General features: G+C 34.7%; 9 protein-coding genes across 19 annotated transcripts in view; 7 read left to right on the top strand and 2 right to left on the bottom strand.

Annotated features, from left to right (window-relative positions):
* The window catches only part of LOC107270869 (adenylyl cyclase-associated protein 1), a 19,919-nt gene extending 12,811 nt beyond the window's left edge, over positions 1–7,108 (bottom strand). Inside the window, exons 1-3 of one of the 4 annotated variants that reach the window (XM_015746280.2) lie at positions 6,952–7,108; positions 5,185–5,294; positions 1–142 (exon numbers count right to left, since the gene is read on the bottom strand). The exon at positions 1–142 is cut by the window's left edge and continues 83 nt beyond it. In XM_015746280.2, the coding sequence (XP_015601766.1) occupies positions 1–142; positions 5,185–5,266 (224 nt within the window). In that variant the 5' untranslated portion in view covers positions 5,267–5,294; positions 6,952–7,108. Of the gene's footprint in view, positions 143–1,168; positions 3,396–5,184; positions 5,295–6,951 lie in introns of those variants that run through there. The other 3 variants (XM_015746281.2, XM_015746282.2, XM_015746279.2) reach the window with 3 other exon arrangements.
* On the top strand, positions 7,102–9,638 carry LOC107270870 (serine palmitoyltransferase 1). 2 transcript variants are annotated; one of them, XR_001538463.2, is made up of 3 exons: positions 7,102–8,848; positions 8,938–9,506; positions 9,557–9,638. XR_001538463.2 is itself a non-coding variant. In XM_015746284.2 (2 exons), the coding sequence occupies exons 1-2, from the start codon at positions 7,948–7,950 to the stop codon at positions 9,441–9,443; spliced, it is 1,407 nt and encodes a 468-aa protein (XP_015601770.1). In that variant the 5' UTR covers positions 7,102–7,947; the 3' UTR covers positions 9,444–9,638. The 2 variants fall into 2 exon arrangements, 1 of the variants encoding a protein (XP_015601770.1); XM_015746284.2 differs by having other exon boundaries at positions 8,938–9,638.
* Positions 9,639–10,153: 515 nt separating this feature from the next.
* LOC107270879 (60S acidic ribosomal protein P0) lies at positions 10,154–12,332 on the top strand. Its single transcript, XM_015746301.2, has 5 exons — positions 10,154–10,219; positions 10,700–10,793; positions 10,879–11,289; positions 11,379–11,723; positions 12,058–12,332. Exons 2-5 carry the CDS (start codon positions 10,740–10,742, stop codon positions 12,202–12,204), a joined length of 957 nt encoding a protein of 318 aa, XP_015601787.1. The 5' UTR covers positions 10,154–10,219; positions 10,700–10,739; the 3' UTR covers positions 12,205–12,332.
* A 6,786-nt stretch (positions 12,333–19,118) lies between these two features.
* On the top strand, positions 19,119–23,943 carry LOC107270865 (glutamate--cysteine ligase catalytic subunit). 2 transcript variants are annotated; one of them, XM_015746274.2, is made up of 9 exons: positions 19,119–19,437; positions 19,678–19,787; positions 19,855–20,040; positions 20,132–20,304; positions 20,412–20,629; positions 20,739–21,107; positions 21,198–21,548; positions 21,623–21,804; positions 22,292–23,943. In XM_015746274.2, the coding sequence occupies exons 1-9, from the start codon at positions 19,288–19,290 to the stop codon at positions 22,467–22,469; spliced, it is 1,917 nt and encodes a 638-aa protein (XP_015601760.1). In that variant the 5' UTR covers positions 19,119–19,287; the 3' UTR covers positions 22,470–23,943. The 2 variants fall into 2 exon arrangements, with proteins under 2 accessions (XP_015601760.1, XP_024943932.1); XM_025088164.1 differs by lacking the exon at positions 19,855–20,040.
* Positions 23,944–24,235: 292 nt separating this feature from the next.
* LOC107270867 (protein Mpv17) lies at positions 24,236–26,034 on the bottom strand. Of its 3 annotated transcripts, XM_025088166.1 has the most exons (5): positions 25,549–25,635; positions 25,242–25,471; positions 25,037–25,152; positions 24,721–24,942; positions 24,236–24,606 (listed from the first exon to the last, which is right to left on the bottom strand). In XM_025088166.1, the coding sequence occupies exons 2-5, from the start codon at positions 25,312–25,314 to the stop codon at positions 24,469–24,471; spliced, it is 549 nt and encodes a 182-aa protein (XP_024943934.1). In that variant the 5' UTR covers positions 25,315–25,471; positions 25,549–25,635; the 3' UTR covers positions 24,236–24,468. The 3 variants fall into 3 exon arrangements, with proteins under 3 accessions (XP_024943934.1, XP_024943935.1, XP_015601763.1); XM_025088167.1 differs by lacking the exons at positions 25,242–25,471; positions 25,549–25,635 and adding an exon at positions 26,010–26,034; XM_015746277.2 differs by having other exon boundaries at positions 25,242–25,620.
* A 527-nt stretch (positions 26,035–26,561) lies between these two features.
* On the top strand, positions 26,562–34,350 carry LOC107270855. Its single transcript, XM_025088159.1, has 9 exons — positions 26,562–26,700; positions 28,355–28,554; positions 28,727–28,870; positions 28,964–29,048; positions 31,675–31,955; positions 32,053–32,173; positions 32,878–33,074; positions 33,176–33,319; positions 34,178–34,350. Exons 1-9 carry the CDS (start codon positions 26,694–26,696, stop codon positions 34,262–34,264), a joined length of 1,266 nt encoding a protein of 421 aa, XP_024943927.1. The 5' UTR covers positions 26,562–26,693; the 3' UTR covers positions 34,265–34,350.
* A 4,177-nt stretch (positions 34,351–38,527) lies between these two features.
* LOC107270866 (tetracycline resistance protein, class H) lies at positions 38,528–52,220 on the top strand. The gene is made up of 6 exons (XM_015746275.2): positions 38,528–39,854; positions 46,315–46,416; positions 48,680–48,817; positions 48,900–48,983; positions 49,848–50,004; positions 50,499–52,220. Exons 1-6 carry the CDS (start codon positions 38,840–38,842, stop codon positions 50,689–50,691), a joined length of 1,689 nt encoding a protein of 562 aa, XP_015601761.1. The 5' UTR covers positions 38,528–38,839; the 3' UTR covers positions 50,692–52,220.
* A 2,357-nt stretch (positions 52,221–54,577) lies between these two features.
* LOC107270864 (angiotensin-converting enzyme) lies at positions 54,578–66,919 on the top strand. Of its 4 annotated transcripts, none has more exons than XM_015746273.2 (14): positions 54,578–54,737; positions 54,874–54,917; positions 61,300–61,514; positions 62,574–62,732; positions 62,821–62,902; positions 63,034–63,174; positions 63,273–63,458; positions 63,532–63,626; positions 63,828–63,979; positions 64,056–64,183; positions 64,273–64,519; positions 64,649–64,741; positions 64,831–64,938; positions 65,124–66,919. In XM_015746273.2, exons 3-14 carry the CDS (start codon positions 61,302–61,304, stop codon positions 65,749–65,751), a joined length of 2,232 nt encoding a protein of 743 aa, XP_015601759.1. In that variant the 5' UTR covers positions 54,578–54,737; positions 54,874–54,917; positions 61,300–61,301; the 3' UTR covers positions 65,752–66,919. The 4 variants fall into 4 exon arrangements, with proteins under 4 accessions (XP_015601759.1, XP_015601757.1, XP_015601758.1 ...); XM_015746271.2 differs by having other exon boundaries at positions 54,874–54,979; XM_015746272.2 differs by lacking the exon at positions 54,874–54,917 and having other exon boundaries at positions 54,579–54,737.
* Positions 66,920–68,711: 1,792 nt separating this feature from the next.
* The window catches only part of LOC107270863, a 19,839-nt gene continuing 17,532 nt past the window's right edge, over positions 68,712–71,018 (top strand). The window contains exon 1 of the mRNA XM_015746268.2: positions 68,712–68,943. Coding sequence (XP_015601754.1) covers positions 68,938–68,943 — 6 coding nt within the window. The 5' untranslated portion in view covers positions 68,712–68,937. The remainder of the gene's footprint in view (positions 68,944–71,018) is intronic.

The raw sequence follows: 71,018 nt of genomic DNA, 5'->3' as shown, positions 1-71,018 counted from the left end.
AATCGGTGCCGCCTTAAGGCGAGTTCATCGCGCGCGACTGGAGTCGCCGGTGGTTCCTGCATCCCGCCGCATCCACCCTCGTTTACGTTCTCGACGTCCTCGGGATCGTCCTCTTGCGACAGCCACCGCGGAATTGGCGCCACTGTTTGTGTTTTTATATATTACCAAATTACGTGCAAGCTTATAACGTGTGGCTGAGTTACATTTTATTTTATCTGTATCAGACATTTTTTAATCATGCTTAGTTATTGTTTGATTTTTCTTGTTTTTATCGATCGATATAATTCTCACGAGAAGAATTGCCCAGTGCTAATGATACTTAGTTATAATAATGATAAGTTTGCGTGAGGAATGAAAAATTTGCAAATGGAATTTTGCATCTCGTGAGTTTAGCAGATTTAGAATTACGTTTTACGCATGCGCGGAAATGAAACTTGCTAGACGTCCATTCATGTTTCACGTGGATTGAATTAGTTACACATTCACTCTCCGGAGTAGAGGAAGATGGCAGCACAATCGATTTAGTATACACCACCCCCGTCATTGTTCCTTGAGGAGGGTAACATCCTTGATTCGTAAATAAGGATATGAATTAGACCCTATGTAAAATATAATGGATAGGGAAGTTCAATTTGATAACGCGAATAAGGAATTGAGTCGCAATCTTGATATTAAGGCCATTTAAAAGACATACCGATAACGAAGTTTTCGTCGAGATATGTAACACAATGAAACGAATTGAAAGACGCAATCAGCGCTGTTTATTTAATTATTCCTATACAAGTTTTTTGACCTCGTCCAATCATGAACTTTCGATTAGGCTTCAACTGACATACGGTTAGTGAATGTTTAATCGGAGGAAGTAAGCCGAATTTGCCGTTTCGAATCATTAACAATGGCGGTGACACGTTAGGCATAGTAACTTCCGGTTTCGATCGCTGTGCTGAATTTTACAAATTTTAAAACGATAGAAATGTGAATTTTTTCATCGACAAGACTTTTCACGAAAAATCACACAAATCTGTGTACATCATCGATCTGCTAAACTCAAATTGAACGTCAATTTCCTCTTAAACAACAGTATCAAAATTTGAGTATATAAAAATTTCGTAAAATTCAAATTTAACTGAAACAGCCTATCCATCCATCATGAAAGCCTTTTATATACCTGGTGAATTTTTTTTGTCATTATCAATCTCGATGTACGGCGGACCAGCTTCAAAAACAGAATCATCGCCCTCCTCGTCAGGTCCGTCGTCCATCGTCCTTTCAATGTATGCGGACGCGCCATACAAAAATGATTTAGTAGGACTCGCGCGTTCAACATTAATATGCGTCAGGCCATCTTGATTCGTAAGTTTCGTGTCCGACGCGGTAGAATCAATTGTTGGTATGAAAATGCGTTCTTCGATTTTCTCATCTGCATCGACTGCCTTAGTTCCGTCATTATCGACTGACACCGATTTCTCTTCGGATTTTTGTAAATCGCCATTCAACTTTTCCGCCGCGCCATTTCCGTCAGCTCGATTTTTGCCCACATTTTCAACATTAACACTTTGTACGTCCCTCGAGTCGTCGAGCGTCGGGACGCCTTTTGTCTTTTCCTTTTTCGATTTCTTGTTACACACACAGCACTTGAACATCCTGGACGACTTGAATGTTCAGCACGTTCAACAGTCCAAATAGTATTTAAACTTGACGATTATATTCTATCGCGTTCCTATATTTTGTTTATACCAATCTGCGAGACTCGCAGAAATAATTCTCACTCCCGATAGATTCTAAAAACACAATGACAACTAGTAACAGGTAACAATAGAATATTTAGAAACAATTCCGTAATCTAAAACGTATAGCGTTTCTTTACAACAGTTTCTAACCTGTGGTTAGTTCCAACCTATATTACGAGGGAACAACGATATCTATATAATCCAAGATCATCGTATAACAATAAAAAATATCACCAATAACTGTATCTCAAACTATACAAACACTTCGTTAAAAACGCATCGTCCTTGTTGTACTGCACATCACTCGACCACTGGATCTTATCTTTTGTAATCACAAGTCAGACATTTAAATAATTAACGAATATCGCGGTCGTCCGTAAAACAAACAAAACCAAAATCCAATTTCCACTCAAAGACCCAGTTGTGACTGTCACTTTCACAATCGTCAATACCAATTTCGCGGCGAATTCACACCCATTAATGGGTCTTCCCTTTCCTCTCAATGAACTCACGCAATAACACATGCACAGCCAAGCAGCTGTAACGAAGTAAAGTAAATCAGATTGATATGGAATACAAGATAAGCGCACTTGTCGCGCGAACTGCTTTCTTCCTTTTTTTTCAATGTTATCTTCCCTATTGAATGTGCTTGGCACCAAATACGAAAGAGCCGAGCGAAGGGTCTTCCCACGAGCAAATCGAAAATCCAATTCGTTGACCGGACGTAACTGCTACGTCCGCACTAGGAGGCTCCCAGGTCGACCTGGAGGGAGGATCCTGCGTCTGCGTCTGCGTTCACTTGCCTATCCCATTCGCTTCTGATGTTGCTGATGCTGGCGCTTCTCGGGCTTCCAGAACCCAAAACTTTCTTCGGCTACGAGAGTTTATATTAGTAACGTCTTTTCCTCCCTCCGCGTAACGTTTCGTCCTTACTCGAGTACTTCCGGCATACGATGACGTCATATATATGTATAAATCGTCAATAAGATACACCTAGTGTATCATTCGTAGTACAAAGGACCCGACTCCCTTACGTTGCTGATGTTAATGATTTCCTTCCCTCGGACAAGTTCACTGTCGTCAGTCATTTTCAGTTTTAGATATACACGAGCTTGCGCTCGGTCTGTTTGAAATACAAATAAATAACATGCTGATTGATGTACATTTTTCCCACAGAATAAAAAATAGAGGATCGTGTTTTTTTTCAAGCGAGGTAAATTTATTTTTTTACACATACTTCATGTCTTGGCAAATACTCGCAAGAAAGTATTAAGTACTGAATTTTATAAACGGCGAAAAATTATTGTACCCAGACCAGGAGTATGATAGTCGATAGCAATGCATGACGCTGAGACAAGTAATTCAATCGCGTAACTTAGATACACGTATACGTAAACTATGGTAACTGATAGGAGAACATTCTAAATAGAAATGCTTCGAGCCGAATAGAAATGCTAAAAGCCCATTGTACTTGAATATCCTGCAGGTTTATTTAAGTAGGCAAAGACGAACTTCAGACCCCTCTATCGCCCACCATAAACCCCACTGTCTGCCAATAGCAATGAAGCGGCAAACTACTTCCAGGAAAGTCATTCACAACACTGGCAAAAATGTTAAATTTTAAAGAGAATCGACACAATTAAATAAATGGTAAAAGTACAGCGAACAACTGTTATTAACAGGATATATTACGTTGTAAGTATATACACGAACTATGTGCGCAATTTTTTTACACCAAAAATACTATATTCTTACTCGCGTCGTGCTTTTGACAATTATAATTTTTAACCACGCGACACGTTTACTGCGCATCGCGACTTCACAAAATATTCGAAGGTGTGATACTGTGGTTTCGACCGCCCGCCATGTGCTGCCACTACGAACAATGACGGCCAAGACCCGAAGTAGACGGCTCGCCGCCTTCCTCCTAGTCGTTTCTTCCTCGTACCACCCTCCTGCATTATTTTCCTCAGGATTTAAAAGTGCGCCGGGCCGTGTCACGTGGTTGGCCAAACCACACAACTCACGCGACAATTTTACGACTGTAGTTACGAGACAACTTATGTCTCGTTGTGTAATTGTAACACCTTGCGGCAAAAGCTTGAACTACGGAAAACGTAACCTTTTTAATTTTTTATTCTCGCTCTTTATACCTTTACGATCGTTCATTTTAATGACTCTTGACAATGATCTTGTTTTATTAAGAGATATCCAATGATATCATCTTCCCGTGTATGCAGGACGACGTGACATTTTATGGATGACGTAGATCAAGATAAATCGATATCGCGTATCATTGTTCGCGAGTTAACATAGGAAGGCGTCATTCTCGATAAAAAAATACATGAAAAAGATTTCGAATTTCAACCCCCTTTGAACAAGCCACAAGTGCATTTACAGTACAAGGAATAAACGACAAAGGTAGTTAAACAATTAAAAAAAGACAAATTTGTACAAATATTCGAAATCCACGTGAAATTGAATGATCACGTACATACGCATATAAATTGATTCCAGAGCTAATTAGATTAATAATTAATTAATGATTGTATTGTAAAATAAATTCAGACGAGACGTCGTTTAATAATTTATACGTAATTCAGGTAAGGTAAACAGAGCGTACGTAAAAATTCACATTTCCCGCGCTTAATTAAAAGAACGGTATTCGTGTTACGCAGATATTAATTACATTAACGACTTTACGATGACAAACGATAGAATCATCGATGAGTCGTCTAACATTAACTACTCGTCTAAGGTTCCATCTGGTTCCATTAAACGATACTAAAAAAAGGATAGATGCTTATTTATTAAAACTGGAAATTCTTATGAATGTTGATTTATAAATATATATTCTTCATTCTCACTATTGCGAGACGCACGTCGAAACTAATTTTCGAGATATTATACCGTAAACTGCAAAGCCAAGACAGCATAAATCAATACGGCACACATTTAACGTATATTATACCGTTACCGCAAAACTCAGCCAAGTTTTACAGTTACACGTGCTCGACAACAAAATATAGTTCTATTGCGATAAAACGAGAAGATTAAAAATATAATTCAAGCACAAAAAAATAATAGGTACTTTGAACGAAGAGAAGCTGTGACTTTTACAAAAAGTCCAGCCGCTGACATTTCCTTCAGGCTTTAAGTGTACCTTTGCGTTAATTCAATAAATCAATCGAACATTCATGACTGTATACAATTTATATTATACTTTCAGCAAATTCAATTAATTATCATGGGGTAGTACGTGGCAGTGAGTAAATAATTTTTCTTCTATATGTGAAATTAAATGGATAGCAGTCACGGTAGCGTATACCGGTGTAACCTAACCTGACCTCGAATATAATCTGAAACATAACCTCAAAAGCTCGCACAGGTATAACGAGAAATTACGTAAAACATGTTATCAGTGACACTGATGAACATAGAATTAGCAACTCACGATTTTTCCATAGTGACAGCAAGTTTTTATAAGTTTCTGGAAACTTCTGATTTTCATCCTGATTCTGATCCACGTGCGACATCTTTGAGGGAATGCAGGAATCCGTGACACTGATAAATACAAAAGCTTACGAACAATGGATAATTAATTAAATAATGTTTGTCGAATTACTTTGTTGCTAAATGGAAAAGAAGAATAAAACCGGCAAACAATCTTACAGCACGACACACCAGTAATGACTAATGTAATGATAACCGGACTGACTTCATCAGTTCTCATCATCACTTTTTACTCCTACCACCGTGTGTGGCGCAGTGCCGTATCTATTCAGATTCTTTGTATGGAATTAAAAGACTTTCATTAACAATAATTGATCAAGAGTTACCCTATCAGAATTCGAATTATGTTTGTACATACATCGACTGACTTAATTTAGTTATTTATTGTATTCCTGGATGAACGTGTATTATCAACAATATAGTGAATTTGTATTGTCATCAATTATAGATTTGCACAGTGATGAAACGCTGCACTTGATCTTGGTGGCAATAACAACGGAACAACTATTAAAGTTTTTAATAAATCAATGCGAATACAAATATAACAAGTTGGCTACTAGCTTTCTCCAATTTAGAAATGTGCGAACATTTTTAATCCCCTTAGTTAAGAATTAAAAGGAAATTGCGCGTTGATCTAGGTAGCCTCATCAACATGCTCGAATCTTAGCTAATTAAATGTAACGCTCGTGTCACAATTCACTACAAATTTTTATTAATAATTCCACATTTCACAAACATTGCTAAAAGTTATATGCAAATAAATATCAACATGACAATTACTAAAAAATGTATTATTATACAAGTCATTCGACGCTTTATATATATATAATTATAGAAATAAAAATTAACGTAGAACAATGCTTAATAGAAGTCACTAAAAAGTAAATAAAATACTGCATAGAAATAGGAAATGTTATTTAATTTTATCTCGATTTCATATCCGGCATTGCAGGCTCTGTAGTCCATTTTTACCGTTCACGTTTAAATACGAGATTAAAACTCATTCTAGATCGGTTTATGCCGGTCGTAGCTATTTACAAGCGTTAAATCGCTGCCTTTAACTATATGTAAATTCGCATAAATTGAAACGATAAAATTGGGGCTAAATTGTTTTCAGTGTATCATATTGCGAAGTATTCTCACATTTTTATTCATCTTCTCTCCTTTTTTTACTCTGTCACCTCATTTACGTTCCGTTTATGGACTTCATTGCATACACACAAGGCATGGATAAAATAAGGCCAACAAGTCATCAAGAATGGAGTAATCAGATTTTCAGAAAATCCTACTGTATATATGTACAGTCAAAGATTACAGCAATATAAAGCGAAAAGAATCCGTATACGAGAATATGACCTTGCAACAAGCAATTTGACAGTTTCTGACAGATGTCTCCATGTGTCGTATGGCAGGGATGAGTCACGGCAGCAAGACACAGTGGGGGATTTGTTTGACCAACGCGAAATAACCAAAAAATGCACATTAAGCAATTCATATTTCTGACACCGATAACAGATCAAAAGCAATGTTGTTCAATTAATCACCAATCGGAATAAATGAAATACACCTTATGACTAATACTTAAATTATTTACACATATTAACTGCGAATAGCGGGCTAATGTTTTCAGACTGCATTATACGATGGCCTAGCGGCTGTGGTGCGTGCTTTAATTTATTATTCCGCGTAAATACACAGTTTTACTTACCACGTTTGATATTGAATTGTCAGCCAGTTGAACACCGTTTGATCGGGAACGCCGGATATCACGTCAAAATCGTGGAACACTTGTAAAAGGGTTTAATCGCGAATGACATGAACCAAATTCCAGGACGATACTAGCGCACACACGATACTGGGGCGTCTGCCGGAGACCGGAAGTACTTGGCTGTCATGAAAGTCAGGGAATACACTGCACATGCGCCTGTACTTTTGATAAAGTCTTTGTTTTGTTATAAAATATTCACTTACATTTCATATTTTATTCTGAAATTATGATCATATTTTTATTGTGTCATAGATAATCATTCAAGTGATAAATAAAGCGAAATGGTATCTTTGTAGTTATGGATGCAATCTTGAAATTATAACCTACACGTTAAATCGTGCTCCCGTTATTTTTCGGTTGTCACGTCGGGTTTGTTTCTGTACTTTGAACTCATATCAATTTAACGGCAGGTTTTTTTGTGAACTTCAATGAACTGTAAGGATCGTGAAGTGCAGGCTGAATTAATCTTAGCGCCGTCTTAAATAATTCCTAATTGGCCACAAAGATTATCTGTCATTATCTTCGTGCTACCATTATGCTTTAATCGAGAAGAAGAAGATTATATATTAACTTATATAGAGTTATATAATCCGAATTATCATAATTTTCTTAATTTTCGTTCCTAATCTCTAAACGTTTCTCTGTACTCCGGGAATATAAATAATTTTATATGTTACATGGGCTAAATGAATGTTAATCAGGTTGACTTCTTACTGATTTGTGTCACGTGAAAGTGTCTTCAAGTGAAAAGGGAATTAGATGGGAATAAATGGATATTATAATTATACGTTAATAACAAAAACAAAATAAAATAATCTGTGGTTAATTATTGACTAGATATCACTAATATTTTTAAATTAAGACAAGGCAGTAATTGTTGAAAGAATTATTAACATTAAATCTAACCTAAATACATAGTGTCATTATAGAGGCAAAATGAACTCGAAATTTGCTTTTCTTGAATCAATGGACATACTAAACACAATACCTCAGTATCATACATTATTGGCAGCACTTTTGGTACTATGGTTATTGTGGTTAATTGCCAAAAGAAGATATGGTAATCACCGCACAGTACTCTCTGATGATGAAGTTCAATGTAAGCTAGCTGAATGGCAACCTGAACCCCTTGTACCAAAAACAGAGAAAAATCATCCATCGCTTACTCCAAAACATATCACTTCTCGTGTTGGCAAGAGGATAATTGTTAATGGCAAGGACTGTCTCAATTTGGGTACACATAACTATCTTGGTTTTTTGGAGAATAAAGAGATTCAAGAAAAAGCTGTTGCTACAATTAAGAAATATGGAGTTGGATCATGTGGACCTCGTGGTTTCTATGGTACTGTAGATGTTCACTTAGAGCTAGAAGAACGTCTTGCCAACTTTATGGAAATGGAAGAAGCTATTGTTTATTCTTATGGATTTAGTACAACAGCATCAGCTATCTCTGCATACTGCAAGCGAAATGATTTAGTGTTTACTGATGAAAAAGTAAACTTTGCTATCCAAAAGGGTCTTGATGCCTCAAGATCCAACATCAAATATTTCCAGCACAATGATGTCCAGGACCTGGAAAGTCTGTTAATAAAACAAGCTGAATTGGATACAAAAAATCCTAAGAAAGCTACAAGAAGAAGGCGTTTCTTGATTGTTGAAGGAATTTATACAAATACTGGCCAAATCTGTCCTCTGCCTGAACTAGTTACACTCTGTAGAAAATATAAACTGAGAATCTTTGTAGATGAGTCTATATCGTTTGGCACTCTCGGAAAATGTGGTAAAGGAGTTACTGAACATTTTGGTGTACCCAGACATGAAGTGGATATGATAATTGGTATGCGGAGGTCTCAAATAATTAATTTAATACTACTAGAATAATTTTGTCTTTATATTTTAAGTTTATATTGCTTTTAAAAATTTCAGGTTCTCTGGAAGGGACTATTGGATCAATTGGTGGTTTCTGTGTGGGTTCATCATTTGTGATTGAGCATCAGCGGCTATCAGGACTTGGTTATTGTTTCTCAGCATCATTACCTCCACTTCTGACCTCTGCAGCCATCACATCTATAGACATAATGGAGCGTGATCCACAGATTTTCATGACCCTTAAAGAAATCTGTGTAATTGCAGATCAGGGCCTTAGAGAAATAGAATATTTTGAGGTTTCAAGCTTTCCAGAATCTCCTGTCAAACACTTATATTTAAAAAATGCATTACAACCTGCTGAAGAACAAAAAGTGCTTACAAGCATATCAAACAAATGTATAGAAAACAATGTGGCAATAATTGTTCCAGCATACCTCCCAGTAGAGAGAGATTTACCACGGCCAAGTTTGAGGATCTGTGTATCTGTTCTTTTGAAAAAAACAGATATTGATTTCGCTTTAAAAACGTTGGTAACATCTACAAAAGAAGTTCTGTTTCAATAACAAATATAGCATCAAATCAATTGACAATTTAATTTAATATACATATATCAATTTTTGCTAACAGTATCAATATTTTGTACATTCTTTAAATTATCTCACTCCTTTATAATGTTGTAATATATGAATTACTATGCAAACATGTATAATAGAAAGATGAATAAAATCGTTTTCAAAATTGGTTTCCATCAGTATAAATTAGTTCTATTTATTTAATGACAATATATTACTCATCAGCCCTAATATGCATGTTTTAGATCTGCGTTTAGTATTTATACTTTTAATATGATACTAATTGTACTTTTAAAAATCCCATTAAACAGAAGAAATACGTACAGTTTCTGAACCTTTACATTCTTACATAAGGTATAATCAAAATTTCATTAGCTCAGTTTTTGACATACATAATTGTTTAATTTAGTACAAATCCTAAAAATGGGTATAATTTTTTTATTACTACGCCAATGGCTTATTTTCATTCCTACCATATTGTAAACGCTCTTTTTCGGGAGGAAATGGCTAAGAACAGCAATGTTGATAATGAGAAAACTTATATACATTGGGAATGAAATATCGCTTATTATTGAAGTATGTATGTATTCATTTATTACAGGAATTTCTCATATTATTTGAATACAATACACTGTACATTTTACAAATGAAAAGCCGGTTTTGTGAAGACAATATTGAATAGCGTAGTATTTGCGCATGCGCGAAACGCGTGCAACACTTCGGAAATATCCGCTTTCTCTTCCATTGCGCCCATTTATCTCGCCGAGGTACGATGTGTTACATTTTGTTAATTTAATTATATTTATCTAGTTATGCATTTTGTATTAAAATATTAACCCTAAGAAATGCTGAGGGGTATTTGTTATTATAGTAAAATAATATAATCCAAAATAATAATATATTTATAGAAAATTGATAAAATAGATGTGCCAGGTTAACACGCCATGTGGCGTGATCAATTCAATATTGTAGAATACTTATTTTAAACCATGAATATGAACTACATTGAAAATTATTGTTTTAACGTCAAAACATTTTGCGCAATTTTCGAATAATAGTATTCAGAATTTAGATTTTTTGTTATATACCTCGAAATTTTGCTGTGAAGAGTGTTGATATACATAAAAGAGTTTAGAATAATTCTACCAATTTGCTCTTGAGAATATGTGTTGAGTCACATTTGATTGCTTCAAACACGTAATCTTTTTCATTACAGATATTGAAATAAATATTTTGTTTTATTACAGTCCTTAAATCTCCGCAAGGTATCCCTACACACACTTCAAGATGGGTAGGGAGGACAAGGCAACATGGAAGTCAAGTTACTTCAGCAAACTGATTGTAAGTATCAATACCTAATCCAAAAAACTAGTTAAATATTTCATCTTGTATGATATCCAATATAACATAGTTAATTTTTTTATAGCAACTTTTGGATGATTATCCCAAATGCTTCATTGTGGGCGCGGACAATGTCGGCTCAAAGCAGATGCAGCAGATTCGTATGTCATTGCGTGGAAGTGCCGTAGTATTGATGGGTAAGAACACCATGATGCGTAAGGCAATTCGTGGTCACATTGAACGTAATGGAGCTTTGGAGAAGCTGTTGCCACACATTCGTGGCAATGTTGGCTTTGTCTTCACTCGTGGTGATCTGGTTGAGGTTAGAGACAAGCTCCTGGAGAACAAAGTTCGGGCACCAGCCAGAGCTGGAGCTATTGCTCCATTGAGCGTCATCATTCCGGCCCAGAACACCGCATTAGGACCCGAAAAAACTTCTTTCTTCCAGGCTCTGAGCATCCCTACCAAGATCTCGAAGGGTACTATTGAAATTGTCGTACGTATCCTACCTAAAGTTAATATTGTTATAAAAAATCAATATGAACAAATGCAACAGTGTCTATGATCTTTCAATTACTCTTCCAGAACGATGTGCACATCTTGAAGCCTGGTGACAAAGTCGGCGCTTCCGAAGCAACGCTTCTTAACATGTTGAACATCTCGCCGTTTTCGTACGGTCTGCTTGTCGAGCAAGTCTACGATTCCGGTACCATTTTCGCGCCAGAAATTCTGGATATCAAGCCTGAAGATCTTCGTGCGAAGTTCCTAGCTGGAGTTGCCAATCTCGCTTCAGTATCCCTCGCCATTGGCTACCCGACTATTGCCAGTGTTCCTCACAGCATCGCCAACGGTTTCAAGAATCTTCTTGCCATTGCTGCTACAACCGAGGTCGAATTCGCTGAGGCCACCACCATCAAGGAGTTCATCAAGGTAATATTTAAGAAACCTTCTTAACACATTGACAGCCGGCGGCGTACGAGGCCGGCGCTCAACCGCAAGACTCCGAAACCCGCGTTTTCGCGGGGCCGGCTGTCAATGTGTTAAGACTCATACAAATTTATTTAAACTTTCATAATGATGAAAACTTAACGCGTCTGAAGGATTCGATCAACGTGTCTGAGCTAGAAATAGCTGAACCCACAGTCACGTCGGTTTCGCAGTTGAAAAATTGCGTAATAACGCAGTCTGATAAACACCTATATGAATAACTACTGTATCCTCTCTTTGTGACTATTCGCTAACAAAGTTTAATTGATTTTCGCAGGATCCAAGCAAGTTCGCAGCTGCTGTCGCAGTTGCAGCCCCGGCTGCAAACGCCGCTGCTGCTCCACCGGCTGCCGAGAAGAAAGAGGAGAAGAAAGAAGAATCGGAATCCGAGGATGACGATATGGGATTCGGTCTTTTCGATTAAGATCCATATGAAATACGTATCCCAATCCTTTTTTATGGATTTTGATACACCCTAAAGATGCTCTGACTGTATAATTTCTGCTGCCTGTTTTGTACCGGCGTCCGAATAAAGTCGAGAAAAAACGAAAATCCACGAGTTACTTTTTAATGATCCAAAAACTATCTAGATAAACATTAAGTACTTTAGGATAGTTACAACGGTTGGCGAAGTCTCGTGTAATAAATTGTAGGATGAGCATTAGGACTAGGTTGGCGATATTGAACTCGTTAGGTGTTATGTTAGTTTATAAGCATAACGATTACAACAATGTATATGTAATTCCTTAACACTAGGTTTACGAACATTTCTTTTATACCTATCTCTACGAACACGCGACAATTTGACGCATGAAGGAAATCAGACATTTTCTTTAAAAAACAACTTGAAAAGCAACATAATTATATACTATTAACTTATAACTGAATCTGTGAGATATAGATTTGTATAAAATTTATAATATTCGACATTTTTTCCAATGTAAATGCGTAAGACATAAACAGTAACCGTGTCACTCACTTCAGATTAGAGATATCGGATTCGAAATATCGCTGCTGCATCGTTTGTTTACTTTTGACATTTATTTTTTTACAGAAGTAACTTTTTTGTCATTTTGCTTCCTCATAGAGGAAGCTGTTTTCATGAAAATTTTTTTTTTCGAGATTTTCATGTTAGAATACTTAATATGATCTAAAACGTCAAGAAAAGTAGTTTAGAAAAAATGTCCGTATGTATGTATGTGTGTGTGTGTGTGTGTGCAAGGGCTTCGAAAATTCAATTGCCTCTTACTCAGTAACCGTTAGAACGATCGGACTGAAATTTGGCACGCAAGTAAAGTAGATATCCCTCTTTAAATGTTACGATTTTCAATGAAATGTATGCAGCCATTTAGATTTTATGTCATTTAAAATTTTTTGAAAAAAGGGCGTGGTCGCTCTAACTTTCGTAAAGGTTCGACGATTTAGCTAAATAGTTCTTCATAACTGAAGATACGTTCAATGTTGTTTGGTATTGAATTTCGACAAGATCGCTAAAGCGTTTCAGATTTTACGTGGTTTTGAAATTTTCAAATAATTATCGTTATTGTTTTGTTTTTTTTTACCTCATTTTTAACTGTATGTATGTATATAAATAGCCAAAATAATTCAAAGAACTTCCTCATAGTGGAGGCTTTGTGAACGAAGTAAAAGAATCAAGAAGCAAAGTGTAAGATTCTACTTTGCATCATTGTGATAGAAAAAACCAAGTAAAATAATGAGGAAACAATTTGCAAGGTTCTACTTTGCAGCCTTGTTTATATTTATTACTGCAGTAATGCTTTCATAAGTGAAGCCAATTGAATAGCATTAATGCTCACTTTACGATCACGTCAAATTGACGAGTATCCGTAAAAATAGGAATACCTCAAAGAGAATTTCAAAATTAGAAAGCTTCGGAGAAAATGAATTTGGACATATATTTATCTTATTCAATGCATAAAAGTCAATCAAGTGGTAGAAGAAAAATGGTTTTTGTTATTTTTCTCATGAAATTTGAAATACGTCAAAATGACGCGCCCTATAAGCCTAGTGTTGAGGAATATCAGGGAGTCGATTGTGTAATGACCAATTTCTTCACCTTCGGATAAAATTTATCGTGCAGATAAATCCCCAGCTAATCAACCATTTTCGTGTTTTAGGAGTTTATCCGTAGGATAAGTTTTATCCGAGGGTGAACAAATTAGCGATAACTCGTGGTAAAAATGCGAAAAGTGAATAGCTGTTAGCCAATCGCGTTATAGGGTCAAAAGAAGATAAGCACAACACGTGGCTAACAGCTATTCACTTTTAGCATTTTCAGTACATTTGAGTTACACAATCGATCCCCAGGCTAATTATCCTTTGCTTCTAGCTTACTTGCGATAAAAAAAGCTCATTCATGCACAGTGTAATATACTTCTAAGCTCGAGCGGAAAGTTATCGACTGATGTAGGAGGCGTGAGGAGTAATTGTTTCGTGGGAAGGAGCGGGAGTTCGAATTCGCCTTTAGAACGGCCGAGCTTTCCCTCGCGAGTGATTAATTATTAAGTGGAGATTGGCGATAAGGGAAGGAAAAGGATTAGAAAGGAGAAAGGAAGACTTGATAAGGAAAAAGGTAGACGTGATACTTGAAAGAAAGGCGAAAACCACTGTAGGATTATTATATAAACCAACTTCCGTATATTGTTACAGGTTACGTTTTTTCTCTACAGTCGTCAGGTTCGAAGTGTTCTTACAATTTTTGTCTAAAGTTTTAATTCGCACCTAAATTTGCGCTTATTATTAGTACTACTTCGAATATCCAGGTGTTGCCAAGGTAACCTTACGTTACACAACAGTTACACCCGTTTTCTTTAACGCGGTTCAATGCATACACTCCATTTATCTTCAAAATACAAGTTTCTGATTGGCGAATAGCAGAGTTGAAGCGAGTTTATGCATTGAACCTCGTCGAAGAAAACGGTAATTAGACCTTCGCTCGGCTAGTCTGTATGGCTTACACGTTTGTTCCTTCATGTCTCGCTCAATACTCTCACTACTTTCCAATGGATCAGAGCTGTCTCCCCATCACGCATGCGCTCAGGTGCTGTTATTGTTCCCGTATCTTCGAGAACATTCTCAAGACGCGTCATTCAAATGACGTTATCTATTCGTTCCTATCAACTTATTAATTATTAATCATACACATGACCTGTTCAATAGCATGCTTGTAATAGAAATCTATTGTACTATCTTATAACAGGAAGAGATAGAACCACCTTTACAAGATATTGTAATATTATCCCGATCAGTGTAGGTTGGGGAGGGGGATCAATTCGACCCGAGCTAAAATTTCAAACGTTCCCTATTTTGAAACCAAGCAAGGGGGCGGGGTGTTTATATAATACATTAATTTGGCAAACCTTATATTTCAACATTTTATCGTAAAGTAGAAGCCTTAAGGCAGTATGGTAGAATTATGCTAGAAAGTTGACCCTACATTTTTTTAAATTCCTAATCAAAAGAGCTCAATCAGCTGCGTCTTCTGGTTCAAAACAAAACTTGTTTACCGTCAAGTTAATGAGATATAAGAAAAATCATTGCATTTAGTCACATGTCCTTAACTTCCACGAAAGTTATCAAGTTAACCTGTGCATTAGAATATATTTCTAGAAAGCTTGATATCTGAGGCGGTTACTGTAAAAAAATAAACACAACTTATCGCATACGTATTGAGAAATTACCGTTAAACTAAACACATGTGCCGACTGTCTCTCTCCTTCGCATTTTCTTCTTTCGATCCGTAAATGCTGAAAGAAAAATGACTGCAGATGTGGGTATTCGGCAACCATTATGATTCATTTATAAAAATAATTATTATTTCCTAGTATTAAATTCACATTTTCAATATATTTCTCTATTTCTTTTATGAAATTTAACAAATTATATATAGCTATTGACTTGACTTCAGCCAAACTTTACCATAGTACCTTAAGCATGACGCATGTATACCTGGCACTTGGCCCTCGATGAGAGCATCAAGCCAAAAGGATCAAGAAGAAGAAGAAGCATGACACATGAATTTCTTCACATTTTTAGGAAGACATTTTCCGGTCTTTTTAAGCATAAGATCTATTCGACCCACCATCCTCAAGCATTGCAGAAAAAAACCTACATTGGTCGGATTATTATATTATTATATTCAATGATTGAAACCGCTATAAAAAACCGGTACATACATAAATATAAATGATATTTACATGATTAATGGTTCCGAGGATCTGAGTGACTTGCCAGATTCAATGACGACTAATATAGAAAACGAGTTTGTGCCTCTCCGACTGTACATATTTTGCAGCTAGTATTTATCATACCTATTTCCAAGAATCATGACTCTAATGATTGGCCTGTGCTCGTTAACCAAGTTGCATGTTGTGACGAAAAAGATACAACCATACACAAAGATTGTACTTGAATATTATCATATCACAAATCTTTTATTACTACATTGATGGTAAAAATATTCATGAATCATTAATATACGATATATCTATAAATGAAAAAGATTAGATTACAATTAATGCTATAGTGTGTGACCCAGAATTTACAATATTTACATTAAGTCGGTTTTGAATTGAGACGCATTTTATGAACTTTATTGCGACATGGTGACATCACTGTCATTACGTCATTTCTTTTTCAATATGGAAAATAGACCCTCGTACACAGAATTTGCTCTTGTATCAAATTCAATGGACAAAATGTTCCTAACGGATAAACATCGGGTTACAAAAAGTCAGATATTTTCATCACATATATACTGTCCCTGCAGTATTTTTTTGTAACTGTAGTAATATTTCTAACAATGGACAAGTTCTTTGCACGCGCCATCTTAGCCTTTCATAGAATTGCAACACCTAGCACATTCCAAATGTTCTTATCTGTCTTGCTTCTAACTTTATTCTCGGTTGAGAAACCATAACAGGCTGGGACATACATTCACTGTATACTACGTTCATACGAAATCCTTAATTACGAATCAATATTTATTTCGTATCTCTTCCTTTTCACAACTACATTCACCGTGACTGCAGTAAAATTTAATAAAAATACATGGAGTCTTGAAAGTTCGTAATTCTTCTTTCTGCATGGTAAACAAAATTTATCGCTTAGATAAGATTACTCTAGTCCATATGAACTAACCATAGATATGATTCCGCGTATATCCTTGACACATCACAAATGTACCACAAACGTCTGTTGAACATTTATGGATCCCTATAAGAAGTACGAAGTAACAGTTACGTGGAAATAGAATAGTTACGTATATCGGGTGTCTCGTGATATTAAATCCTTGGAGTAGAAGCCGATATGTTACTTAGTACTTGCTACGATGTTTGAAATCCTATTATACATCCTATAGAGACTAATCATTTTTGCTACTTGATGCAGAGAATAATTATAACGTGTATTATCATTAAAAAGATAAACTATCAAATTTTTATAGATATTTTTTATTTTTATATATTAAGTAAACATCTGAAATGATATGGCAACAAAAACGGTTAGCAGTGTCTTGAATAAGAAACATATACCTCTGGTACAAAACTAATGCATTGTTCAAGGTAGAGCATGGTAGACAGCAGGAAGGCCATTATTCCTGACGTTTCACCTAAATTTCAATAAGATTTTCTTGTGGTCAGTTTCGAAATTGTTAGAAGTAAAGCAATAGCACATATCAATATGATGACATAACTTTGAAGTTTTTCTGTGTATTCTATCAAAGAGATAATTTAAAGTGCCTATAATTACTGGCGGCGACCTTGACAACAAAGTATATTAATTTACATACCATCTTAAACTAGACACAATCGTTTTTAATTCCATGAATTAACTTCAATTAGAAAGTTTAATGAAAATTAGACGCTCAACGAATAACTGCGGAGGTATAATTAAAAAATGTAATTTGATTCCAATGCGTGAGAATGAAGTTAAATCGGTATAAATTTGAATTCCCGCGAAATTGGCATGGGTATTGTTTAAAATAATGGATTTTATATCAATTATTTTTATATCTTCATTTGACATAATTAGTCACATATAGTACAAAGTTTCAATGAGATGTTCGCAGAATATCTATACGTCTATAGGATGTCCGAGTGACGTCATAAGGATGTTTGTGGTATGGGAGTATCCAAGAAACGTATGTATTAGATACATGACGACAATGTGAAAATTTTCTGATTCGAGGATGCCAAGATAGATAGATAACTAGCCAGCAAACGCATAGCATTCCAATATTAGCAACGTTAAAATTTTTGAATTTTGATGGACATTTGGATATTGATGTGGAACCGTTACTTTGTGTTTGCTTGGCTATAATAGAAGGTCATAAAAATTTTTTACTATATGAAAAAGTACTGCGAGTAAAAAACCAAAGCAAAGTCAATTCTAGAGTGACTGTGTAATATTTTTAATTTGATCAAACGTACGTGATAACACATTTGTTCACTTTCAGGCGTGTATCGTCCAATGTGATGATCGAGTTAGTATATTAACATTATCTTTCACATAATCAGATACAAATATTTTTTAATTCAATTCATCGATTCTATATAAGCTTTACTTATCACTATAACGATTGTACAACTTTATGAAACAGGCAAAATAAGCCGACCTTATTCTAGAGATTATAAAGTGACGGTTAAGACCATATCGGCATTGTTATAATTTGCCACTCAAGAACATGATAGTTTAAAGTTACCTGGTAACTGATAAATTGTACCACCGTTACTACTTTGCGTTCACTGGGGTAGAATTCATACAGCAAAATAGTTTTATAGGTGTTAATAAGAGGTCTGGCGGATATTATAAGTCATATAAATATCCTAGTAACGTTTGTGACATTTTTGCGTTATATATACTATCCATAGACGTATTAATCATGATTTTATAATATTAGGTAAGCCTAACATCAAACGCCAATTTTGAGAGATAGTCGTAAATCACAATTCTCCAGATTCATTCACGTATTATCAACCTGTCAAAACATAAAGCTGATCAAATTAACGGTATTGCTGACACCCTAATATAGGACTAAATCTGTTATGAAAAATATTCAATAGAAGTTAATTGCTTGTATTATTGGTAATTCCTTTATGGTTTTGAAAATGAATATTTGTGTTCTCAGCTTTGATTTGTTAAAAATTGAAATATTTATTTTCTGATAATTAAACCTTACCTTAAAATAATATATTTCATTTTAGAAGCAAATGTTCAAGAAATGAGCACGTAATTCACTCTGATCGTGTTCTGTCCTTTATAATTTACAATTGTGTGTAGGCTGTCTCTTTTATCTCATTGCGATTCATTCGTATTTAGCAGCGCGAAAGCTATTCAGTCAATAGCTCGTGAGTTGCCGTACTGGTCGGATCGTACGTATTCGACTCGACTCGACTCTAAGCTGATCGTATTGGTTTAGCTTTGCGCGAGTGAAACGTACGGGTGTCATCGAGCTTAACATTCTCAGATTTGGAAGTTCTTGAACGTGATGGGCCTGCTCTCAGAAGGCAATCCCCTCAGTTGGGAGGAAACGAAAAAATTGTCGGACCACGTGCGAAAACACGGAGTTATTCAATTTATTAACCTGTACAAAATACTTCGTGATCGACAGGGTGATGTACTTAAATGGGGGGATGAGGTATGATTTAATATGTTTTCTTTTGTTTTGTATTTTTTTGTTGTATTGAAACAGCTTTCTATTTCTAACCACTGTTCTGTGGATATATGAATTTTAAACTTGATTGTATAACTGGCTCTGTGACCATTTCGAGTAGTGTCAACTAAGAGTTACTAGATAATTTTGATTTGATGCATTTCTTTGGCTTCAAAGTTGCTGGATTTTATATTTTCGTTGAATAAGATTGTTTTTTTCTTTTAGGTGGAATATATTCTTGTCAAATTTGATGATGACAAGAAAACTGCGAAGGTCAGCTTGAGAGCAGAGGAAATTTTAGGTGTACTCAATGCAAAAGAACATGAAAATCCAACGTAAGATATTTTAATCCATATTTTACAGGTTAAGAATGTGTTGTATGAATAATCATTTACTTTAAAGTGGTGTAAAGTCACTTTGGAGACCAGAATTTGGTGCATACATGGTTGAAGGAACACCAGGAAAACCTTATGGTGGACTACTTGCTCATTTCAATGTTGTAGAAGCAAACATGAAATATAGAAGGCAAGAAGTCATAGAACTTCTTCATCCAGGAGAAGCACTTATGTCAATAACTAATTTTCCTAGGTACATTGTTGTTTTTCTGCTAAGCTTTAATATAAGTAAAATTGACATGTCGTCAATGGAAATAAATATTGTTATGAAAACAATTTTATAGATTGGGAGTTTTGGACTTTACCGATCCACCTACTAAACCAACACCAAATTCTGGTGCTACAAGAAGCTTATTTTTTCCTGACGAAGCTATTTACCAAGGACATCCACGTTTTAAATCATTGACCAGAAATATAAGACAGCGCAGAGGAGAAAAAGTAGCTGTAAACATTCCTAGTAAGTACGTGTAAAACATCACATTCTCTGCAGAATAGTATTCTAACTGAATGCATCAAAAAACAATAAATAATAAATTGTATATAATGGTGAACTTCTCATTACAGTTTACAAGGATGAAAATGTCCCACGGCCATTTAAAGAAGATTTATTTGCACTTGGTGATGATGGTTCCAGTACAAAAGCAGCAAAGGAAGATCATGTTTACATGGATGCAATGGGTTTGGGTATGGGTTGTTGCTGCTTACAAGTGACATTTCAAGCTTGTAATATACAGGAAGCAAGAACACTATATGATCAATTGGCACCTCTCTGTCCAATTATGGTAAGCCCATGACTGTCTTTCTAATAATTTTAATAAATCCTAAAACTATAAACCAGAATATCCGTTACAATATTCTTAATCCAGGATCTTTTTATTTCCTTTTCAACAGCTAGCTTTGACAGCAGCTAGTCCGTTTTTTCGTGGCTACGTGACGGATGTCGACTGTCGCTGGAACGTAATATCGGGTTTATCCGACTGTCGCACCGAAGAGGAACGTGGTTTAAAGCCGCTGAAGGAAAATAAGTTTCGAATCAATAAATCTCGATACGATTCTATTGATTCTTACCTGAGTGAACAAGGTGACAAGTACAATGATGTGCCATTGATTTATGACAAAGAGATATACAATCAATTGTTAGATAATGGAATCGACAGACTCCTCGCCCAACACGTCGCCCATTTATTCATCAGAGATTCGGTGTCTTTATTTTCTGAAAAAATTCATCAAAATGATTTGGAAGATACTGATCACTTTGAGGTGAGAAATCGCCTTGAAATTAGTATTTTGATTTCTATGAGTTTTCATAACAATTTTTCTTCACAACTTGGTGCATCCTAACTGTTTTAGAACATTCAATCAACCAATTGGCAAACAATGCGTTTCAAACCGCCACCGCCAAATTCATCGATTGGTTGGCGTGTCGAGTTCCGACCTTGTGAAGTTCAAATTACAGATTTCGAAAACGCTGCCATCGTCTGTTTTGTCGTTCTGGTCACCAGAGTCATACTCAGCTATAAATTGAATCTTCTCATACCAATCAGCAAGGTAGATGAGAACATGGCAAAAGCTCAGAAGAGAGATGCTCTAAAAGTTGAAAAATTCTGGTTTCGCAATGACATCACATCCGATGCGAAACAAGGCGATGGTGGTGAACCTGAATACACGGAATTCACTGTCAACGAGGTTATCAACGGGAAGGTACATATAGTAAAGAATACGAAAAAAGTTCTTTCCTCAAAAAGTATAAAAAATTATAATATTTGGAACTTTAGGATGGCGTATTTCCTGGCCTGATACCGCTAGTCAATTCGTACTTAGCCAGCATGGATGTTGATGCAGATACTCATTGTACTGTACAACGATATTTGAAGTTGATTCAGCGGCGAGCAGCTGGAGAATTATTAACAACTGCTGCCTGGTTGAGGAAAGAAGTGACCACTCATCCAGAATACAAGTAAGTTTTTAATTCATTGTTAAATTATGTAATCATTGCCATAGCGTTATTGTCGTCGAATTTACCTCATTTGAACCTTAGTGAAAACTGTGATTACTCTTTTAACAATATAGTCGGTTCACGAGTTCGACATGTTTTTATGACAGATCGAAAACAATAAAGTCTTTAGCAAGGTACACGTTTCACTGAATACAATATTTGTTATAAAATATGCATATAGAGAGTTTTGCATTAAATATATTTTATTTTTATAATTTAGTATATATTTACCTCATTTTGAGGAAAATCACGTGTAATTCGCTAAGAATTGCATTGCTTGCGAACTGACAAAAAAACATATTGAAACTGCGGATTAACTGTAGCTACGTCAAAGGTTGCGTTACCAAATTGTCTTTGGCACAGTGTTAGAACTTATAAAAATATTTTCAGATAATCTGAAATTTATTAAATATTTCTCATAAATTAATTTATTTCGCAAAAAATCTAGGAAGGACTCTATAATCACTGAGAGAATCAATTATGATCTCTTGAAGAAGATTCATAACATCGAAATTGGCGAACAATCCTGTCCTGATCTATTGGGACCGTGCACTACGTCCAAGACGACAGAGACGATACCAGCAGCTGTCGCCAAAGCAGAAAAATTATTAACACCTGATTGTTGATAAATGATATATCCGCCAGAGGCGCTTTAGTTCAATTGTCTATTCTTATCATTAATATGGTCATCGTTATTGATTACTCGAATTAATTTAATTATTTAACCGACTACCTTAACTACCGTATATTCTTTTTGAGTGCAAAGGTTACTTATCGTCGGGTTGCACTTATTGGTCACATCGATTATGTAGAATTTAATGTGGAGTTTAATATGTAGCATTGCGCATCGCAGGCACGTGTAAACATAAGATTTCATTACATTGCATCTAGACTCCGCCATTCTTGTATCATTACGAATATCACAATTCAATTTCCAATTTTCTAACTGATAGAGGATTAAAAAAAGAATGTGATGTAATATTTGATGCAAAAAGACAATGCTACTGTAATTTGTCTTCGTTATTCGCTTCCAATGGATATTAAATCGGAATCACTTTTTGTCATATTATTTGTTGTTTTCGTACGGGGAATATTATTTATATTATAGTATAAATTATCCTAATGTGGCAGCTGGTATTTCAAGCGAATGATGAGGTAATGGGAGACCTTCGTATTTTATTTATATTTGTTTCGCGCATCTTTTACTATATGGCATTTAAGAAATTTTCGAACAAATTTGGATATTGTGCGACGACTACAGGTTGTGGTACAACGATACATTGTACTTTTTGAGATTCTACCTAATATGATTTTGTATTGGAGTCCTAGAAGTTCAAAATAATGTGATAACGTTATATGGAACAAAACTTAAGTTTCCTTTTCATCTACTTTACGTTACGTATTCGGTAAATTTATTAGGATGCTTTAACTACAAAACTGTAAAACAATTGAATATTACTAATTTTGTTAAATTATCGTTACTTGTTAGAAAATCATCGTCATTTGCTGAAATTTTCTAACTGAGAATACACCGTGTAAATTTTATGTCAATATTGAAGATAGTATTTAGGTCATCAGAATTCTTGAATTGAATTATTTCATTATTATTTTAGTATGCAATGTTACAGATATAATGAACAAGTATTATTTCGCATATGTTAAATTGTAACGTCCGAACTGTAATTATTCCGAATGTTGTCCCTTTTATTTGATGCAACGTAACGTAAAAAGAAACCTAGTCATTCCACACGCAATTGGCAATAGATAGAAACGATTAATGTCCTTTCCCAAGAGAGGATGAGTGAGAACAGAACCATTGTGCAAACTGTGACTCCCTCGAAATTGGTTATTGTACTTTCTAGTGCCTGGTACGCACAGGGCGGTTGAAACGGATCGCGCGATAAAGGATGTATGTATATTTCCCGCAGAAGAGAACAATCTTCGACCTAATCTATCCTAAAGCGATTTAATTCTCAGATGCCTTGTCGTACTCTTTTATATACATGATTGTTATGTTTACGAATATTATTTTGTATTTAGATATAGAACACATGAGAACTTAAGAAATAATCCCAATAAACGTAAATATTTATAAACGCATTAGACGAAGTTTGTATTTTAGTGCGTTATAGTAGATAATTATTCTTATCCTCAGAAAATGATTAGAGCAAATTGAATCTGGTATGTACTGAAAAAGTGAGGTATGTGAAGAGTTTCGTGTAACTTGAGGTACTTGCATGCAGTAGTGAAATGCATAATTAATTTAGAGCAGTCAGTTTATTGAATTAATTTTTTACGGTACTCTTTTTAGTTAGTTATAATTTAAATTTACAGTTTTCTACAAATACATATATATGACTATACTGGTGCATGGCTAGGAATGTCCTTTCAATTTATACAATGATACGTAATCATTTATTATTCATCAATACACATCCATTGTAATAGTTCATATACATATTGAAGGGGGTTTCGCATTAAATTTTTTTCCAAGTTGGAAATGGCTCTGACAAATGCTTTGTATTTGTTTTTGGGAATAGTATTATACACATATTACTCTGCATGTCAAAGTAATATTTAGTTTTTGTCTCATGGTAGTATGTTTAATTTAATTAAAATAATTTTTTAATGTAGTGGTTGTGTATCTCTGTTAGTTCTGTAAGAAATATAAGTATTCCATAATACAGCAACTGATTGTACCACTAACACCTGATAGTGTAAAGGGACAAGAGCAAAATTTACTAGTTGAACCACTGGCCATAGCTGTAACAATGAAAGTTATATGGTTTAACAAACATTATACTACTAAAAATCATATTTTTTTTCTATTTACATCCTGCATTTGTAATTAGACAAAGAAGTAACATTTTTAATTACCTTATAATTATTTTTGAGTATATCAATATAATCGTTTTTCAATCTACTTTTAATATCTTCCATATTTCCTCCTTGTAAAGCACTAATGGTGCTTAATAAGATGACTATGAAACTTGGTGCAAAGAGAAGTTGATCACATGCAACTTTTTTCAAAGCCACTGTTCCACCTTTAGATCCAAAATGCCTGTCTAATATTCCATACCAGGTCCTAGTAGCAGGTCCCTAAAAAATAAAATATTTAATTTTCCATTAATAATAAGTTCCTAGTTTGATTTTAAATACAGCAAATTACTTGTTTAACGCATATGAAACTTACCCCGATGAAAAATCCAATACCAAAAAATTGAGCTGTACGGATAAAATCTAAATTTTCAAATTTTCTACGCTCAACAACATTTTGAGCAAGTTGATCTCCTAAGCCCATCAAAGTTCCTAAACACATTTTATTTTAATAAATGAATCAATTATCAATAACCAGTCAAATATGCTATGTAACGTAGCACTGTGCTTCATTTATTTACCAGCTTGAATGGCTTGCATCCCAAGTGGAAATTTCTTTAACAAATTTTGATACCCTCTGAACATGACACTCATATTTCCAAAAAATAATTAATGCAGGACCAGCGGTTAACCTCACTTATATACATGGACTTAGATAAAATGTAGGTTAGACGTTTTAGCAATATTCACATTTCATATTGATTATATGACACTAACAGTTGTTACTAATAAGACGAATAGTTTGCAAAATCTGTAATACAGATTTAGGCGTTTAGTCCAAGTTTGAAACATTTAAATATTATTCAGCTATTGGAATTATATTTGTACTTATTGAACAACCCCATTCAAACACGTTACCAACGCATCACTTTGGAAAGAATCCGGAATTGGCTATCGCCTCAAAACGTAAGTTACGTTCTGCTACTCTACCGGCTGTTAGTATAAAAAACAGATGTTTTAATGTTTCTATAAGATTGAACGTAGAACAAACTGTTCAATACTTTTAAAAAGAAATAAATAATACTAAATAGCAAATACAATTTACAAGTCAGTATAAACATAGCATTGTTAGATAATGTGAATTATATGGTATATTTTTCTAGAACGGGTGACCAAATCTCGAATGTTCTATTTATATAGATAAATGTATTTGATTATGACATACAATGACGTTAATTAAAATATTATAGGTATAACAGGATAGGTTTGATTATTCACCGTTTATTATAGTTTATATAACATGTACATGATCGGAAATATGTACTTGTTTAACTGTTATTCCTACTTACCTTCATTCTAAGAATTTCACCTATTACATAATACATAACACATGTTAAGTAATAATCATCAGTGCCAACATTTGCATAGCAAAACATCGGACAAATCCTTGTTGTAACAATGGCTAATACATGCAGATTACAGATAAAGATGTAGAGATGAGACGAAGAAAATATAATAGTTATTCTAACAATAAAATGGCCACAGACCAGATTATCTAACTCGATAGAGCTCCATCGATCATTTTGATCATGAATCTATGGTTGCGATCAATGATTTTGAAAAATCAAGCCATAAACTATGGGATAGTATTTCTAACCATATTTCTTAGCATTAATTTCCAGCGTTGACACCGTCACTCCCGATACCGTCTGCCCGTACTTTACCCATGTTAGAGTGTAAGTGTAAAAACATGTCAAATTAAAAAAATAAATAGTTAGTTAATATATTTATTTAAAAATTGTGCTACATATTAATTCTAAAAAATTTTCAAAGAATTATCATAGCTCACATCAATCGATCAACTGACGAATCGCAAAATTTTGGGAAATGGTTTCACCAATTATCAAGTCAACCATTCAAAGAAGACGTAGCTTGATAAGATAAGATAATAAAGTAGACTTTAACCAGGTAAAGATATCATACACGAATCATTTTATACTTCCCAGTTTCGTTAACCGTACACAGTCGTCATAATGCCACGTAAGTATTTCGTTAATTTTGAAATATGTTTTCAATATCTTCAACTGCCACTGTTAACTGCCAACTGTCTTTCGCTTCACCAAAGTCTGACAGTTCCTCCATATCCCGAATATTCTTGTCAGATTAGTAAGGAAAAATATAATAATTCTCGTACAAAGAAGTCTAAGTAAAATGTAATACCGAACTAATAATTCAACGCATAATGAGGTGCTGTGTTAAAAAAAGCAGTAGATGAAAATTGAAATCCTTGAGAAGTCAATCAAGCCGTATTTTAATTGCTGGCATTTAATGGGTCACGATTTTTTCCTTCTTATGCCTCAAAGTCACCTTATACAAACGTATCCCGATAAGAGACGTGTTATTGAGGTAATATGGTCTACTTCTTATTTCGTTGATTTAATTCGTATCTAAAATGAACATGTAAATGTCAGAACGAAATTAAAGAATAATTATAAGACAATTATATTATTTCAATTAAAATTCACTACCTTCGAACTAAGTATTACATATGCAAATCACGGATCTGCGAAAAAAAAGAAAGTTGTGCCAGCAAAGGCTTCTAAGAAAACCTCGAGACTTCAATTCGCACGTCAGTGTACTTGAAATAAATAGTTATTTTGTAATCCCCCGAAAGATAATAAAAAAATGGTTACATTATCTTCACTTGATCCATCCGGGATATAATAAAACAGAGTAAAAGAACTCAGGCTATTTTTTGCACTTAATGCGCAAATGGAACTTTAGTTATGAAACCTTCATATATCTATATATGGTATTACAAAAGTAGGTACCAACAGCACTTTTGAATTCTTCTACGTACTTGAATTGGAAAATACGTATCCTGTTATTTTTAATTTGTAAGGTCAAATTTTGAGGATTATGAATGATATATAACAATAAGACAATGTAAATCCACGTTTCACAAGAAATTTGCATATGTGTGGCAACAAATATTGATATTTACATATTTTTCCATCTCTTTGTCTTGCATGTACCAAATTTTTTGTAAGAACTGCAAATAATCCGATTAACAATGATGATGAGCGTAGTTCAAAACACAATTCAAAAATTGACACAAGATAAAAAATTTCTGAAAAAATTGCCCTTATTTATTTCGTAAATTCGATCCGATTGCTTTTCACTGTCTTTCTGCAATTCGATAATAAATATAGAACGGAATATTGCAAGACGATAATTTTTTATCGAAGAGATTTATATAAGTTATTAATCCTTTTATATCAAAGTATTCAACTAAGATAGTCTCGGGTAGCAAAATAATGTTTTTAGAAAGTATGAATATTCTCTGCGTATGCTCAGCATATACTATAATCTATTGGTCCAGATAGCGTATGATATTCTTAGAATATCTTAATTTCGTCCTCAAAATTCGAAATAGGTACTCAATATTATCAGTTCTAAATGAATGATTAGTACCTTCTGAGAATATCCAAATTTCATAATCATGCTGTCTGGCTAACATATAGGATCAGAGTAAAGAAATATTTTCGTAGAGGAAACAATTTTTTATGATGGAAAGGTTTCGAGAAAAAGTTGTTCATCAGTCAAAAAATTATTTTAAAAATAATTTCATGGAATACATCAACCATAACTGTTTGTTATTATCGTTAAACAATTTTTTCGTTCACCCCAACAGCTTATAGATGGGTCCAACCAAGTCCACATCGTTCATTTCCTGACATGGCTGTACGCGGTGGTCGTGACCAAGATGGCAGTCCAATATTCGTTGGCAGAGCATTTCACGAAGGGGATATGATACCTGCCAAAGTTATTCCAGATAAATGTGTCGCTTATGTCGCCTATAACGGAGAAGAGCATGCGAAAGATGATTATGAGGTAAAGTTCGAGTATTTCATGTGAAACTAGCAAAATTGCATTATACTTTTTTCATACACTTCATACGAGTAAATTATCCACACAGAATGTACGAAGACAATTAGGAATTTTTTAAGAAAGTTAATTTTTCATTTCCTATATGACAAATTCCAACAGTAAATTGATTTTACAGATTTTATGTTACGGTGATTTTGCCTGGGAATTCTCAAGTAATGGTTCAATTCCACCAGGCGCTTTGGTGGCTGGACAAACAAGTGAGGGTGAACCATTATTCGTAGGACGGGTACTTCATAATGGTTCACAGACGATTGGCAAGGTATAATATAAAGTATTATAGAACACTCAATGATATGGATTAATAGATTTGTGCATAATTTTATTTGAATTTCATACCATAATTTATTTGCAGATCCAGGCCAGTCATGGATGTCTTTATATTCCATTCGACGGCGAGGAACTCTCCTTCACAGACTACGAGGTGCTCGTCGCTCATTAAAGCCTCATTTGATAAAAATATTTGATAAACTACGGTGATCGCTCTGCTAGTTAATACTCTCTGAATGGTCTTCAGGAATTAATGGTCGTGTAAATTATAATAACCCAGATACACAAAAAAGCGTTAGTAAAGAGAGGGCAGTAAGTGTGAGATGAAATATCGATAATTTTAAACAAAAAATGTCACCGAAGATCCATTTTCATATTTAAATTTTATTTGGATATTTACTCCTTGATACATCCACACTTTTTTTCCCATACTATTTTTTTTAAAAGATTGTTTAAGTCATTCATTGTTCTTGATGATTATGCAAATGTAACAATGTATATTCACATATGTGTATTGTGTCACATAGATTTTTAACGCTGCATAAGACATAAATTAAATTACATTATGTTGCAAATGTTAAGTACTGTTAATTGTACCTACTGCTAATCACTTTTAATGATAAATAATTTTAATCAAAGTAACATTTATTATCTCAATTTATCGCTTTTACGTATACTTATATACTTACATAAATACCGAGCCGTTATTCGTCTTATTATCTGATAGAAGTTTTAATGCAAAAAGTACTAATGGCAAAGTTTGCCTAACATTGGTGCTTTTGTAATGACATAGATATGAACATAGATTTTTGGTAGACTCAGTATTTTTTTTATATTGAGTGATAATATAAAAAATGTATTAGAATTGACTGAAGCAGTATCACGGATATACCTATACATATGTATATACATTAATAAAGTATAGTTTGGGGACAGTTTGAGTAATACAGCCGCTAGTTTGAGAACAATTGTATAGTTTCGGGTCGGACCTCAAAGTTTTTTCAACATAATGTATGTTTTGAGGCCCATAAAGCGACTGCCACACCAAATTTTTTTTTTTTTAATGCTAGACATCCGGAGTTGTGATGAGCTTAGAAAGTGTTTCGTTAGGTTAGGTTAGGTTAAAATTTCAATGCTGTGGTGCGTGAGGGTATTAGCTAAAAAAAACGTTAGCTTGCTATTGTGAATGCCCCTTAATCGCCTGGGTCTTCAAACTATACTTGTTACATGATTATATATATGAGTAATGTATAAATCGTACTTCAGTGTTATTAACAAGTTCTAAAAACCAGTCGATATGTAATCGTGATTATCAAGAGATTTGTAAAGCCACATTATGAAAACACATTTACTTATTTTCTTAACGATAACTCAACTTGGTTTCGGTGAAATGATAAAATTGAAAAAGGTTCCGTTATATTAAGTTAATCGTCTTGCTATATGCTAGTGAATGCACTTGATTGATTAAACATAACAAAATAAAAACGACTTTTATCTTATAATAGCGATTAAAACCAATGAATTTAATTATCGACATATTATAAGAGTAACATAAATTGACTTTCTTAACTGCTATCGATATATTGTAATTATTTGACTCCGGTGGTAGTTACTGGGTAAAAAGATTTGGCAGCACCCTCACTTTGGCAAACCTCACCCTGCATACTTACCGTCTTCTAAGTGAACTTGGAGTTTGCACGTGAAACATTCCTAATATACAGCTCAACATGTAAAAGAAATACTTCTCTAGGGTAGGTATAAAAACCTCCTGTAAGAATCCCATAAAACGCTTAAACATGTCCAGTGGGTTTTACCCAGGACGTCCGGAGTCTCATGAACATGCGGACATTTGCACCTCCTCAGGATATCCAGAGGAAGGCCCGGGACCTTATAAGAACCTTATAAGACCTTTCTGTTAGGACGTCCTTGTGCTATCTGGGAATATTGAATTATGAAAACATTTTGCATATGCGCTTAGAAATAAAAAAATAAACAAGAAATTCTGACTCTAGAATTAAAATTTAATAGTGGGTTCGAAGCACTCGAATTAAGGTTATGATAGACGTGAATCTATATACTTATAGGCTATAAGGTTATAATCGTCTGGAATATTGTAATCGTGAAATATTCAATAAATTCAACGACTGATGATTTGCGCACAAGCGAGGTACACAATTTAGAAAGCATCCGATCTCAGCGAACACGACTTGAGCCCGCTATAGCTTGTAGCTGATACGCGGTGTTGCCGTATGTTCTCCCCGTTCATTTCAGCAAAGGCTACCTCTGTCTGTTATTTTTTTATTCTCTTTAGATCAACATTCTCTTTTTTTAACACGTTAAAATTCGCAATCGGTTTCTGCATACAAATCATATTTTTCTATCGCTGTAAAGTGGAATTTCAGGCATTGAATTGAACGACCAGCGGACTTTTATAAGGCGGATAACTACCCAAAATTTCGAGAGATAAAAAACTATGTTCCAAGTATCGATTGAAAAAAATCAAATTTTAATGTTGAAATTCATATCAACGAGACGATTACCTTAAAGAATTTGTAATCATTGTTAATTAAAAAATAACCTCATGCGATAATCACATTTTCGGAACGATGGCTCAGTTTGCGACATTCCATTTGTGCCAACGTAAAATGCTCCCATGCAATTTGTATTATGACACCGTTTAAATATGTCAACATCGATAACGATAACGAGGAAAATGATAAGCTGATATAGAGTTACGGTTAAAAGCTTATCTCATAACAGGTATAAGTTCTTGGTGTGAAACGAATTGGTTTATAGACGTTATAACTATGGCAGGTGAGTGTCGAACAATTGATTTTAATCGATACTTTAATTTTGTTTCACTAAGAATTTATACCTTATTTTTTGCATTGGGGATTCCTATAATTTCCAAAATTTATTACATCGAATTGCAATTTTACCAAAATTCCAAACAGATGATTTCTCAAATTAGTAGTTTTTTTTTTTTAAGAATCTGGATTATTGTACATTCAGGTAGTCCATTCGCAGCACCTAGTCAAATAGCAGTCCATCATCAAATCATTGAAAATAAAGATATTGTAAGATCCCAATAATTTTAACAATATAAAATATAATTTTACATGCACGATCTAATTATATTTAATTATTTACTAAATTGAAAAATATCACGACCAGCAATTTGGTTGGACTAGATTTTTTCGTTCAAGTCGCCCTTTTGACTACATACATAAGACAGAATTCAAATGCCATGGGATCCATTACTTATTTAACTTCAGATATCACAGCAAAATATTCGGTAAGCGCTTCTTTTTGAGGTATCTAAGAAATCTGGAAACTAGAGAATATTTTAGGACACTGGTTAGGTATACATCTAATCGCTAAGTTTATACATATATTATCCATTGATAGCTAGCGCTGTCATGGCGATTTTCCCATAAGAGACTACGTAATAACTCTTGACTCTTATTATAATTTATTTCTCGTAAAGTGCTGTTAACCTCACTTACATTTTCGTACATTTACCCTTATTACTGTAGTTTCAACATATATCTAATTAAGGTACCAATCTAATACCCATTCACATGAAAAGACTATCTTAAATGTTTCTATAAGGTAGTGGATCCATTGGTGGACACTATTTCAGTCGAAAAAACCCTTACAGAGAAACGATGTATGTAAGAGAGACGAAAATATGATTTCTTAAATCTAAGGTTGTTAAAAATTTAATAAAATCTGGAGCACTAATTATAAGTGATATTTTTCTTCTTCTTCTTTGCCATTGGTGGTTTTATTTTTCCGTGGAGAACCAAGTGCCAGACTGTGATGTTAAAATCCTTGTTGTTGAAAAGGCATTACGTATACTCAAGTAATAATAATTAATAAAAGCGATTAAAGTAAAATTATGATAAAAATTGTAGTGAAACATTTTTTAATTATTTGATGCAACAAAAATGTAATAATATTCAAGTATTAATTTTTTCTATTTTATTATTTACATAGAACTCAAGTGGGTACATGGAAGATCATTATACATACCGGACGGTGCAGTACGAGGTGGAACTGACATTGACGGTACTGAAATTTTTGTTGGCCGAGCAAATCATGAGGGTGAAATGATTCCAGCCAAGGTCATCCCCTCTAAGGACGTTGCATATGTCTGTTGGGGTGGCGACGAGCATGCAAAACGCGACTACGAGGTAATGCGACTGAAAGTAACAAAAAATTTTAAAAAATAAATTACATTGACTTCGTAAAGCGTCATAAAACTATTTATCTGTATAATTTTTTTGATTCTCAGATTTTATGCCAAAAAGTATTTCGTTGGATACCTTCGAACGACGGTCATATTCCTGAGAATGCAGTAAGTACTGGCTACACCCCCGATGGAGAACCCCTCTACGTAGGTCGGACGTTTCACGAAGGAAGTCTCACTGTTGGCAAGGTACTACGTAATTTTTATTTAAAAAAAATTATCATCGCGAACGGCAATTGACATCAAAATTTTTCCATTTAATCTATTTCTAAGAAACTCTGCATCGTCGATTTCAGTTTAAAAGGTGGATTATTGATGTTTGTCAGATTGTTACGTACTGATAAATGGGTTATCTTAAGATTATCTTAAAAATACACGATAGAAAAAATTATTATATTATTATCGCACAGAAAGAGAATTCCTGTAAATATGATTTATACTTCACTGTAAATTTTTTACCAAAGCAAATATTGAGAATTAGGTTATTTTTTGTGATTATAATAATTCTTACGTGTACAGATACTGATTATGCATAACCTATAACTCGCGACGTGAAACGATAGACATAACTCGTGTCGTACGTTATGTCAGTACAGAACCGAGATATCTAATAATAAGAATAATAAAACGCACAACACGAACTGAAACCTATGAAGAAATGCTGTCTTGTGAAAAATATGGCATTTTTTAACCTAATAACTTTCACATATTGTTTCCAAGTCATTGGACGTAGAGTCTCTAAGTTAATTATTTTTGAGAGACAGTGATTTCAAGTAGTGCTCAAACGTAATATATCCCGCGGTACTATTCATAAGAGAATACCATGAAACGTGACGAGTGAAGTTTGTAAAGGGAAAAGATCAGCTGATTGCGTCCTCGACCGAGACATTTTTCTATCAATCCTCTTTATCTCTGTACGCTTATAAAACATACACCACGTGCCCGTTACGTTAGCGAAGGACTACTAGAAAGTTGTTATGACTTTCTACGCAGCAAAACAAACTGACACGTATTTGTTAACGCGTGTGGTTGTCATTCTGGTTGTAGGTACAATCGAGCCACAGCTGCCTGTACATTCCATTCGATGGTAAAGAAGTGTCGTACAACGAATACGAAGTTTTGATTCTTGACTAAGAATAAAAATAACACAATTCTAAATAACAATCGTATTAATCAAATTTGTAACGAAAAATAAATAATCACTGAAATTTATATGAAAATTCATTATCCTTGTTATTGCGTTAACAAAGAACAACAGATCTATGTAAATTATGTGAATAGCCGCGATCGCAGGTTTATAAACAAGTGGGGCTTATTAATTAATACAATATTGTTCAGTAATTCCATTACGATCAATTAACTACATGTCGTATCACTCTGTTGGATCGAAATTAAAAAGCCACTTGTTACAGGCACAGAGAATGCAGAAATGTCCGTAATTATTTGTATATTTATGTAAAGGTGTACATGGCTATAGCTATTCGATGCGGTAACGCTGTATCAACGTAAATTACGGATTTAATGAGGAGTGCACAAAGAACCACTATTACGCAATCGGCTCTGTGGATAACAGCGAAAATTGTTTGTAAAGGGAAAGAATTTCGTGAAAAATCATTTCGACGTGAGAATGATACTCGTCGAAAAATATCATTGAGACATAGTGGGAATCTGCGGCTAATGACTTGAACGAATTTGTAGGTTAGGAAATTATTTAAAAAACATTGATTTGAATAGAGAATAAATTTGTACGCGAAATCTATATTCATATGCATATACTACTTATATGTACGATGTTAGCTTGTAGGGAGGAAGGTTTTTTTTTCTTTTATCTTTTTTCTTTACATAATATATTGTACGTATATATTCGACAAATTCCGACTTATACTAGGGAAATCGGATCAACTTTGCGAAAGTTTACTAAGTATTTTAATTTAAAACGGAATGAACAAAAACAAAATTAGGCAGCTGATCCCATGGTAATTTCACAGGTTAAGAAGTACTTTATTCTAATTGGACATTGTTTCCTAATCGAAGGTTATTTCTGAACCATGTCGATTGGATTCAGACTTTTTGTTGTTAAAGGAATAACAAGGAGTACCAGCATCATTGATATTATTAAATACAAAAGAAAAGAATTGTCCTACAGCTTTCCATTTTTATGACTTTATTAGACATTGATTATCTAAAACAATAGTACACACAGGTACAAGAAACAATCATTAATAATTGCAGCGTAATAGGTGCAAATTACATTGTTTTTGTAGAGCAAAAATGAATGAGCACTTTTACTTTCCCATTTTTTTTATTTCTCACCTATTCTTGTCAATAGTTAATGACCTGAACAAGTTCGATACGAATGATCATTTAGTTTATTAACAGCTGAAAAGGAAATTTAATGATAATAGTTTTTCATTCATCCTAAGGAAACAAGGTGCGTGACTCGTTCTCGTTAAAGCCGAAAATTTGTTATACGCATTCTTGCAGGATATCGTTTAAAGGTATACACGTGAAGTTCTGAAAAAAATACATTTTTTTTCACTCATTATTTACGCATCCTATTAATTAAAGATGATTATCAGAAACAGGTTTTTAATTATATTCGTACATATGACATATAACCGGATGAGATGCGCCTAGTGGTAAGATATGCCTAAAATAACCATATTCAAAAATCTATTACAATAATTGTATTATATAATCAAAGAAAAATTGTAAACAAATACATATAATCATTATATCGTGTACTGGAGAATTCGACTTATAACACAAGCTGCGTATATTTTGGGTTCAGCTTTTTTTTTCGTTTTCATCAGTGCGCAAATTCGTGAATGGATTTTTATGGTTGAACGATGATCTATACAAATGATTATTCATCTGGCAGAAAGGTTTTCATACTTTTTCGAATATTTTTTTAGTAAAAAAAAAGTCAGTCTTGCTGATATTTTTGTGGGAACCGATGAATATGCATGATCTGTTTTTAGTGTTATTCGTGGCATTGAGACGGCAGATTCTTTATCTCTTAAACGTACAGAAAGTCCGTTGATCAATTGTAACATTGACATCTATTTATAGTCGACAATTTAAGAGAGGTTGGTTGGTAATTCGTAGTTACGATTTAAAAGAGATTTTAACGATCGGCAATGAATCGCTGTTCTCAATAATCCATTCCAAGTGCAAAAACGTTAATTCATCTTATATTTCGCATAAAAATCAGATAAACAGAAAGTCATCGTAGAACACGTAATGTAATTGAGGCGAAAAATTTTGTTTAGAGTCCCTTGGGACAACAAAATGGTCGTTAATTTTTTGTTTGCAAAATTATCAAATAATCTTGTTTTCGTGCAGACAATAATGCCAACTTTACAGTCACAATGCCACCCGACGATAACTTCAGTACTACCAACCGCGTCCTGCATTATGTCGAAACCTCAAAACAACTTGACGAGTACATTGTCATACTGACGATGATTTTACAAGCATTACTCACTTAAGCGCATCATACCTTTCGAGCGGGGGCCAGTTTAAAGCAGTGATAGATAGCGAGATGGTCGGCCATTTTTATTACGTCATGAAGAACAAGGGGAAATGTATAGAAAAAATGATATTATTTTTAATGAATTTGATTCTCCCTAACCAACTGAATATACCGATGAAACGAATTGTATAACTAAATTGTATTTTTGAAATTCGGTTTTTAATCGTCTGAAATATCTTCTTTAGTCAAATTATTAATTATACAATTATTTTGTGATGCATGTAATACCCTTCCATGTGAAATAGTTTTTTCAACATATATATATATATATACCCAGGAAAATGAAAATGAATGATTAGTAGATAATTTCAACTGTATAAATCTTACATTAAAAAACTTCAAGAATTATTCAAATATTATACTAAGGATATATATAAATGTCATGGCTACCATTGCATGTCAAGTTCATCCAGTCTAGTACTTTCAAGGTTCAACTATTCCTTAATGATGATATATACATGAACATAACCTTAATCAGTTTTGTGGGTCAAGTTAGCCCATATATTTATATAGAACGAACCTAAGTTAATGCAAAAACACGTATGTAGAATTCTCTTAAATTTTGCATAGTGGATGTAGCCGTCGATGCTTAGGCGGCATGTGTAAATAAATTGAAAAACAGAAAGTTGCATTGTGAAAGTATGTGCGATGGAAGTGAAATAAAAAAGAAAATAAATAATGCAATTGATTTTAATAATCGTATAATGTGATAGTTGGTAATTGCCTGCGTCGATATCATTCGACTCTTGCTCCTCACTTACAGAATAAAAAGAAATCGAATTGCGCTGCCATTCACGACGTGGCTAAGTATCAAATATTCCCAGGCACTTTAAGCGTACCTTGACGAACGGTTTTGGATAATCGGTTGATAGCAACGACAGTGAAAAAAATAATCGTCATCAACGAGTCCTCGTTCCTCAATTCCTCTATTGTCTTCAATTTCTTTCTAATGCATGATAACGGGACTATTAGTCATAATGGGACAGTGTGCAGTTTGCTTAGAGGCCAAATGAGGTTTAAGTTCATGCATTACCTCATGAATCATTGCCCACCCATATCTTTATCTTATTATTTGTGTATAAGGATATAAGGCAACCGTAATTCCCAATAGTAAGAGTGGAATATCGGAACTGAAATTCTACGATTGAAAGAAAGTGTCGTCTATCCTCCGAAGTTATCTTTGTTTGTCCTGAATCGCTCTCAAAGACAGATTATTCTTACAATAATACTCGTTGTCGCAAATGGGTGTATCGCTAAAACAATTGCAAAGGTCATCAATCAGTACCTATCCGTAATGAGATGATATTCAACTGATTTATTGAAAAAATGTTGTTACCATATTAATATTACGCAATAGAGAATTTCATAAGTCAAAGCAATTACAGAAATATTTTAACTAGCGGTTTTGAACTTTAGAGACAATATAAAGAAAAGAAATCTAGTAATTGAACCCACCTTGAAGAAAACAGCCCCTAATGAAAAACTGAAAACTTCTAAAACTGATCATAGCAACATCAGAAATGCTGGTCGACGTAGAAAGCTCAACTGAACCCACAAGGCAATGTACATACGAATTACATAGGTCACTAACAAATGCAGGGATAGTGTCGTGACTATGGTAGAAGAAGAACGCCTGGTACATACATAGGTAGTGACCTAAGGTGGGGAGGTAGAGGTGGAATATCTAGTAGAAAGGAGTGGAGAAATAGTAGAATCTAGAGAGTGGTGGTCGTAGTAGGGATGATGTTGGTGGAAATAATGATGATAATGTTGGTAGTAATGGTGACGATGGTGGTGGTGCATAATGGTACAGTACTGGAGGGGGTGGCAGAATTCGAAGGAGCCAATGGTGGGAGGTACAGATGTACCACAAAGCATAACACGAAACTGTCGAGTTGAAGTCAGACTCTCGCGGACGAGTATATTGTGCATACCCAGGGTGCAGTTACCGGCAGTGTCAATTGGTTCATCAGATCCTTGACACGCCGAGAAAGATCTTCAGATTTTAAATAGAGTATTCGTATACAGTGAGTGTCTTGCACGTGGTACGCTGAAGACGGGGTCACCAGGTACCTGGTAGAGCAACTGCAGAGATCAACCGTATGAAATCGTACTTAGGCAGGAGTTGATCGTTGAGAATCCCTCGTGTCCAGGTAGCGTCAAGTCGAGCCGGGATGACTGACTCGATAGCGACGACACCTGGTGTCATGGAAGGAAACGAGAAAAAGAGTCCAGGTGATTGCAATCAGACGACACCTTCGACCGAGGTCGGTGACGGCGGCGACATCAGCTGGAAGTCAATGAGCGCCAGGCAGAAGTGGACCTTCCTGACTAGCAACATCACCGTGGAACCCATGGTAGCCTGTTATATAATGCCTAGCGTCCTCGCGTCCTTGGCCACCCAAAATCTGAACCTGGAGAAGGCCTGCCGCGTCAACTTGGCCTACTCCGACGAAGTATGCAGCGCTTTGACGGCGAGGAACACGACCGGTTTTGAACACGAAGAGACAGCGGTGCAGCAACTGGTAGCAGGAATGCAGACCTGGAAGACCGCGCTCCAGAGTGCCCTGCCTACGATTCTGATCCTCTTCATGGGCGCCTGGAGCGATCGCACGGGATTGAGAAAACCTTGTATGCTTCTACCCATCGTCGGCGAGTTCCTAACTAGCATAAGTCTTATAGCGTGCACCTACTGGTTCTATGAACTTCCTATGGAAGCCGCAGGCGTATCAGAAGCGCTCTGGCCTGCGCTCACTGGAGGATGGTTTACAATGTTTATGGCCATTTTCAGTTACATAGGGGATATCACTACTGTGGAATCCAGAACCCTCAGGATTGGCGCTGTTAATGTCTTCCTGTCAATTGGAGTACCAATTGGAATGGCCCTATCTGGAATTCTTTACTTGAAACTTGGCTTCTATGGGGTCTTTGCCATATCAACTGTGTGCTACGTACTCAGTTTCATTTACGGACTTGTCGTTATCAAGGAACCGCCCCGACCACCTGTGCAACAGGTTGACAAACAGGAACAAAGAAAAATGTCTCCCTGTGCTTCCGTTCTTGACTTTTTTTCACTGAGACACATCTCCGAGACTTTTCGTGTTGCGTTCAAAAAGGGTGAAAGAAATCGACAGAAGCGCGTTTTAGTGCTCATGGTCATCGTCATGGTCGTCATTGGTCCCTTGTATGGTGAGTGATTTTTATATTTATATCTTTACTATATTTAGATTACTCTAAAGATCTCTGGTGGCATAATGTTGTTTCTCGGTTACGCAATTTTATATAGGTACCAACGTTATTATTCCTACGCGAATTTTTATTTACTAAAAAATTTTCGGTTGATCCTTTATGTCATATATTTCTCCTACTGGTATGACATTCAATTATTACAAGATTTATTTAATCGAGCTTAAACAGATACACAGCCCATTCCTTAAATATTTAACAGTAGCCCAATAATACTTATCCTTGTCTATTTCAATATTAATCAATTCGTTTTTTTTTTGTATTTGCACATTAGATCGTTATCGAATAGTATTTTTGTTTTATCAAGGAACAAAATACAGACTGCAATTCAACATGCAATTCAACAAAATAAAATTTATCTTTATTTTTTTACCGAATAGTTGTACCACATTTATGAAATTCCTACACCCCTACGTCAAATAGTTTCCAAACAATTGATTCCTTGAAACGGAAAGGTTAAGAAATACCATAAAAATTAAACACGTCGATAAGGGTAAATAATAATAACAATACTGAAATCCGAGACTACAGTGTTGCGTCAATCAATAGTCAAATCAGTTTTTCAATTTTGGTCCAACTGTTTTTTTTTTGTTTGATTACATAAGACCAGTGGTACCTCGATCGTAGTAGTTACTGAACCGATTATGGCATTCTAGTATCATAATGTTCAATAGCTCGTGTTAAACATTCTGCGACTTCGTTTAAAAGTCTATTCGAATAAGCTGTTCAACATTTTTTATTGTCACGTATGACCAACGAGTGTCTGCTAGGGTTTTTAAAATCTGTTATTATCAATACAACCACAATAAGTATTGGATCTGTTGGCAGTCAATTTAGTTAATAAAAATATAAAAATATAAAATATAAAAATATAAAAATAAGTACAAACATAAAATTGAGAACACGTATAACAGTTGACGCACGTGCCTTAACGAAAGTAGGAACAATTACTGGAAAACATTTGTTTCCACATAAACTAGTTACTTGAAAATTAAAAAAAAAACACCGAATACATTTTTTAGAAATTTTGCATGTGACACCAATTTTTAAGTTTTAGCCTTGACAAAAATTGCCTGCCACTCTATTCAATACTATCACTCTCGTGCAGAATTGCAGCTCAACTGTGTTTATCACGAATTCAATCGTTTACGCATTGTTTTACGTCCAATCATGAACGTACATGCAACAATGGTAGTTTTAGATAATGCAGTATGATTTATCACTGATGTTCACATACAAAATACAAGGTCGGAATGCTGTTGGAAATACTAATTGTTTTTAAGAGTTTTTAAATAAAAAAAAAACTTGTTTAAATAAACGTTTTGTCGAAATGTTTACTCCTGATTGAGAATAGGGAGGACTAGATGACTATCAAAACAACAGCACGTGGTCACGATCTGAATCAATTTTGACAAGAGTATTGAGTATTCTGTAAATGAAAATGGAAAATGTTGGGAAATTATTTATCGTAGAGAACCTTGTATAAGCATCAAATGATAATGACGGCGAATATCGTAAAACGTAAAGATTATATTTTCATTTATAGCATTGCTTACTCGACGTTCTTTATATCGGACGGTTTACGTTGTACCGTGAGATAGGTGACATAAAGTTATGCATAATATTTTGAATTCTTAAGAAAATTCCATTCCCTTGTGCAAACCGTGATGTCATATATGACATATACATATACCTGTATGTATACAAATGAATTTACGTTCGCATGCACCGGTGCATTGTTGCACTGGTACGGTGTGGGCTTGAATTTGAGGTGGGAAAAATGAAAGAAACAAATGAACATAATTACCTTTCGTCGATAATTTTTTCATTATCACTTTCAACATTCATACATTCCAAAATGATTTTTTAATGTATTCTACTGATAGACTCGGTGTCATTTTGATAATGACACTGCTGCACCATACGCAATTACATATGCACAGGACATATTGGGGCTTATATACAGATTTATTTGCGACAAATGCACCACCTGAAGTTAGTCTGTACATTTGATTTCTATGGTAAAACCACCTTCAGGTGGTACGCTTATGGTAAATAACCGTATATATTAATTTGGCGTCGGGCTATTTTGGAGACGATTTCACTTACGTATTGGCTACTTCCAGGACACGTGGCTGTTTTGAGGACCATAAAGCGGTGTGACACGCAGCATCGCCTCAAAGTAGCCTCATACGTAAGGGAAATCGTCTCGAAGATAGTTGAACGCCGAATTTGTACACGCAGATCCATAAATTAAATAGTTCCTATTATATCTATAGGTTCAGGGGGAAAAAAAATGTTAATTAAAAGGGAAAGTATCGAGAAAAAATGAAGTAAAATAAATCAATACTGATCGGGTAAAAAAGAAATGAGAAATTTAATAGCTGGATACTGTGTACGATACATAAAGTGCTATTGTTATTATTAAATTGCAAATATCCAGTGAAAGTTCCTAGCACTGCATGTATGTCGGCAGGAAAAGTATTTATATATGACACACGTGAAAATCACAGATACACGTCGTCCGTTCAGTATGTATAATATGCAAATGTACAGTCGGCATTAGCGATTGGTTAACGTTAACGTTAATGCCGGCATTAATGTAATTTCAGATCTTTGAGCACGCATTGTAGATCACCTTTGCGTAACGTTGTTAAAGAAAGGCAAGATTTTCAATTGGCAATCGGTATAGTATTACTAGACTGGGATCATTCCAATAACCTGTAGCGCTGTAAGTAATTAATTAGGTATTATCAAAATCAGATTTGAATTTTTGTATTTCGATATTGATTGACTAAAAATTTGTCGTATTTGAATATTGGAAATAAAAAATTTGGAAATTACATATTTTCATCGAATTACCTATACGTGTATAAAATGTATACGGCTTTGTTTTCAATTACATCACGAGTAGTTGTGAAAAATGGCTAAAGCGAAGGAGAGCGCAGCTGAAATTATGTATCATTAACTTAAACGTATAATAATGATGGTATCTATAATTGGGATAGCTATTTGCAGTTTTGCGAAAACTTACGCGTTTTATGAAGGAAAATTGACGCCGTTTCGTTAGGAAGTTCTGTAAGTTTACGCACATGCACTAATCTCGGTACCAATGCCAGTACAGTTATTAGAGGAGCTCTTGTTCCTTGAAAATAATGGATATTTCGAAGATTGCGAGCATAAAAGGAAAAGACAATAGAACCGGTGATAGTTGGTAGTGGTTTAATAATAGTTGACGCAGTAGTTAACTTTATTCGCAGGCAAGGTCGAAAATGTATTATGAAGCGTCTGAAGAAGAGCTTAACGTTCTCTAAAACGTAATGCGAAACGGAAATACTTGTTAGTGGCGCCGCCAAGTGTCTTCGTGCTTCTCTGAAAAACTAATGCGTCAAGTCTTTAAGATTCACCTACGCTAGAAATTGTGACATCAGTGACTTTACGCAATATATATCCATGACTACTGAATCAAGAGCGTATACATATTACGTGGAGAAAATTAAAGTTTCAGTATCGAGCAGGAAAAGCTTGAAATCTGAGTATTGAATCCTTGAATTGTATGACAGTGTAAGGCACGTGAAGATTGGGGAAATAATTGATATATTTACGAACATTAATAGTCTTAATATTCTAATGCATGAATTAGTATATTTTTGTGTCATGTTTTGATAGGTTATGGTATTCCATGGTACATAGCGAAATTCCACCTTTCTCAGTTCATTGATTATATCGAAAGAAGGTAATAGCATTTTTTTATACCATTAAATTTTTTTCATTTTTTAATAGTTGCTCATTATAATTAGCAGTATCGTGAAAAACTTTTTAGCAAGAAAATTAACTGCAATTCTTATGCCGATTAACTGTTATAGTTTGTTCAGGTGATTATTTCGCTAAGAGTTTTCTATCTTATCTTATATATGGATTACTGCATATCACGATATAATGATAGTCACGAGTATATATTTTTAACCCGGGTGTAGGCGCATGGGGCGTCCAAAATACCCAAAGCTCTTCATATGAGAAAAAAATCGCGCGACCATTCCCGGGTTAATCAGTATACTATTTTTAGTTATACAACAACGTGTCGTATCTGCAGGGTCGTTTGCTCAGAATAAATTGAACGCAGGTGGTTCTGTATTTTTTGTAAATAAAAAAGAGAAAAATGTTTTGAGTGACGATGATTTCCATAAATTATAACGACAAAGGATTTTCCAGCACATCTGTTTTCCATTTTTTTTTAACGTCTGCATCAACAATCTTTATCGTAATAGAATGCTTTTAAACGTTCTTGCTTAATTCTTAGCTTTTTGTTCATTTTAAATTTCTGAACAAAGTGTATGATTACTTTTCCACGTTGAATTACTTGTGGACGTAGTATAATAACTGAGGGAATCCCTTAAGGCTACCTTCAGACTAACTTCACTCGCTTCCAAAAGCAAGATCCGTAAATAGGACTTGCAGACAATTTAACGTCTGCAATAAGAACAAAGCAAAAGATAATTTGATAAAGACTCATGGTGCAGCGGAAACGATTAAACGGAGGCACTAATAAAGAAAACGAACCTGTTGTGTAACTAGTTACGCTTACTCTTGCATAACGTGACGTAACGTTAATGTGCACACGTTCACGAAAACTTGTTTTGCCGCCAAATATAATTCCCATTTTTAAATTCTTTATCGCCGCGTAAACACGTGTCCGCACAATGTACGACCAATTAATATCTGACAGTTCGCACATTTTGTTACCATAATAAAAATCAGTAGCGTGCAATTTTAAATTATGTGGCGTAGAAATTCCTTTGACATTTTTTATGTCCAGATAAATTCTATTCAGAATTCAAATAGGATTACCCGAAATAAGGTAATTCTAGTAAGCCCTGAATACCGGCCTAAGACACCCTGAACCAATTTCGATTAGAATTGTCATAGATTCCCCTCCTGGGATATCCATACAAAATCGTAAACAGTATCATCACGAAATCATTCTTATTGAATCAGTGACGGGTTTCGGAACTAATGGCGCCACCGACATGTTCTATATTACTAATAGTATAGAAGAAAAACGAATTATACGGAATCTTGTAGGAATTTTGTAGAAACACAAGAGATTTTGACTAAGAACAAAAATAACATTTTCTATTATAACCAACTAGAAAATTTTACATTTCATTATTGGGATAAGATCATGGTCCTAAATAGTTTCCGAAAAGTGAACGGCAATGATATTCGTATTTTAACTGGATGCACATCAAGGTTTCTGTAAGGGGTTATGAACTTTGATCATCTACGTTCAGCGTTACTGTGCATACGTACTCGATAATCTAACCTAACCTAACTCGTAGTTACCGGCGTGCTTCTGTGTTCACCTTCACTCATAATTGAGTTTAATGAGCAGCGAATGGGAGGTCGACGTAATTTCAATGCAAAAGTTTCTAAATTACAAATGCGGAAAATCACGGCTGACGATTTTAGATTTTAGAAAGTGTGCCATTATTTGTACACTATCAAAAATATCGCGCAGACTCTTTGGACCACGATATAATCATAATTCGAACGACACGCTTTCGAATTTTATACATCTTTTCAGATATCAATCAGAATAAAACTAACCGATACTCGTGTGATCATTGACGTAGTACTTGCTAATGATACCAATCGGTCTGATACAACGAGCCATAAAGCATTAAATGTTCAGATACGTTTTAGAAACATTGCACAAACGTAACAAGCAGATCGATATCTTTTAGCAATGTTTGTAAAACGCATCTAAATGTTTGGTTTTCTGTGGGAAGCTGTCATAACCATATACGTTACGACTAAGTAGTCGTAACACACCATTTTCGTTTAAACTACTTTTGATGGCGTAACCTGACAGTATGTTTTCTAATAACGCAGAATGGAACATTTTTTAAAGTACAGACTTTTCTTTTATAATAATCTTTTAATGAAATGCTATGATAAGCTTCTATTATAAAATTTCATAGGATAGTTCAGTAATGCTTCGACCTATAACACATCTTCGTATATATCTCTGTATAATATATAATCATATTTCACTATACCATTCTGTGGTTGTAGCATCAATGAAATTTAATGCTTAAGTTAAATTATTATTTTTGTCATTAATCAGCCTCGCCATACTTTCCAGTCATTATACATGTATAGCCGAAGGAGTAGAAATAAGTAATTCGTTTAACAAATGAAAAATTAGTGGTATATAATCAGGTAATTTTCTGTTTTGAATAATGCACAATGTGTTTAGTTATGTAAGGTATATATTTACTTTGTAGGCATACGAAATTAATGAGCGTGATAAATATGGACTGTTGAAAAAATGACTGGTTAATGTACATATATTAAAGCGGCTTGTCAACTTCATTATATATTTGGTTGTATTTGATTTCAGGTGAAATGGCAGTAATGTACCTCTTCACTCGATATAGATTCAATTGGAACGAGGTGAAGTTCAGCATGTTTTCCACCTACGGCATGGTGACTAATCTTATCGGTAAGTAGGTACATACAAGAGCGACAAAGGTCAGATTTCTAAAATCACAAGCCTTGTCCAATCCCGGTAATGCTGTCATGTGCTCAAACGAGCAACAAATCAATATCAAATTTGATTTTAATCATCGGACTAATTAACTAAATACCCAACAATTACAAATTAATTACAAGTTTTCATTAAATTGTTAAAATTTTCAAAAAAGTGTTTTTTTCAAAGTTACAATCTATTTATTCAAAATTTTAGAATCGTTGCGTTGTCATGCGTGCTCTTTGAGTACCGACACAGAAATCATCCATCGTGTAAAATTCCCACTCGTATCTTTTTTTCATTATAGGTAGACATTACAAAATGATCTGAACACAGTTTATGTACCTACAAAACACTTGCTCGAATTCGTAACGGTTACGTAAGACGTAAAATATTCAGATTCGTTCCAGGTCATTATTAATAAATAAAAAAGATTATTTCGTGATGATAATTTTCATTTATCATCGTTATTCACAGAAAACGCGGAACGCTAGTGACCTTTATCGTCTGAGAGAAGCAACTAAAAAGTTACGTACGAAACACCCTACCACCTCGAATTTTCGTATGCTGGAAATATGTAATAAGTTATAAGCCGTTCAAATAATTCTTTCGTTATGACAGTATTTCAAATGAAAAAACATTTATTTAACACAATTATTACCCGTCATATACCCTGTGACACAGGACAACGATCTATGCGCCTATGATTTTTCCGCAGTGGTACAGAACTCGCAAATACTCAGCAATTCCTGTTACTCACCGGAAAGCTCGTCCGTCGCGTAGGCACATTTATTATGACTTAGAGGCCACAGACTTTGCGTCCTTCGTTTCCCATTAACATAATCTCATCACATGCATACATAGTATTTCAAACCGGCCTACTTCAATTATAGATAGTACTATGCCACTGATGTATAGTGTATGCATATCGAATTTGAAGATCGATTTGCAATCTGTAACAAGATAAAAGACGGTTTATTTTCTTATTTTCTGATACAATTTTATTTTTTATAAATCTCATACTAATACGATTTTTTATCAAATTTTTTCTTGCATTTCTATTAAAAATAATATATGCCATGCAATGAGATTGGAACTGGTGTATGCAATGTACCGAAAGTACGTCGTTTACATTAAAATATTTGTCAGAACAGAGAATTGAATATTTATTATTCTTATTTTGTATCTTTGGATATATTCAAAAATTCCTTATCAGTACTGTCAACCATTGTCGTTACTCTAACAAGTATACGAATAAAAATAGCTACGAACCTATTTACGTTTCATTAATTATTCGTATGTTATTTTTTATTTTATATAACGACTCAGTGTCCAGACCTTTTGATTGAATGAATAAATAGTTCGTCTTATTAAACCGTTAAATTGTCTGGAGCTTATCGAATAAAAAAAAGTGTGAGGTTATGCTCTCAGGAATATAACGTAAAAAAATTCAAGTGTGCGCGTGACGATGGAAATGAATTAACTAAAATATATTTTTTTGATGATTTAAGAATTACAAATCTCCTAAAGACACGTTAACGATATTAACGATATTACATTTCTAAAATGTTTAATGTATCTTGTTTATTTTTTGTTCTGCTGCTTTCTTGTGTCGTAATCGAAGGTCAAGGTTTTTAGTCATTCCTCGCATACTAAGTAGTCACGTACTCAAGTAGTATGTATACGTACACGCTTTTTTGATCGTTAATACAAGTCCTTGCGTAAACTGTATTCGTTATATAATTTAATCGGTCGAATGTCGTTGCTAAGCGGAATTAAAAATTACCTGTATTGGCTATGCTGTATTCGAGAATTGACCGATTTGTAAGGCTACCGTAGCCAATAGTTTGTAAACTCACTGCGGAGCACCGACACGGAGATCGCTTTGGTATTCAAAAAGGACGCGTCTGTAATAACGAGCATGGTGCCCGACGTGCGCGCGCATGCGTAAGCATGCATACCAATCATGAAACAATAAACTTCCTAATACAAAAAACACGAAAACCCATAGCGACTACTGTACGTAACAATACCCAATGCACTATGTACAGTTAGCTTTGTATGAATTTGAATGGGATTCCAGTGGAAACATTAAACAAAGAAAAGAATTATGAAATTAGTTTATTCTCAATGATCGTGACTAAGTATTAAGTAATCGTGAAGTGTGTATGTTTTTAGCATTTATGGTAATCAGAACGGATATTGATTTTAATAAAATTATTTGAATCTTTCGTAGGAACTATGGTGTCAGTGGGCCTCTTTAGTCACGTGCTCAAAATTGACGACGCTTTGGTGGGAGTAATGAGTTGTATGAGCAAAATTCTTGCAAGCTTCGTTTACGCATTCGCTACCACCGACTGGATGATTTATTTAGGTTCGTAAAGTGACGTAAAAGGAGTTACAAAACAATTGAAGAAACGCAACATTACATTTATTTCTGTTTATGGTATGCGCAGCGCCATTGGTGGAGATCGTTAACGGAACGTCCTTTATCGCTATGCGCTCCATTGCTTCCAAATTGGTGCCAACGGACGAGCTAGGTAAGATTATTTTCAAGCTTTTTTTTTTCCTTTTAAAAATTTCAGTACGCGCGACAAATTTCGTACCACTATTCGCGTAGGTTTTGATTGAATGATATTAAATGACTAAATAATAGCTTTCCGTAGTGTTGCAATTTTGTTAAGAATTGTCTGGTATATCCAGTTAGTAGGATGTGTTTGTGAGACTGACAGTATTAATGTTCATATTTAATTAATGCGATTTGTTTTGAAAAAAAAACGGACAACCGTTCTATCAACTCGTGTTGAACTCAATTTAAAAAATCGCCTAAGGAAACTTTATATCCCGATAGGTATACTGAACGACAAAGTATATTATGTAATATCGATACGACTTATCCAGTATAGAATTTGCCAACTTGTAAGATATTCATGTACGGTTTTGCAACTCGAAGCTTCATAATTACTCATTGATATAAAAACTGTCTACGGTTGACAGTACCCCCTTCTCAGTTTTTGCTTTGTACGAAGGACGTGTTATTTATATATACAAAAAAAAGACATCAGGAAGATTCAGTTCGTGAAAGTTTAATTATCCTTGGTCCTTCCGTCTTTTATAACGTGCTAAGCTTGAAATTATTTCTTCGCCAATGTAATACACAGAAGGAAACGAATGACTTGGTATACCTACTTGTAAGCTCGATAAAATTATTTAATTAGGTTTTACGCTAAATCTTTTTCTTTTTGGATTTTTTTTATTCGTATTTTAAAATTCTCATACAACCTGGTTACACGAGGTCACAGAGTAGAATTTATAGTGGACAAGAGGTCGTTCTGTGTAGTATAATACATTAATGAGTAATTTACAAAATTATTTTCGTAATTGTTATTATTTTTTTATTATAGGCAAAGTTAATTCTTTGTTTGGAGTTTGCGAGTCCCTGATGCCGCTTGTTTACGGACCGATGTACAGTTTCGTTTACGGTGCCACGATGAATACGTTTCCGGGTACCTTTTTTCTATTGGGTGGCTGTTTAACGATACCAGCAGTGATCGCCTTCCTGTAAGTCAAGTTTAGTATTTTACGTGAACAGGATAATTATTCGAATTAACAATATTTGTTAGCTATAGTTTGTACATAGGTGAATTTTCGTATGTGTTAGTGTTAATGGCATGTTTTGATTAAATCAGCATGTCCAAGTAATAGCATTTTGTGAATTACGTAAGTTTGGATGACATAATCGCGGTTTTAAAAGCATCTCTGCATCAGCAATTTTTGCTATATCGTGATTCGTAACATTAAGGTAATTGATTGAAGCAAAATTAATGATAGACAAAAAAATCGTTATTTATTTTCATAACAATCATTTATTTTATGGCAATCATTTTGAAATGATACTTGAAGGACGATTTATATGTATTAACGAAATTATTAGTAATTATAACATTTTTATTTGCTCTTGAAAATATTTTATATCGATAAGGAACAGGTTTTTGTTTATAAATTGATTATTTTTAAGTTTTTTCTCTCATTCTTGTTCTTTTGCCTTTAATCAGGTGGTTATACACGGAGCACAGGAAAGACCGAGCATTGGCGGAATTGGAGATGAAGGCGAAGCAAGAGGCAGAGAAGTCCGAGAAAATAACGAAAACGACCAAGTATGAGAATGCGGATGATAATAAAAAGCAAATGGAAGTAAATCGATTAAACAGCTTTGAAAATTCGGCGTTCGAGTCGGAACGTTTGTGACGCAAATAACGAGCATTTTAACTGCCGCAGGAAGCAAGCACGTGTGTTTGTAGATAGAATTACAGACAGTAAAGATGTGTGCGTTCGTACGAGTTGCTGTACGTGTAAAAATGTAAAATCGAATGAAATATTTAATGAGAAGAGAAAAAATGTGGACGTCAATGTTAACTCGGGAATGTCCGCGAGATTATATTCCCTATTCAAGTAGCATTGAGTTAAGGTGACGGGGTTTATCCCGCGCAAGTAATGCTGAGTTAAAAGAAATGTCTGTGATTTTCATTTATTGAGGAAGCTGTACCACGTGGCATCAATTATATGTATAATAAGACAAACAGATACATGAAACAAGTTTTTATTATTAAAAAAAACTCAACTGTGAACATTCGCGATTAACGATCCCTGCGAATATGTTTTATTGTTATACGATTCCATTTTTTGGAAATTTTTATAAAGAAAATTTTTAAAAAACTGCAGATGGCAAGGGTCAAGTCTGACCACCGAGCACTACGAATATGCATGTAGTGTGTAAATATACGTATGCGTGTAAATAATGTTGTGCATTGTGCGTTTTTATTGAAAAATTTTGTAATCGCCTAGGAAGAGTTTTTCAATCTGTGGGATGAGCTAATAACGATTCGCGCTGTTGAATGCATCCTTGTATAAAAAATCGTACTTAAGTAAGTTACTGCAGATAAAAAAAGTATTTTTGGATTTAGATATTAGTATTACGAGTCTCTTTTTATTATTTATGTTAAGTTGGAAATTATAGGTGAACCATAGTGACAGCTTGCCAAATTTGCGATTAATTTGGCAATTGAATTAGTAATTGTTAATATTATCTTCAAGCAAATGTCTTAAGTGAAGTAACTTAAAACTTAACCCTCTATGGGCCCGTGTAACTTTCAGGTCACATTTTAATTTATCGACATTTTACAAAATAATTATAACTTTATAGGCCGGTGTGACTTGAAAGTCACATAGTGAATATATCGCAATAAAATTGTTTAAACGCAAAAATTTGTTTTCATTTGCATATATAGGTTTATAATTTCTGATTTTTCGTTCCCACAATTTTGTTGGAGTTAAAAGAAAAATTCGGCCCATAGAGGGTTAAATTATAAAGTTTACGATACTAGGGTAGAAGTAAAGTAAAATATACAGCACGAAGCTGATTGTCGAAAACCCCATAGTAAGGTAATGGTTTACTTTAAAGCGATGAATAAACATATTTTTTATGAGGAAAATAACGTGAAATTTTGGTATTTCCAATCAGTTCGAGAAATAAATGGTCTTTGGACTCTTTTTATTCGAGCTATTCGTACATGATGTAATAATTTCTTTTAGTTGTAACTTCCATATTCGCATCTTCGGATTCGTGAACTCATCTATGCACTATCTGATTAAAGGAGTAGTCAAACCGTATGCTTAATTATAACAATTGTACCTATATATAGTTGGATTACACATTATTGTGATATAGGGACGTAGTTTTTTCTATTTAAGGGAACAATAAATTAAATTCTACAGTAGCACTATAGTAATTTATTAATTATCCAAATTTGTTTCATCCTAACGCTATTAACTGTGTGAACTTTAATACATTTTGAGATATTTTTAAAACCCAACAATGTATACATTATATATAATTAAAGTATTAATTGTAACTTACAATTGATACCGTGCTTCCATAATGCACGATCCCAGAGTACATGCATGCAGAGTTCAAGCACACACCAGAGATGAGTAGGGAGATAAACACCGCTACGGTTTTAGACGATACCAAAAACATGGCACTAAATTGGAGCGGCGAGACCAGGAGTAGGATTTTGTGATCATCGCCTCCGTCGATAATGCATATATCGTCATACCCGAGCTCAACGTGATCACGAAAGTGTAGCCAAGCCGACAGAGGTTCTCCGCAACTTACCGCTGGTTTCCAGAGCACCTCTTAGAACGAGGCTGCTCATCAGATATTGCCTAAATATTTTTTTTTTTGTAATCTTAAATTCGAGTGTACAGTGTAAGCTCGACAAGATTTACTAAGAGAAAAGCCAGCACATCATGCATGCCTGCGTTAAGAAGTGCAGCGATGCGGTGCTAGCTTTCAGCATTATTTAACAATAGTTCCAGGCGGAACTATGGTCCCAACATTGAGTACTAGAGAGAACTATTCCGAAAATGTTTGAAACACAACCTGAAAACAACACTGAAAGCCAGCTCCTTATGCATACCTGCACTGAAGCATATGGTGCGCCTAGTATATTTAATAGGTATTTTACCGATGTTACGTAGCAGAACTATTGTTGAAACCTATCAGCAATTATAGAACTCCTCGAGAACTATTGAAGAAGCCTATTGTTGAATCATTATTACGAGATTTTAAAAAAAAGTGCCGTACTGGAGCTGACACTCGTGCAGCATCTCAATTTTCGTATAATACGTATTTTAACAATGTTACGTAGCAGATCTATCATTAAAACCTATCAGGAACTATGGAACTCCTCGAGAACTATTGAAAATGCCTAGTAATGAAACATTTTCCAAAAATTGAGGTGCTATACGATTATGTAGTTGGCACCGCAATTGCTTAAATGTGTTTCAACAATAGGCTTTTTCAATAGTTCTGGAAGAGTGCTATAGTTTCTGATAGATTTTAACAATATTTCTGTTGCGCAATATCGGTAAAATATCTATTCAGTATACTGGTGGCATTATACACTTCAGTGCAGGCAGGCATGATTTGCTGACTTTTGTCATATTAAAACCGAGCTTACACTGTACGCTCGAACATAGGATTGTAAAGAAATAGTACATTATGATACAAGTGCGGAAAGTTGGTGATTCCTACGAGTGTGACACGAGTCAGAATCGTGGCAAACGTCACACGAGTAGGAATCACCAACCCGCACGCGTATCATATACTATTTTTTGCAACTATGTACGGAAAGTTCGCAGGATATGCACCAAAAAGTAGCACGAAATGGCCGATTCTTGATGAGTTCAGTGTGTGCACACTCTGAACTTATCAAGAATAGACCATTTTGTGCTTGTTTTTTGGTGCACAAACTGTATACTTTCTGTACAGCGTTGCAAAAATAAATATTTTGGTTATATTCGATGAGCTGCCTCGTTGTAAGTGTTGTTTTGGGAACCAGCGGTAAGTAGCGAAGAGCCTCTGCTCGCCAAGCAACACGGTCGTGATCCGCATTATCGACGGAGGCGATGATCACAAAATCCTACTTCCAGACTCGCCGCTACGATTTAGCGCTATAATTTTGGTATCGCCTAAAACCGTAGTTTTGTGCATCTCCCTTTTTATCTCTGCACACACATACAGAGCTGTAGAGAGAGAACATCACCAGAGAAAGACCAAGATCACATAGAATACATACGTCGTAGTTCACGGTTTAACCGTTGTCTACCACAGAGTGCACCACAAGACGGAAGCGACAACCGTGACAGCTGCCGATAATGCAACAGGCTGAGCCATTATCCCTGACTGAAGAGATAAATAGCCTGAGAGAGAATCGGACTTTACCCCACTGAAAAAATGTATATAGATTATATGCCACATATCAGATCGGCGAGGCACAGAATACTCGGGCATGTCTAGTCTATTTATATTATGCCAAAGAAATAAAATTGATTTTAAAAACTACTTCGTTGTTAGATTCTATATAATAGTACATATATCAATTACAAGTGGCGCCACTAGACACAGAAAGAACTCCTTAAAAAACATGAAACTGATTCTACTTTATCGACGGAGCCGACATTAGCTTTTGAAATATTTTAAACACAATTGTTTTCTCTGCTCTCTCAATGATCAATGGTTAAACTTTGGCAAAGCAGAACGTACACATGAATACGTTCTCCTCATTGGAGGAGTCAGCCATAAGGAAAGGAAGGAAGGACACATGAATACGTCACACAACACTGTCAGAGTTTGTCAGGTACAAGTGGCGTGATACTCTGGAATTCGGATCGATCGAACTTTGAACGAGTAGTCATAGTGAACGCGCGAGACACGCCGGATATCTGATAAGGTAAATAGATGTGTCGTCTGTTTCTCTTGATATTTCTGTGGATCGGCACATTGATATATCTACCAGTTCGCGAGAGACTTTGATTAATATCGTAACGTAACGTCTCTTTTGTTTTCTCTTCACTTCTCTCATTCAGTTTAGCTCTCTCGTGAAGCGTGAAGGAGAAAATCAACGCGAAGAGTGAGTTGCACTTTTTTATTTTCTTTATAAAAGGACGCATCGGGAGGAGATACAATTTCGAGGTCAGTCTAGTAATTGATTTTATTTCAGGACTTGGTCCTTTTACTATGTCATTGACAATGAATATCGGCTGTCGAACGTTACGATCTTGGTTCACGATAACAAGTTTCGATTAGGTTAACTGTCACTTAATCCTTTGATTATCCTGGGTAATGTTCGCTGGCTCCTTTCTTTGAGACAATAGGACCACTGAATACATTAGCCCGTATTCACAACTCGCTCTTAAAGTCACTAACAGAGTTGCTTGTAGTTAAAAGTCACTAAGAAAAAATTTAAAAGCTCGCTATTAGCACTAAGAGCGAGTTCTGAATACAGGCTATTGAATACAGTATAATTCTTTGTGTATTGGAATCACAATCATTCATTAGTTAGGAAATGAATTCTATTTGAAAATTCAAAAATCAGCACTTGTTTGGTCTTAGAGTCATCATAGTTTGATTTATCTTGCCGGATAAATATCGTTTCCTGGAATTATAGCGATTCACTCTTTCCAGTGTACAATCTTGTCAGAATGACGTGCCTCTTTTGTAAAATAGTTCAGTACGTTAATAATTCAATTGTGTATTCGTACAATTGTGTATAACGTATAATTTTATGTAAGGTCGTATCGTTGTAAGCGAAACTATTCATTCCGAAAGGAAAGTAGTATGCATGTATTTATTTCTTTTTGAAAGATGTAATCTTGCTTCCTCTCTGACGTATATTTTCTTAAGCACACTTGCATTACAATAGTACTAATAGTACGATACGTAGAGTATCGCATGTACTTGAACGAATTTACTAATTGGTAAATATGTTTTCCTATATCCGTCCTAGGAATTCAAATTACCACAACCAGGAAAATGAGGACATAGATGAATAATTTATGTAATTCTATTGAAACTTGTGCGTATTCCGCAAGATCTGTCAAGGAAAAGAATGAATTTAGTATTTAAATATGTGTAAACTACATAATAAACATGGCCATAAGAATTCAATCGTTTTCCAATTTTTCTAACGGGAACTGGGGTCCGATAAATTCCCATACAACTCCAACATTCAAATCTTAACTAACGATGACGAGTATATCAGCTTTTCGATAAAGATTGCAACTCATTTTTCCGCACGTCCCAGATACCCAAGATTCAAATATTATTAGCGGAATAGTGTATGGTATACTCCGAATGATCCTCGTGTATCCCAGTGTGTCGTTCTAGGCTTAAATTGCAGAGTTTTGTCGTTTCTCAAAAAGCAATATTCAATGAATTAAGTTTTTAGGGTATTGCTTATCGTTGTAAATAGAAATTGTCAATGGCAGGTGTGCGCAATCGTATGTTCAACGTCAAAAGTTCGTTAGAATCGCACGATTAGTGTTTCTAATGTCACTTGTTATTCTCATATACATTCATATTCTCCTATATTTATCATCTATTTTTACAAACCGAAAAATATGTAATGCTAGGTATACCAAACTATTTATTATTTCGAGATTCACATATATACTCCAATTTCCCAGAAAACCAAGAAATAGTTTTTTGTTTTTCTTTAACCACATTACCAAAAATGCATCCTGTACAATAACAATTAAATTCAGTTTTATACTACGTCGGCACTGACGTTTCGTGACGTCCTTTTCGGTTTTCGTTTGGTTTCTTGTTTTGTTCCTCTTTCCATTTTGTTACCGTTATTTTTCAGCGGAACGAATGCGTGTATATAATTGACACTTTGCATGACCCCAGTAACCTTCGGCTCGCTGGCATCCGGACACCAACATGCTTTACGTATCCGAGGACGTCCGTTGAATCTATTCTTTTTACTTTTTTGTGAAGCAATGAAGTTTTTTCCAAGTCATGTCACGATAATCAAGTTTAATAAAATAAACAGAATGCCTTGACTGCGTTTAGTGGAATCGTGAGTAATCTTTATGACCAATGTGATAGGAATTGTATATGGCATAGTAATCGGGTAACAAACACAAATTTTTTGGTCAGAGCACGACCTAAAAATTATTTTAATAATATTTAAAAGCAAATAAAATATCAAAATACAAAAAATACACATGCTAAAAAGCACCGATGCACCTAAACCCTATAACTCTTTGCAGTCATAAATCTTCTTGGCTTGGATATTCTGTCGGGAATGTCCCGGACTTGGAACGTAAACAGTTTTAAAAGGCCTGCGTTTTTTTAAAATAAATTATTATATTAGAAAGACCGCATTCGAGTCCCGGTTTAGTTGTCGTATCCTTCCTTAAATTTTACAATTGCAGGAAGTTGTCGAAATATGCATTCGTGAATGTTCAAAAGTAATCTAATCAGTGGAATTTCTGGTTTCGGTTGTAATTTCATTTTTGGTTCTGTCATGGATGTATTCCTAAAATAGCGAGAGTTACTTAAAACCATTGTTAGGAAAGTTGAGATATTTCGAAATCGGGAAAGTTTTCAAGTAATAAACACTTGTTCGTACTTTATATATAAGCTAGTTTGGTATGTTATATGTTATACTAGACTAAAGTATATGTTTATCATATAAATTAATTATCTTTGCATATTTATATAAATTTTGAGAGTGATTTCCCACGAAAGGAGTCTGTTTCCACGACTTGAAACTCGCATTGTATAACGCATTATGCTATCGTAATTAATAAATATGTATATATATTTTCTTGTGTATATCTTGTGTAAAGTCCGTAGGCTGGGTGTCTAACAAGGAAGGTACTTCAGGTGTCGACCTCCGATTTCGTTCGTTTTGAAATGTTATTTTCCATCAAAATTTAAGAGATATGTGTCTTTTAGGGGGTGAAATCAGCCCTAAAGTTGAACTCCTAGGGGGCGGTTTTCGCAGATTCGCACGAAAAATGCATTTTGGTTGGTTCTGGTGGGGTGAATGCATTAAAATTTATAAGGGTTGAAAAGTGCGACATTGTAACAAACTAATTATCAATTCGATTTTGATGAAACCAATTGCATTTAAACGTACTATAAAAAAAAGTAGGAGATATATGTTTTTGCGTTTTTAAAAAAAACTTCGTTTAAGGAATAAATCACCCCTATGTCCGTGCAACCAATTGCTCATTAAAGCGGCGCTATCGTTCTTCAATTTGCCTAGCGAACTATTAAAAAGATTTTTTTATGTGTTAATTAAGAAGCTTAATCGTATCAATTTTAGTGCGTTCTCCCCACCAGAACCGACCAAGATGCATTTTTCATTATCCATCATGAGGATTATTCTCCAATTGGTCCCATTTAAATATCTTGACTGAAAAAATTCGAAACTGGGAAAATCGCCCTTGAGGAGCCCAACTTTGGGTGTTAATTTCACCCCCTAAAATCGTTTTTCCGCAGACAAAAAAACATATATCTCTTAGATTTTGATGGAGAATAACATACATAAAAACGAACGAAATCGGAGGGAAACACCTGAAATACCTTCCTTATAAGTTAGTTAGACCGTCATCCATCCGGGGTGTGATGCGGCGATCGTGCATTGGAGATACCGCACTAACGTATAATTTCCATGATAATTGTGTACGGATATACTGTCTAAAGGCCAATTTAATAAATGACGTTCAGTGCAGAATTGCATAAAACGTACTTTCGGAAAAAAACACATTTTTAATATTTTGTCCTAGGACGGTAAGATGGCGCCACCGACGACGCCAACTACGTTTTAACTACGCGAACACAAATTTTTCCTTATCTATCCAGGGTTAAAGACAGTTCTTTATTTCACATAATAAATATTTTTCACGAATTTCGAATAGAAATACGCTCGCGGCTCACTCATAATAGGCGAAAGTAACAGTTATTTTTAGTTTCACTGTTAGCCGTTAGTGTGCAACTGCTACGTGTCTCTCGGTTGATTAATGTTTCGAAATGGCAGATAATCTTATCAGCTACTCAGCTTACAAAATGTGACACCATATCAACCGAAATATTTTGGTGCACAAATTACTTCCGACTGTTACGATTTGTACGTCAAAGTAAAAAAACGGATAAACCACAATACGTGGACGATTATGAATAATTAATTTTTTATCAGTCAATTAAGCATATCAACATTTGTTTTGTGAATTAATTGAATGACAGAAATTAATTTTTTTCAAGATTCTTGCATATTTTTATGATAATTTCTGAGGATACTGTTATCTATATATACATATATATAATCTTTATCCAGTTATAATTATCGATAGCGTAGAAACATTCAAAACATATCAAATTTACATTAACAAAGCTTACACCAGTAGGACCCAGCAGTACAGTTGAACAAAAGTCACGGTAATAATACAAGTATGTATAGTAGTTAAATAAAAGAACAAATTCTTTAGCCCCTTGTCCCTGCCACTTAGTGTACGTGAGAAATGTCCTTAATGATTTCATTATATTGGTTATTCATTAATTCATGAGCAAATGATCGAATGCATAAGAATCGAGATTTCCAATTTTTTAATTCATAACTTCTCCCTTCGTTGTACATTGTTATTCAGAGCTATTGTGCCATCCGAAGCTGGTGCTTTCATTTGATTTCCATTGACTCCTATGGTAGAACCATCTTCAGCTGGTATGTACAATAGTTCTTAATTTCAGTGTATATTCTAGATTACCGGTGCAAATATTTTATCGCTACGTTCAACATGAACGTAAACGTGCCGAGAAAGCAAACATATCTGATTAATGAAATTTTATAACTCTTGTCAGATTTATGATCAATTGCCCAATCAGTTGTGATTAAGTACTTTCACATATGTGTTTCTGCTGAGAATTAACCCGATCAGGTTATCGCTTTTTTGGCACCTTCTCAGGTTACCGTGGATAGTTTCAAACCCAAGGCATGTTAAGACGCTCAATTATTAGTATGAAAGTCTGTTAAAATTCTTGTACACTCTTGAACCCTTCTCCTGGACACATCATAAAGATTGCAAAAAAAATTTAATCAAATATTTTATTTTTAATGATACACACATTAATGAACACACCCACCTCCCGGAAATGCAGACATTTACTAAAAAATTCATAACTTTTGAACAAATTGAGATATTTGAATTTTTCAAATTGCATTATAAAATTGAAGAAGCGTATTTTTACGAAAAAAAAATCACGAACTCGATGGGAACAAAAGAAATGTTCAAGTTCGAGGTGTCTATTAGCGCTTTTTTCGAAAGAGGAAATTTGAAGTTTCAAGAAATAATTCAATATATTTCGATGTATACAAGTTATATTTTTCTAGAAAATTATACGTATTCATGAAGAAAAAATAACAATATGTTCACGCCTTAAATTCTATCATCTTATAATTACAAACAGTCTCTGCAACATGTGAAACGGTGTTCTTCGCAAACGGCCAATTTACACTTGATACAACATTGGTTCGTTTTCACGGAATGTGCGTAGCGCCATGCTATAAGAGATGAAAAATCAATATATGACTCAAAAAAAGAAAAACCTTTCGAAAATACTCATAAACTTCATGGAAATTCAAAAACTTACCTTGACGCTCAAAACGAGTTTGCACCGAAGTTATCGTGGGTCGTTTCAGATTTAACGCGAACTTGACCTACTTACTGCGAAGGTCAGGCTGTCACTGGTAAAATGGGATTCAGCACAGAGGGTTCTCTAGTCTTAAAGTTTTTTAGGGTGGGGATAGATATTTCCAGGGTACACGGATTTTGAGTAATGAGGCAAAAGAAAAATGCCTTGGGTCTGAAACGACCCACGATAACAGAATCGGGTTAATATTGTGGGTACCAATATTGCATTATTCGTATTGGTTATTGGGAATAAAAGTAAATTGATAACAACGGGGGATATATTGCAATCTTTAGTTTCATTCAACTCACCAGGAGGCTTTCTGTACACTCTCAGTATCTCTAGGACATTGAAAGGTGATCTCATAGGCCAAGACAAAAATGATCATTTGAAGACTAAGATCTCTCTGTTCCTTCTCTGTATAATTATTTATTTTTACACCTACTCTCTACGTAGAGTAGATTTCGAACTTATGATATTGAAAATTACTTCTTAGTATTGAACTCTAAATAATCCAACAGTTTATTTAGGGTCGACAATTCAGATATGGCAATTCAAGCTATATCCGAAAAATATGAAACACTAACCCGACTGTACATGACGAAATACTAGTGCGAACTGTAATAGTTACTATGAAAATTATTCATAATTTATTATTTAATTATTATTCGATTCATATGTCATTGACGGGAAGTTGTAACGAAAATACCCGTATATATTTTTTAAATATAATAATAATGTAAAATTTTTGTATAAAGTGATCAATATCTATGACGTGATATTTAAGTTGACCTTTTTTTCTTTTTGTGTTACAGGAATGCGGCTGCAATGGATATACGTAATTTTTGGTGTGGTCGTCTGTGCATCGGTCTTCTGCGAAATTCAAGTGTCCGAAGTGCAAGACTCCGAAAAGCAAATTGCCGCATTTATAGAATTAACTGAACTTGAATACGAAGAAAAATGTTTCGAGACAGCACAGTCTGAATGGGAATTCATTAACGAACCTACTAATCAGACCTTTGCTAATTGGGTAAGTTAGATTTGCAAAAGAAAAAGCCCATTAGACTATCTGAGCGTATTATTTTAAAATGCACTTAGCATACCCTTACTTGACATATATTACTAGAATGTTAAATTATGCGACTGAATCGAAAAATAGATCGATAGTTTTATCTTGTCCATGTCATTATTTGTCAATCTTATCAATATGATTAAAGATTGCACTGTCTGTGTCATTAAATCTGGTTGAATTATATTTACTAATGAATTTGCTCTTAGTAATTAAGGCCTGGTACATTAATTATATTCATTAAGAGATTCAATTAGGTAAAATACTCATTGATATTAGAAATGTAGTTTTTATCATTGTCGTCGTTTTTTCACCACCCGGTATATTTTCTTTGCGTAATTTGACCAACCATCAGACAAGTTTATTGTATACACTTGTATTTATACGTTATATAACACTTAGTTAACTCTTGTAAGGTACAATTTTGTATGTGCTTTTAAAATGTTACTGATGGTATCAATGACGTCGTCTTAACGTTCTAGAGTTAAAAGATGCGCATTAGTATGCTGAAGGTTATAAAAATGATTTAGATTAACTTGCGTCATGGGATATCCATCTTAAATTGTTCTTCGCCGTACGTAATGTATGCACGAAGAAAAGAGAACAGAAATAGTTACTAGTCTGGGTACCAGTGAGTCCCGGCAATGAATCGTACGTTGGAGCAAAATATTTGTCACGGACTAGCCCAGTAAGGATTAGCTCCGGTTTATGTCTTTTAAATAATCGGTAGAATTCCACGCTGTTTGTTACTCATCTTCTATGCTATCTGGGACCGGCTACTAACCAAATTAGTAACTGTTTTCTTTTTTTTTTTTCGGTACACACTTATGCGTTTTATGGGTGTGAATCGCATTTGGCGTATTAAATTTTTTTACGCGCTTTGTGTGCAATAATATACGTAATTTGCATGCGAGATGAAAAACCATTTTACATCGATAAATTTTCATATACTCAATACTGCGTGTTTGTGTAAATTATTTGACGGAATTATTTATTGGTCTGTTTCTCTCTTTTTTTAAGGCAAGTGCGCAGTATAAATATGGCATATTCAAGAAAGAGCAACGGGATGAAATTTTGAATGAGACTAACAATGTTGAACTTTTGTCGACGTTGTCGTATAAACGTGAAGCAGCAACCAAGCTAGGAGATGCGCTGCTGGAAGAAGAAAATTGGAAACAGGTATAGTGTTTATGTATAGTGTAATATACATATATATTTTCTTTTAGCTATTTATATCTGTATAATATATGTTTTCTACGCATTGCAGTTCATAACGTTTGCTGGTCAAGCTGAAGTATTACGGGCATCGGCGAAGTACACTGAAAAAACGAAGAAGTTATCACAGCAAGGTATAATCAACGTATAAAACGAGTTGGAAATATTCTAAGACGTATTTTATTGAAATATTCGATTGAAATTTAGATATATTAGTGAATGGTCCACTTTTTTTTTTTTAATTTGAATCACTTTATTTTTCCAGATGTGGAACGTTTATTGTCGCAGAGCGGAGATGTCGATAAGAAACGCGACGCCTGGGCGTCTTGGCATCAAGAGTTGGCACCTCTATTACCAAACTTTCCGCAGCAGATTCAGTTGATTCACGAAGCAGCCAAAGCAAATGGTTTGTATACAAGTAGATAAAATCTATAGATTTTTTACTGACTGTGTATAATAAAAGAAAGAAATAGATAATGAAAGGCGATACTGTTCTACTTTTAGGGGAGAAAAACGTTTCGCATTATTGGGAACTGTTATCTGCTTATCCGAATGGATATGAGAAGCTAGAGTACACATGGAATGAAATTTCTAATCTTCACAAAAAAATTCGAAATTTTGTTCATACTCGTCTGGTACAAAAATACAAGATCGTCAGTGAAAACGAAAGCATTCCAGCTTATTTACTTGGTATGTAACAACATAAAAAAAATCCCATGTTATATGAATTTTATAAAAAATGTTATTTTTCCTGTTTCTGAAGGTTCCTTGCAAGGCAACGATTGGATCGCAATAGCTGGTGATGTGATGCCCAATTCTAATTTGACTTTTGAAATTAGGAAAAATCTTTGGAAAAAGGTAAAGAAATTTTCTTTTGGTTAGGCGTTACAGTTTCTCGTACATGGTTTCTATCCAAATAAACCATGAATGTATTAACGAACATATTTTAAATAGTCGTTGCCTCACGTGTGTAATGACCAATACATTAGCATTGTATGCCTTGACACAATTAGATTTGCTCCTTTTTGTCGAAATGAACATTAATACTTTTTATTTCAGAACCTCATGGGACCTTCCTTGTACAAGACAGCTTCAACGTTAGGAAAGATTACGTTGAATACGGGGTTAGGTGCTGAATTTTTTAAAAACAGCCAATTCGATAAAAAGTGCCCCGCCAAACTGATAAATTTCTGCAAACTTTATGAAATGGGGTGGGTTTCTATAATTATTCAGTTATCCATAATTCTTCATTATTTGTTCTATCTAATAATTTAATATTTGATTCAGTGTTTCTACGTGTTTCGATGCATCCTTGAACAACTATTTGACTGCGCATAAAATGGTCGCTAAGGTTGTAGTCAATCACCTAATGGCCGAAAGCTCACCCGTGCTAAACATTGCCAATCGATATTCCGGTAATAATTAACAATGACAATTTATTATGATTCAGGAGTTCATTTTGCTGATTCAAAAATCATTAATGCTCTTTGTTACTGCTAATTAGCTTTGGAAGAAGGAATTGCGGAATTGTTCGCTATTCTATCGGTAAGTCCAGCAAGACTTCGCTCACTGGGTTTGGTAGCCAGTTCCAATGATACGGAACAACTGGAAATAGAATCTCTAATGATCACAGCACTCGATGTTCTTCCTCGTCTTGCTTATTACATGACTGCAGATTTATGGAGGATAAATGCCCTTCGAAATGGAATCAACGATTCGAAGGATTTAATAGCTTCTTGGTGGAAATACAGGTAACTGTAGTATGATCTATCCATACATTACGACATGCTTGATATTATATTTCTTTCATGACCTTACATATAAGTATAGTGTATTTTGTTTGTTACGCTTAAAACAGTATTAACATTTTTTCATTTCAGATTGGAATACGAAGGCGTCCTGGGAAGCGCTGCTTCAGATATACCTACTTTCTTGGCTGACAGTTACATTACAGGAAACAAGCCTTATCTGTCGTGAGTAGAATAAGTCGATATTAGCGAAAATAATTAAGTCTGCAAACAAGAATGTACAATATGATTATCTACATTTTTTTAATTCTCAGGAAATTCGTTGGAACGGTACTCGCGTTTCAGTTTTACGAATACCTCATGTCATCGACCGAAGTTCGTTATGATTCAATAAAAGGTGATCCTGCTAATCACATGTTAGTGTAAGTGTCACGAGGAATACATTTCTTTACAAAGTATAAAAAGAAATATGTATGCTTGAGGCCATTTATGCTTTTGTACATAACAAATATTATATTAGATTTAGTATCAGTTCTTTTTCGAGTTATCCAGGACAATGATATTCTTTTTTTTCTGTTGTTTTCTAATATATGAATTTGTTATCCAGAAAAATGTTCCAAGATGGTGGCGCCGATGATTGGACCACAGTCATAAGCAAGTATTTAAAAATAGAAGAGGTTGAATCCAACTCATTACTTTCCTACTTCTCGCGTTTGGAGGATTATATTGATGAGAGGAGAGACAAAGACGAGGAAAAGTACGGAAGTACAGACTTACAAGAAGCTGAGCTTGAACAGCTGGAAGAATACCATCGGATTCAATTTAGATCTCCCAGTACAACAACAACAACAACGACGACGACGACGACGACAACAACAGCAGTGCCATCTGTAAAAGAATTAAATTCAAAATACTCTCAAAGTGACTCCACAGAGTCTAAAAGTTCACCGAGCAAATCATTAGATATCGCTAATAATCCATCCAATATCCAAGCAGACACGTCAGAAGCCAAAGATACGTCCTCGTCTATAAAAGTTAATAAAAATAATTCTGAGACGTTAAACGTCAACGAATTGGAATCGGAAGCAGACACGAAGAATAAGCCTAAGATCAATACAAGTAAAGCTGTATGGGCGGTGCTTGCAGTCCTCGTAGCCACTGTGACGATCTGTTTGATTGCAATTTTTGGCAGAAGTCGGTGCCGTGAGACACCAAAGAATAGACGTTATGTTTAATTTTTATGTGCTAATCGAACTGGGTGTTTATTTATTGTTACTTTGTTTCTCTGCTAATCGCCACGATGAGCAAGAAATGAAGACAATTACATGAGACTCAATTTGAGCCACGCATCTTATTGGTTGCTTGCGCCAAAATGACTGTTCCAGGTTTCCAATTCAGTGAATCGTATTGGATGCTCGTATTTAAATAAGGATTACACATTCTCTCGATCTGCTTTATCGAAAAGCTCGAATGCATTGGGGAATCTCTGTTACACATATATGATTTTTCCCATACCATTTGTGCGTTAAAGTAGTGGTAGTTGCGCCCTCGTGTGTGCAAAAGAACTTCAATAATTGAATGAAAGTTTATTAACGGCCTTATAAATTAAATATAATTTAAGGAAAGAACATGATCATTACTTTGCTGAGTGATATTACATTTTTTTCTTGTTTTTTTTTCCTGTATAAAGCATTTATGCTTGGAATTGCGCACAGCACAAACGGAAGTACACGCACATGAGTAATTGTTCGTTAGTGGCATTATGTACTCTTATTCACCTCATGCAAATTATTTATACTTTATCATTCGATGCAATTTTATTTGTGCATTTTGTTCCTATGCGAGGAGTACAAAAGGGCCAATATTTTGAAAAATATTTATAGGTAAAGGAAAGTAAGGGTACTAAAACATTGCTCACAGAAAGTTACTGATAAATAAACGTGATGAATTTTGTAATCTGTTTGGCAGTGTATTGCTTAAAATTGCACACGAGATACAATAGTGTAGTATCGTACTTTATTGTTGGCAGATGCAACAAAAACGACAAAAATTACAGATTGCATTGAGGAAAAGTGTATTTTTATGCGTGTTAAGTATTTTTGTAAATATTATAATGATAAAGAGTGGAATTGTCAAGTTTAAAGATATGTACTTGTTCTAGTACGTCGAAAATATTTTGCTAACGTATTGAATTATAAGCCTTTAGCAGCTGTATTACATAAACACACGATCCATTAGTATGTATAATGTCGCTTTCGAAAGATTTATATTTTTTATAAGAGTATTTATTTTGTACCTGTCAGAAGAGAAAAACAGAATAAAAAATAAAATTGTCTAGAGGTACAAATGTTAAAAGTTCACATGAATGAAAATTTTGGCCGTTTTCATTAAAATTTGTTTCATAAGTCGGGATAGAACTCGATCATTCCTGTAAAAATCCTAAACACGACTCTTTTCCACAATTTTAAAAAATCACTCTCGATGTTTCGAGCTCTCTTTCATCGCCACTGAGAATCACCAAAATAGAATGCCTTCCCTCCTAAAACTGTTATTCCTACTACGTGACAGTGCCACGACAAAGAAAATCTCCGATCATAAATAAAGCATAAAATTAACTATGGAGCCTATCACGTAACATCCTGAATAACGTTTCCAAAATAATCAACAAATAAATTTCAAAAGCAAACAAAACACCTTATGTACACTACACACTGATGATACGCTTTGTTTGTGACGTTTTTTTCAAAATGAATAATTTAAACCAAGTAATATAAGCTCCGAGGCTTATTACTTTAAAATTACGAAGAAAGTGCAGTATTATATATGTATAACTCTGTTCAAAAACTAGCGTCGCACGAAACATCGTCAGAAATACAAATTTTCTCATTTTCAACGCCTCAACACCGTTACACCACGTTTATTATAAGAAACAACTTCCGGTAGTCGAGAACAAAAATATGGTACATTTTTCTTCGTCGACCTAAGCGATCAGGTAATTTTCGACAAATGAAGTGTGTACTGCACTTTATGTTTATTAACTCTGAGTAATCGGTAAAGAATGAAACCTTTTGAAATTTGAATTGAGTGGAAATTTAACGGATTTCGTCCACTGCAAAAGAGGGAAAAGAAAATCGATAACCCCGTAAGTGCGTAAAAAGCGATAAGAAAAAAAAAATATCGTGAGGTTGTGCCGAGTGACGTAATACCATTTCTACATTATACACCTACTCCCGTAGGAGGGTTCAGAAAATCAATATTATAAGACCCTCCCGGCACAAACCAATTGGAAAGCTCCGTTATACATTTCGAAAATAATCACTGTACAGGTTAAATGAAATTTTTACTTTTGATTCTTCGACATAATCTACTTTTTTTTTAACTAAAGCTGTCTAACACCAAAAAGTACTTTGACCAAAACAGGAGAGTGGGTTTGACAGTCACGGCAAAGAATGACAGAAAAAGGGAAATACTCAACAAAATATAAACGGCATATATTGTACCAGTACATCCATCATAAATGCATAAGCACACGTACTGAAAGCAGAAAAGGTAGGCCGAAACGTGTATCGTCGAGGACACGCGTACACGTTTGTCAGTTGAAAGCAGAGCGGAAAATCAATATGTGCTTGGACTCTTAAAATGCACTCCGCGCTTCTACCCCACGATACTAACGCCATTTCTCTTATAGAATTTCACAAGGCTACAAAATCGGAGAGACATGTTCCACGTACCCGTCGGTAGGTTGCGTGAACGTAATTCTTTAATAAAATTCACAGAATCTTGCACGTCCCATGAATTTATGATTATTATAATTTTTGAATGCACGAGGGAAAGAAAAATTGGAAGAATCGAGTAGAAGCTTAAAGTAAATTCGTAGAATTACGTAAAAGGATCATCAGCCTTAATGACGAAGGACAGGAAGTGGTTTTTGTATACAATGGCGCATGCGCACTTAGCGAATAAGAATAATTCAATGACCATCAACAACCCTTTGACAATTTTCTATGAAGGGGTTGTACCTGCCAAGAGGTAGCGATAGCGAGGACTCATAAAGGTACTTGAAAATTTATCTCATAAAAAAAAGTGACTTTAACCCTTACGAAATCATCCCCTTCCCGTAGCATGATGCTAAGGGTGTCGGGGGGCGATGAAGCATGCGCGCTACTTTAATGTCAGAAGTGTCCAGGAGGCGCTTCCATAGGGGTTGTTGCAGCAGTAGGGAGGGGCCTCTCGTTGTGTGACTCAGGATGCATCCCTGAAGGCGCACTAGCAAATTTCTTAGGACGTCGCGGCGCCGGGCCCGCCCCTATGGATTATTGTAATAGGTGTTTCTACGTGTAGTTCCTAAATCGTAGTTATGACGTGATCGTGCAATTAATCAAGTGGGTGTTCCATGGATTAATCGCATACACATCTGCAGAATGAACGTGAGTTACTGTACTGAAAAGTACCTTTCAAATTATTGACTAGCTTTGGATGAGTGACGTAGGGGAGAATGCTATAATGTCAAATGATATTTTAGTAAATACAAATAAATTACCAAAAGGGGCAACATTTATCATTTATTGTACCTGTATGATGAAACTCAACGGTAATGGCTAATTGCAAGAGCACCATGAATCACTCAGAGATCATATACCTACAACTAGGTAGACTTAAAATCCCAAAATGATGTAACAATGATTTCGTCCTAAATAGCAATCTGTCAAAGATACTTTTAGATATCAATGTCCGTGTTTCAAAAAAAAAAAAAAAAATACAGATCTGCAAACTCTAGAGACATTTATTTCTTATTATTTAATTGATACAGTCGAACAATCACATGTAACATTAGATTGTTAAATAAATGTTCACAAAATTAATAAGATTTACAAAATATATTTATACCAACATTGACCTACTTAGCATTTAAGTATTTTAATAGCTAATCAACAATTTATTGACCAAATGTTTACTGTCACAACTGGTATAAAAATGTATATACAAATTTTGTATACAATATCAATAATTTACGTAACTCGCTATAGCGTATTGAATATCACCCCTCAACGATATGGATTTGAATTTGAATATCGTAGTACGTTGAAATGGAACGTTAGATAGAAAGTGTCTATCGTTGGATTGAGGTGAGAAAAAAGCTCAGAAAAAAACAATAGAAAACCTTTTCAAGAGGTAAAAATAAAATATTGTTTTTTAAAACAGTCGATAATGTGTACGCGTTATGCTCTGTCATCGTAAATTAACGTGACGAAGTTAGATAAATTAAACTGGGCATTATGAAATGTAGGGTCGGTTTGTATTTAGGCAGCTAAATACTGTAGTACAGCATAGGTCCACACATTTTCGTAGCAGAGAACGTAGTCGGCTATTGGGAAATTTGAAAAATTTATGTCATTCTCTGACTCGGGAAATAATCAGCACTCAAAGGAATCGGAAATTTTTTTCAAAAAAATTACAATAATTACTGCGGTTGCATTTGGCTTAGAAACAAACAATGAAAACACCAAATAAAAAACCATGTCATATAAAACAGGAAATCACATCTTAGAACCTCGAACATTCACGGATACCAACCGTCGTCCGAGAATAGTCAATTCGACGCATCTGGAGACTGAAACAGAAATGCGATTACCGTCTCGAGCAAACGCGGCAACGTTTTGAGCTTCGCATGAATTAACTTGATTCAAATGCGCAACTCTATACATTATTATTTATAAAACTTTGAACAAATGTCTTGTATTTTATTAATATATTTACGAATCCTATATAGATATTTCTTTTGTCCAGTTGTTATCCTTTTTTTTTAATTCTTTTTCCCAATAGGATTTTAACCTTTTTTCTTACCGCCCACATATTATCCGACTTTATATATAAATACATGGGTTGACGCACGTTGACGTAAAAGGGATGGAATTGTTATTTTAAACGCCACATCTCTCGTGTTCGACCCTTAAATACACACGAGTAAACACGTGCTGACGAACTTACGGAAAACGTGGCAAATGCTCTGTCGGATACGAATATCACTGACAAATAGAGAATAGAGTATACTTTCTATACATATAACAAGAACTAAGTTTTAATTAATGCGAATAAATTTTTACAAAATGAGCATAGACTAAATTGAAAATAATGTTATAGACCAATACCCTGCATATACATTTTTCAACAGTTACCTCTTAAGTGTATAAATTCTGTAGGTATGTTCCGAAAAGTACTGCAAGCATCGTTGTAACTCTGTTTATCAGCATGTAACTGAGTAAGGTAACGTTCCCTATGTCATTATACAGGAAACAAATAGTAAAAGGGCATAAGACTCAGTGAAAGAAGTAGGACAGTATTCTTTTTATTGAAACACTTCGCAGATGTCGTGACACTTTGTTAACACAGTCTCGCACTGCTGAAAGGTTAAGGGTTAAAGAGGCTAGCTTCTGAAGGTGGTGCGCATGCGCGTCGCTGTACAATCGCAAGCGTGTATATGCCTGGGTATAATCCTTATAAA

Source organism: Cephus cinctus, unplaced genomic scaffold (assembly GCF_000341935.2).
Source record: "Cephus cinctus unplaced genomic scaffold, Ccin1 Ccin1_scaffold0847, whole genome shotgun sequence".
NCBI lineage: Eukaryota > Metazoa > Arthropoda > Insecta > Hymenoptera > Cephidae > Cephus > Cephus cinctus.
This window is presented reverse-complemented; position numbering and strand designations above follow the sequence as displayed.

Coding starts and splice junctions, on each gene's coding strand:
- LOC107270870 (XM_015746284.2), top strand. CDS start 7,948: ATGAACTCGAAATTTGCTTTTCTTGAATCAATGGACATACTAAACACA. Junction 8,849..8,937: donor TGAAGTGGATATGATAATTG/GTATGCGGAGGT, acceptor TAAAAATTTCAG/GTTCTCTGGAAGGGACTATT.
- LOC107270879 (XM_015746301.2), top strand. CDS start 10,740: ATGGGTAGGGAGGACAAGGCAACATGGAAGTCAAGTTACTTCAGCAAA. Junction 11,290..11,378: donor AGGGTACTATTGAAATTGTC/GTACGTATCCTA, acceptor TTACTCTTCCAG/AACGATGTGCACATCTTGAA. Junction 11,724..12,057: donor CCATCAAGGAGTTCATCAAG/GTAATATTTAAG, acceptor TGATTTTCGCAG/GATCCAAGCAAGTTCGCAGC.
- LOC107270865 (XM_015746274.2), top strand. CDS start 19,288: ATGGGCCTGCTCTCAGAAGGCAATCCCCTCAGTTGGGAGGAAACGAAA. Junction 20,041..20,131: donor TCAATAACTAATTTTCCTAG/GTACATTGTTGT, acceptor ACAATTTTATAG/ATTGGGAGTTTTGGACTTTA. Junction 21,805..22,291: donor ACCACTCATCCAGAATACAA/GTAAGTTTTTAA, acceptor CAAAAAATCTAG/GAAGGACTCTATAATCACTG.
- LOC107270867 (XM_025088166.1), bottom strand. CDS start 25,314: ATGAGTGTCATGTTCAGAGGGTATCAAAATTTGTTAAAGAAATTTCCA. Junction 24,943..25,036: donor GTATTGGATTTTTCATCGGG/GTAAGTTTCATA, acceptor TTTATTTTTTAG/GGACCTGCTACTAGGACCTG. Junction 24,607..24,720: donor TACTCAAAAATAATTATAAG/GTAATTAAAAAT, acceptor TCATTGTTACAG/CTATGGCCAGTGGTTCAACT.
- LOC107270855 (XM_025088159.1), top strand. Junction 28,555..28,726: donor ATGCGAAAGATGATTATGAG/GTAAAGTTCGAG, acceptor TTGATTTTACAG/ATTTTATGTTACGGTGATTT. Junction 33,320..34,177: donor GAAGTCTCACTGTTGGCAAG/GTACTACGTAAT, acceptor TTCTGGTTGTAG/GTACAATCGAGCCACAGCTG.
- LOC107270866 (XM_015746275.2), top strand. CDS start 38,840: ATGACTGACTCGATAGCGACGACACCTGGTGTCATGGAAGGAAACGAG. Junction 39,855..46,314: donor CGTCATTGGTCCCTTGTATG/GTGAGTGATTTT, acceptor ATTTGATTTCAG/GTGAAATGGCAGTAATGTAC. Junction 48,984..49,847: donor GGTGCCAACGGACGAGCTAG/GTAAGATTATTT, acceptor TTTTTATTATAG/GCAAAGTTAATTCTTTGTTT.
- LOC107270864 (XM_015746273.2), top strand. CDS start 61,302: ATGCGGCTGCAATGGATATACGTAATTTTTGGTGTGGTCGTCTGTGCA. Junction 61,515..62,573: donor ATCAGACCTTTGCTAATTGG/GTAAGTTAGATT, acceptor TCTTTTTTTAAG/GCAAGTGCGCAGTATAAATA. Junction 63,175..63,272: donor CGAAGCAGCCAAAGCAAATG/GTTTGTATACAA, acceptor TTCTACTTTTAG/GGGAGAAAAACGTTTCGCAT.